Genomic DNA, 72,089 nt, shown 5'->3' with positions numbered 1-72,089 from the left:
TTACAAATAAAAAATGGGTGCCAGTCAAGAAACTTATATCCAGCAAAATTAAAATTTGAAGATGAAATAAAAACCTTCCATGATAAACAAAAGCTAAAAGAATTTATAGCCAGAAAATTGGCTTTACAAAACATCCTTGGCAAAATATTCCATGAAGAGGAAATGAAAAACAACAATGAAAATCAGCAGAGGGAGGTAGTACTCTAAAAGAAAAACTAATCAAAGAAGAAAATCAAGTCAAGTTAAATAACCAAAATAAACAAACATGGCTGGAAATACCATGTCTCAATAGTAACCCTGAAATTTAATGGCTTAAACTCAACAATCAAAAGACATAGGCTAGCACACTGGATTAAAAAAAAGCAATATGCTGCTTCCAGGAGACTCATCTGATAGGAAAAGACATAAAAAGACTGAAGGTGAAAGGTTGAGAAAAATCATACCACTCACATGGGCTGCAGAAGCAAGCAGGGGTGTCCGTCCTCATATTAAGTAAAGTAGACTTCAAGCCAAAGTTAATCAAAAGGGATAAAGATGGACATTATCTACTGCTGAAGGGAAGCATATACCAGTATGACATAACAATCATAAATATATATGCCCTAAACAATGGTGCAGCTATGATCATCAAACAAACTCTTCTCAAGTTCAAATTGAACACAACACAATAATTTTGAGTGACTTTAACACACCTCTCTCACCACTAGATATATCTTCCAAACAAAAATTGAATAAGGAAACTCTAGAACTCAATAATACAATCAATAACATAGACTTAATGGACATATATAGAATATTTCAACCTACATCAAACAGGTACACTTTCTTCTCAGGAAAACATGGATTCTTCTCCAAAATAGACAATATAATATGTCACAAAGCAACTCTTAGCAAATACAAAAAAGTAGAGAGATACAATCATGCATTTTATCAGATCATAATGAAATGAAATTGGAATTCAAAAACAAAGTAAAAAATAAAAATTTCTCTATCACCATGAGACTGAACAATATGCTACTGAATGAACACTGGGTTGCAGAAGACATAAAGAAGGAGATAAAAAAATTCTTAGCAGTAAATGAGAACATAGGCAAAACATATTGAAATCTGGGACACTATGAACGCAGTACTAAGAGGAAGGCTCACTGCATGGAGTTCATTCCTTAAAAGAAGAAAAAGCTAATAAACAAATGACCTCATGTTACATCTCAAATCCTAGAAAAAGAGGAACAAATCAGCAGCAAAAGCAGTAGAAGGCAAGAAGTAATTAAAATTAGAGCTGAATCCAATGAAATCAAAACAAAAGAAACAATTTAAAAAATGACAAAAGAAAGAGTTGGTTCTTTGAAAAAATAAATAAAATTGACAGGCCTTTAGCTATGCTAATGAAGAGAAGTAGAGAGAAAACTCAAATTACCAACATACACGATGAAAAAGGTAATATCACAACAGACACTACAGAAATTCAGAGGATAATTAGAAATTATTTTGAAAACTTATACTCCAATAAAATAGAAGACATTGAAGGCATCAATAAATTTCTTTTTTTAAAATTTTGTTTTAGTTGTGAATGGATCTTTTGATTTATTTGTATGTGGTGCTAAGAATTGAACCCTTGCTTCAGGCATGCTAGGCAAGTGCTCTACCACTGAGCTACAACCAAAATCCCAATAAATTTCTTTTTCAAAAAATTTTATTGTTGGTTGTTCAAAAACATTGCATAGTTCTTGACTATCATATTTCACACTTTGATTGAAGTGGGTTGTGAACTCCCATTTTTAACCCATATACAGATTGCAGAATCATATCAGTTACAAATCCACTGATTTATATATTGCCATACTAGTGTCTGTTGTATTCTGCTGCCTTTCCTATGCTCTACTATCCCCCCCTCTCCTCTCCTCCCATCTTCTCTCTCTACCACATCTACAGTAATTCATTTCTCCCCCTTGTTTTTTCCCCCTTTTCCCTCACTTCCTCTTGTATGTAATTTTGTATAACTATGAGGGCCTCCTTCCATTTCAATGCAATTTCCCTTCTCTCTCACTTTCCCTCCCACCTCTCATTCCTGTTTCATGTTAATCTTCTTCTCATGCTCTTCCTCCCTACTCTGTTCTTAGTTACTCTCCTTATATCAAAGAAGACATTTGGCATTTGTCTTTTAGGGATTAACTAGCTTCACTTAGCATAATCTGCTCTAATGCCATTCATTTTCCTGCAAATTCTATGATTTTGTCATTTTTTTAATGCAGAGTAATACTCCATTGTGTATAAATGCCACATTTTTTTTATCCATTCGTGTATTGAAGGGCATCTAGGTTGGTTCCACAGTCTTGCTATTGTGAATTGTGCTGCTATGAACATCGATGTAGCAGTGTCCCTTTAGTATGCTTTTTTTAGGTCTTTAGGGAATAGACCAAGAAGGGCAATAGCTGGGTCAAATGGTGGTTTTCTTACCAGCTTTTCAAGAAATCTCCATACTGCTTTCCAAATTGGCCGCACCACTTCGCAGTCCCACCAGCAATGTACAAATGTACCCTTTTCCCCACATCCTCGCCAGCACTTGTTGTTGTTTGACTTCATAATGGCTGCCAATCTTACTGGAGTGACATGGTATCTTAGGGTGTTTTTGATTTGCATTTCTCTGACTGCTAGAGATGGTGAGCATTTTTTCATGTACTTGTTGACTGATTGTATGTCCTTCTCTGTTCAGGACCTTGGCCCATTTGTTATTGGGTTATTTGTTTTCTTATTGTTTAATTTTTTGAGTTTTTGATGTACTCTGGATATTAGGGCTCTATTTGAAGTGTGAAGAGTAAAGATTGGTTCCCAGGATGTAGGCTCCCTATTTACCTCTATTATTGTTTCTTTTGCTGAGATAAAACTTTTTACTTTGAGTAAGTCCCATTTGTTGATTCTTGTTATTAACTCTTGTGCTATGGGTGTCCTATTAAAAAATTTGGAGCCTTACCCCACAATATGTAGATCATAGCCAACTTTTTCTTGTATCAGACGCCATGTCTCTGATTTGATATCAAGCTCCTTGATCCATTTTGTGTTAACTTTTGTGCATGGCGAGAGAAAGGGGTTCAGTTTCATTTTGTTGCATATGGATTTCTAGTTTTCCCAACACCATTTGTTGAAGATGCTATCCTTCCTCCATTTCATGCTTTTAGCCCCTTTATCAAATATAAGATAGTTGTCGTTTTGTGGATTGGTTTCTGTATCCTCTATTCTGTACCATTGGTCCACCCGCGTGTTTTGGTACCAGTAACATGCTTTTCTTATTACTATTGCTCTGTAGTATAGTTTGAAGTCTGGTATCACTATACCGCCTGATTCACACTTCCTGCTTAGAATTGCTTTTGCTATTCTGGGTCTTTTATATTTCCATATGAATTTCATGATTGCTTTCTCTATTTCTACAAGAAATGGCGTTGGGATTTTGATTGGCATTGCATTAAACCTATAGAGAACGTTTGGTAATATAGCCATTTTGATGATGTTAGTTCTGCCTATCCATAAACAGGGTATATTTTTCCATGTTCTAAGATCTTCTTCTATTTCTCTCTTTAGGATTCTGTAGTTTTCATTGTATAAGTCTTTCACCTCTTTTGTTAGGTTGATTCCCAAATATTTTATTTTTTTTTTGAGGATATTGTGAATGGAGGGGTTGCCCTCATTTCCATTTCAGAAGATTTGTCACTGATATACAGGAATGCCTTTGATTTATGCATGTTGATTTTATATTCTGCCACTTTGCTGAATTCATTTATTAGCTCTAAAAGTTTCTTTGTAGACCCTTTAGGAGTCTGCTAGGTATACAATCATGTCACCTGCAAATAGTGATAATTTAAGTTCTTCTTTTCCAATTTTATGCCTTTAATTTCTTTCGACTGTCTAATTCCTCTGGCCAGTGTTTCGAGAACTATGTGGAACAGAAGTGGTGAGAGAGGGCATCCCTGTCTTGTTCCAGATTTTAGAGGGAATGCATTCAATTTTTCTCCGTTTATAATGATACTAGCCTGAGGCTTAGCATAGATAGCTTTTACAATATTGAGGTATGTTTCTGTTATCCCTAGTTTTTCTAATGTTTTGAACATAAAGGGATGCTGTACTTTGACAAATGCTTTTTCTGCATCTATCCAGATGATCATATGGTTCTTATCTTTGAGTCTATTGATGTGGTGAATAACATTTATTGATTTCCGTATATTGAACCATTCTTGCATCCCAGGGATGAATCCTAGTTGATCATGGTGCACAATTTTTTTGATGTGTTTTTGTATCCAATTCACCAGAATTTTATTGAGGATTTTTGCATCTAGGTTCATTAGAGATATTGGTCTTTAATTTTCTTTCTTTGAAGTGTCTTTGTCTGGTTTAGGAATCAGGGTGATATTGGCCTCAGAATGAATTTGGAAGTTCTCCCTCTTTTTCTATTTCCTGAAATAACTTGAAAAGTATTGGTATTAGTTCTTCTTTAAAGGTTTGGTAAAACTCTGCTGTGTACCCATCCGGTCCTGGGCTTTTCTTAGTTGGTAGTCTTTTGATTGCTTCTTCTATTTCCTCAATTGACATTGGTCTGTTTAGGTTGTCTATATCCTCCTGACTCAATCTGGGCAGATCATATGACTTAAGAAATTTATTGATGCCTTCACTATCTTCTATTTTATTGGAGTATAAGGTTTCACCATAATTTCTAATTATGTTCTGTATTTCTGAAGTGTCTGTTGTGATATTACCTTTTTCATCCCCTATGTTAATAATTTGAGTTCTCTCTCTTCTCTTTGTTAGCATGGCTAAGGTTCTGTCAATCTTATTTATGTTTTCATTAAATCCAAATTTTAGTTTTTTCAATTTTTTTCAATTGTTTCTTTTGTTTTGATTTCATTAATTTTGGCTCTGATTTTAATTATTTCTTGGCTTCTACTTCTTTGCTGTTGTTTTGCTCTTCTTTTTCTAGGATTTTGAGATGAAGTGTGAGATTTATTTGTTGTTTTTTTCTTTTTGTAAGTAATGAACTCCGTGCAATGAATTTTCCTCTTAGAACTGCATTCACTGTGTCCCATAGATTCCAATATAAGAAATATAGTTATTACTATATTTCTTAGATTTCATACTTCCATTCTATCTCTGTGTAATTTGTATAATTGTTATGATAATCTGATTATTATTATTTTAACTAATCAAGGATTTCTTCCACCTGAAAGCCCATTATTCTGAAGGCTGTGTGCAGAAATGGGACAGTAAGTGGAGCCTGAACTTCCCTAAGGATTTGTGCATTGTTGTCCTCAGAGCCTGGGAACCAGAACATCAGAGAACAAAAATTTATTTTGTGAAGAAAACTCAAAATGAAGATAGACTCTATATTCCTCAACTGATGAATGATAAGAGATGCTGGACCTTTGCTGAGCTTGCTCAGGGTCTGTGCAAAGTATTATGTATTTTCTGATGGAAAGGAGGTACCCACTTCAGTTCCAGATATGAAGACTCACCCTTTCTGGGTCTAATGGGCTCTCTCCTCTCACTGCCAGTTAGTCCTGGCAGCTCCTCCTTAGCTCTGATTAGAAAATCAACAATTATCACCAAATTTATCAATAATTTTTAATGAAAATGATGGTGGCTGTGGTGGCTTTTGTAGTGACATTGATATATGATGTGTTCTTTGAAATATGTTGTGATAAATTTTATAATGAGAAAGTCAATAAACATATCCTTATAGAAGTTTATCTGAAGCCTTTATGCCCATTTAAGGGTATATATAGTGCTAAATCAGTGAGAGTCAAAATTCAATCTTGATTATCACAATAAGTGAATACATGGAGCTTTTTCAGAAATTCAAATTAAATAGTAAGATAGAGTCAATCCACTGTGAGTTTCCCCACTGCTGGAAAAGAATATTCATAGTGGCCTTGTGTCATTTTTGTAGAACAAAATTTGTAACACTTTACTGAGGTAGTTATTACTATATTTCTTAGATTTCATACTTCCATTCTATCTCCGTTGTTGATTCTGGAAAGCAAGAAACAAATTTGTAGTCCATCTTCAACTCCTAATTTGATAACAAGCACAAAAAGCATTGAATTAGAAAGTGGTTGAGAGTCAATTGTTTCTATAGCAGTGCTCCTCAGATTCAGCTGATATAAGGAGCTACACAAGATTTTTCCATCTTCTGTCCTGTCCCTTCTCTTCCTTCCCTTTACTTCCCCTTCCCTTCTTGAATACTTCACTCCTAATGCAATTAGATGCAGTCCAGCAATGTGGGGGCACACTTTGTAGTGGAGGAGTGAATAATGGTGGCTTCAAGTCAGATATGATTTACAACTGAGAAGGTGTACTCAGAAGGGACAGCCTGCTTAGTATGAAGCCCAAGCAACTTGATATGGGCTCCACAGACAGAGGTTTCCTGTCATAAATACTCATTGAAAAATAGGATAAAAAACACCTAGGTGAGCTAAGGAGGGCATGTGGTTTTAGAATAGGATGAATGGAGTTTAGTTGTATAAAGAGAGATTGTTTTAATAAGTAAATATATCAAGGATAATGCAATCCAGTTTTCATAGAAAATGTTGGTGAAGTGACTCTCTGGTTCAGGAAAGAAACTTGGGATGCGACCTGTGAAGTAGGACTGAAATGGAATGTATCACTGTGAATTCATGCTTTTCCAGATAGAAAAATAGAGAAACAAGTGTGTGTGTGTGTGTTTGAGTGTTTAAATGTAGAAAATTAAATTCATACTTGTCTGCACTAATGGGACTCAGTAACTGTGACATTTTAATAGCCAGACCAGTGGATCAGTCTTGGTGATCAGATCCTGGAACAAAAATACCATATTTCACTATAGGAAGCAGGGCTGGTTAGAAAAAATACTGATTCCAGGTTAAAAATTGTGAAAGTCCAAGGTGAACCTTTAACACCTTTTTGTGTAAAAAGCAAGAAAACATTCAAAAAAGGGTGGAAGAAATCCCAGGCCCACCCAGCTGACTGGCAGACCTATAACAGAACTCAGACCTATCCCACCTTCATCTTGGGCCTCTATAAGCACCACCATAACCTTACTCATGCAGTAGTCTCCCATCTTGGGAGAACAGGTAGGGCTTGGAGGCAGCTGCATCTCAGAACAGGGAGCCCAAAGGCACTGTTAGGCCCACTTTCTAGCCCCATCTCTGAAAGTAGTTGCATCCATCTTGAGACAACCCCACAGCTATCTTGAGTTATCTCCACTATTGCCACCATCACATTTAGTTGCAGTAGCATTATCACGGGACATTGGCTGGGGGCCAGAAGTCCATAACAAAGGCGAGGTACAAGTAATCGTCAGGGACACTATAATATTATAGGGCAGAAACTGTAATAACTCAGATTTGCACTGCAAGAAAGGAAGACACATACACAACATGAAAAAAAAACAAGGGAGAAAATTGCCCCAAACACACCAAGATACTATAATAATAGAATCCATGGACAGTACAGTTGATGAAATGTCAGAGAAGGAATTAAGAAAATACATAATTAAAATGACCTACAATGTAAAGAATGACCTAATTGAGAAAATATAGGCAACCATTGATCAAACCAACAAAGAGATAAGGGAGGGAAATACAGGTAGCAAAAGAGTACTTCAAAATAGAGAGATTCTGAAAATAAAATCAGAAATCAAGGAAACAATCAACAAACAAACAACAACTTAACAGAAAGCACAAACATCAGATTGGATCACTTGGAAGACAGAATGTGAGATAATAAAGAAAAAAATATACAATCTTGAAAGTAAATCTGAGCACAGTGAGGATAGTAAGAATCCATAAATAGAAACCCAATAATTATGGGATAACATCAAAAGACCAAATCTAAGATTTATTGGGATAGAGGAAGTGACAAAGATTCACACCAAAGGAATGCACAATCTCAATGAAATAATATCAAAAAATTTCCCAAGTATGAAGAATAAATCGGAAAATCAAATACAAGAGGACTATAGAAAACCAAATGTACAAAATTATAACAAATCTACACCAAGATGCATTATAATGAAAAGGTCTGGCATACAGAGTAAGGATAAAAATTTAAAAGCCACAGAGAAAGGAATGAGATCACATATAGGAAAAACAAATTAGGATCTCTGCAGATTTTTCAATCCATACCCTGAAAGCTAGAAGATCCTGCAAAAATATATAACAAGCTATGAAAGAAAATGAATGCCAACCAAGAATCACATTCAGCAAAATTAAGCTTTACATTTGATGATGAAATAAAAACCTTCCATGAGTAATATAAGTTAAAAGAATTTACAACTAGAAAGAGTGCACTACAGAACATCCTTGGCAAAATAGTCCTTGAGAAGAAAATGAAAAACAGCAATGAATATCAGGAAAGGGAGTTATTACACTAAAGGAAAAATCAGCCAAAAGAGAAACCAAGTCAATTTAAATACCAAAAATGAATATGAATGACTGGGAATACAAATCATGTCTGAATAGTAACCCTCAATATTAATGACCTTAACTCACCAATCAAAAGACATGGAGTGGCAGGTTGAATTTTTAAAAAAGACCCAACAATATGCTGCATTCAAGAGGCTCATCTCATAGGAAAAAGCATCCACAGACCAAAGGTGAAAGGTTGGAAAAAAACACATGCACGTGGACTGTGGAAACAAGTAGGGGTTTCCACACTAATATCAAATAGACATCAAGCCAAAGTTAATCAAAAGGGATAAAGAAGAACATTTCATACTACTTAAGGAAACCATACATCAACAAGACATAAAAATTATAAATATGTATGCCCCAGGCAGTAGAGCATCTATGCTCACCAATCAAACTCTTCTCAAATTCCAGAGTCAAATAGACCACAATACAGTAATTCTGGATGACTTTAACATGCCTCTTTCATCACTGGATAGATCTTCCAAACAAAAGCTAAACAAAGAAATTATAGAACTCAATAATGCAATCAGTAACTTAGACTTAACAGACATATAGAGAATATTTCATCCACCAATGAGTGAATACACTTTCTTCTCAGGGGCACATAGATCCTTCTCTGAAATAGACAATATATTATGCCACAAAGCAACTCTTAGCAAATACAAAGAAGTAGAGACACTACTCTGCATTCTATCAGATTATAATGAAATAAAATTAGAAATCAATAATAAAATAAAAAATAGACAATACTTCAAAACCTTGAGAGTAAATGTTATGCTATTAAATGAACAATGGGTTGTGAAAGACATCAAAGAGGAGATTAAAAATTATTAGAGGTTGTGGCTCAGTGACATAGTGCTTGCCTAGCATGTGTGAGTCTCTGAGCTTGATCTTTAGAACTGCTTATGAAAATAAGTAAAATAAAGACATAATTTCCATGTACAACTACACAAAAAAAATCTAAAATAATTTTAAAAATTCTTAGAGGTAAATGAGAACACTGACATAACATATTGAAATCTCTGGGAAACTATGAAGGCAATACTAAGAGGAAAGTTCATTGCATGGAGTTCATTCCTTAAAAGAAGAAAAAAATCTACAAATAAATGCCCTAAAATTACAACTGAAAGCCCCCATACAAGAAGAACAAATCAAGCTCCAAAGCAGTAGAAGACAGGAAATAATTAAAATCAAATATGAAATCAATGAAAGTAAAACAAACAAAACAATTTAAAAAATTGACAAAATAAAAAGTTGGTTTTTCGAAAAAATACATAAAATCAATAAACCGTTAGCCATGCTTACAAGGAAGAGAGAGCAAACTGAAATTACTAACATCTGTGATGAAAAAGGTAATATCATGATGAACACGATAGAGATACACAAGATAATTAGAAACTATTTTGAAAATTTGTACTCCAGTAAAATAGAAAATATCGAAGTTATTAACAAATTTCTAGGGTCATATGATTTGCTCAAAGTGAATCAGGATAATATTCACGAGTTAAATAGATAAAATTTAAGGAATGAAATAGAAGATGAAATCAGAATCCTCCCAACCAAGAAAAGCCCAGGACCAGAAAGATACATAGCTGAGTTCTACAAGACTTTCAAAGAACTAATACAAATACTCCTCTAACTATTTCATAAAAGAGAAAAAGAGAGAGCACTTGAATACTCATTCTATTATGCCAATATTACCCTGTATCCAAAATCAGACAAAGACACATCAAAGAAAGAAAGCTTCAGATCACTATCTTTAATTAACATAGATGCAAAAATTCTCAATCAAATTCTGGCAAATAAAATACAAAAACATATTAGAAAGATAGTGAACTACAATCAAATAGGGTTCATCCCAGGGATGTAAGGTTGGTTCACCATAAATATAAATGTAATTCATCACATCAATACAATTCATTCATTATAAAATGTAATTCATTACATTAATAGACTTAAAAATAAGAATCATATGATCATCTCAATAAATGCAGAAAAGACAAAATACAACACTCCTTTGTGCTCAAAACACTAGAAAAACTAGGGATAACAGGAACATTTTCAATACTGTAAAAGTTATCTATGCTAAGCCACAGGCTAACATCATTCTAAATGGAGAAAAATTGAAAGCATTCTCTCTAAAAACTGGAAGATGACAGGGATGCCTTTTTTGCCACTTCTATTTAACATAGTTCTTGAAAATGTAGCCAGAGCAATTAGACATATTAAAGAAATTAAATGGATATGGATTAGAAAAGAAGAACTTAAAGTATCACTGTTTTCCAACAACATGATTGTATGCCTAGAAGATCCAAAAAATTCCACCAGAAAAATTTTAGAACCAATAAATGAATTCAGCAACGTAGCAGGATGTAAACTCAACACCCATAAATCAAAGGCTTTTCTTTACATTGGTGACAAATCCTCTGAAATAGATACTAGGAGAATCATCCCGTTTATAATGGCCTCAAAATAAATAAACAAATAAATAAACAAATAAATAAATGAATGAATGAATAAATAAATAATTAAAATACTTGAGAATCAACTTAATGAAAGAGGTGAAAGACCTCTAAAATAAAACTACAGAACACTAAAAAAAGAAATTGAAGAAACCTAAGAAGATGGAAGATCCTCCCATGGTCCTGGATAAACAGAATTAATATTTTCAAAAATGATTATATGGCCAAAAGCACTATACAGATTTCATGCAATCCCAATCAAAATCCCAATGACATTCCTGATAAAAAGAGAAAAGGCAATCATGAAACTCATCTGGAAAAATAAGAGACCCAGAATACATAAAGCAAACTTTACCAAGAAGAGTGAAGCAGGTGGCATCATTATAGCAGAACTTAAACTACAGAGAAATAGTAACAAAAACAGCATGGTATTGGCACCAACGGTACAAAGTAGAGGACACAGAGACAATCCTACATAAATACAGTTATCTCATACTAGACAAAGGAGCCAAAATTATATTGGAGAAAAGATAGCCTTTTTCAAAAAATGGGGAAGGGGAAACTGGAAATCCACATGCAACAAAATGAAATTAAAACCCCATCTCTCACCATGAACAAAACTCAACTCAAAGTGGATCAAGGATCTAGGAATTAAACCAGAGACTCTGCACCTAATAGACAAAAAAGTAGTTCCAAATCTTCATCATGTTGGATCAGGCCCTGAATTCCTTAATAAGACTTTTATAGAGCAAGAATCAATATCAAGAATCAATAAATGGGATGAATTCAAACTGAAAAGCTTCTTATAAATGATGTGAATAGAGAGCCTATAGAATCGGAGCAAATTTTTAACCACATATACATTAGATAGAGCATTAATCTCTAGGATATATAAAGAACTGAAAAAATTTTAACACCAGAAAAACACATAATCCTATCAATGAATGGGCCAATGCATTGTTTAAGACCTGGTACATATTACATTTCAGTTCTAAGCACAGATTTGCCTATTGATATTGATGTCAGTTTTTTAATGATTCTATTTATGTGTTATATTTAATATTGGGGTTTGTTTTGATTTTACAAGCATAAAATATAATTTGCTTCACTTTGGTCCCCATTGCATCCACTTTTCCTCCTCTCCTCCTTCCCCCATTCCACTCCATTTAATCTATTGGTGTTCTATTTATTTATAGCTTTTAAATTAGTGTTTGTAGATGTACAAAAAGGTGAAATTCAATGTATGCAATACATTCATTTTTGGACATAGCATAATTTGGTAAATTTAATTTTATTTTTTCTCTCTTTTTCCCATTCTCCTCCCTTCCCCTCAATCCCCTTTCTCTGCCACACTGGTCTCCCTTTCACCTTAATGGGATTCCACTCTCCTTTTTATTTCTTAGTTCAGTATAGCTTCTGCATATGACAAAAAAACATTCAATACTTGTCTGTCTGAATCTGGTTTATTTCACTTCTCCTGATGTTCTGTGGTTCCACACATTTCCTATCAGATGACATAATTTCATTATTCTTTATGGCTGAGTAAAACTCCATTTTGTCCATTTTAACATGTGTGAGCTATTCCTAATGTAAGCAGAGCAGGTGGAAAGTCAAATTAGATTTAGTCATAACATCATCTCAGAAAAACACATGTTTTTATAACATAGAAACATATATTTTCCATAGAAATGTGTTTCCAAAAGAAAATAAAAATGATTAGGGTTTGGGTGAACTAATTAAATTCTTTATAGTTATGAAATGATATTCCAAACTTTCCTTGTTGAATGAATGTTGTTTTATATGCATTCAAACCTTATCATATTTTGCCAGTGAGAAGTCCACATTTTCAGGCTAGTGTCAGGAATCCCTGGGGATTGACAGACCAGAGAGATGAGAAGAGTTGCTTGTGGTGGTTATAAGTTTATACAGAAGGTTGACACTGAGAACAGATAAAAGAAGAATGACCTGCTTGTGCTGCTTAAATTCCTACTCTTTCTGTTGATTTTTAAGAACTTTGAAGATTTATCACCTAATACTTAAATCCTCAGACCAAGTAGATACAGAATATTAGATAATGTTCCAATTAGATAGATAGATCATCTTATGGTGACATTAGATAAAAAAAAAACTGGTGTTATTTCCAAACAATCAGGGGAAGTCTTTCATCACTAAAGTGATGGGGACTCACAGGTAGTAGTGTCACCTGTTATAGAACTGTTCCTCTCTTAGCTGCCCAAACTTGATGTCCACCCATTTATTCTTCTATTCACCAAAAATCAGGAGGCCATATATTCTAACTTATTATCCCAAAGGAAAAGCTCAAATCATATTTTGGTGTTCCTAGACCTTTAATCTTCTCTGGCATTGCACCAAGGGATTTAAAAGTCTATGTGTCCATGCAGGCCACTGTTTTCTTTTTCTTACCTTTCACATCCATTGGTTTGGGAAAGAAGACTTTCTAGAAAGCATGAACCTCTCTTTTGTCAAGAATTTGGGTAACTTCTGTCTATTGCAATATTCTTGTAGGGACTGCACAGCAACATGAATACACACTGGTGGACCATCAGCTCCATCTTGTCTATGTCCCATCTCTCCTTGAGAGGCCATCTTCCCAACAGAATTAGTACAGTTAGTCCTTAAAGTACAGTGAAGTTGACTGACACAGAGACAACTTTTATTGGTATATTAACAAGGCAGGAAGATGAAGTGGTTACCAAAGACTCCCCAGAGAGGATCATGCAGATCATGCAGCAATCTCACCTAGTTCATCTCAGCCAACTTTTCTTGATGCCAGGAGTAAAACCTTCTGCTGGATATCAGGCTACAATAGTGAATAATACCCAGACTGGGCCCTTGAGATGCTCAATGTCTGATTCAGGGAAACACTGGTGGAAACAAGCAATATGCTAGAAGAGTAGAGAAGACAACAATGGAAGTGTGTGCAGAGCACAGAAATTGCTTCAGAGGAAAAAGTGCTGTTGATGGTGGTTATGGTGGTGGTTTGTTCATTTCTTGGTTTGTGAGAACTTTTTTCTTTTGTTTTGAACTGGGAATTGAAACCAGAGGTGATTCTCCATTGAGGTGCAGCCTTTATTCATTTATTTTTATTTATTTGTTTATTTATTTTGGTACTGGGGATTGAATCCAAGTGTGCTTAATCACTGAACCATATCCCCAACAATTCACTATTTGTTCTAATTAGTTATACATGTCAGTAGAATGCATTTTGAGGCATTATACAAAAATGGAGTATAACTTCTTTTTCTTCTGGTTGTACATGACACAGACATACACCAGTCATATAACCATATATGCACACAGGGTAATGACCAGTTCTTTCTACTATCATTCATATATATATGATGCTTAGGGGTTCACTGCATTTCTAAAGCTGGTTTTGAACTCATGATCCTCCTGCCTCAACCTATAGAGTCCTGAGGAGAACAGACAAGGAATAAGTTGCCCTAATCTTTGAGATTAGTAAGGAAAAACTCTACCAAAATAGGTTCTATAAGAGCTGGGTTTTGGAGGCTCAGCAGGAGTCTTTTATGAGGCACAAAATTATTCTAGGCAGAGGAACCTGTGTGGGCAAAGATATATGGATGGAGCTTATGTTGACAAAGGTCTCATAATTTGTACATACAGCAGGTATGGGACTGGGGCTCTGCTCAGAGGTAGAACTCTCATCTACCATGTGTGAGACACTGGGTTTGATCCACAGCATCACAGGAAAATAAAAATAATGTTATTGTTTCCACTTATAACAATAACAACAATAACAACAACAGCAAAAAGAAAAGCAGCTAGGTTCCAGGAACATATAAGATTAATCCCAGTGGCTTCACTTGAGTTTCTAATAATATCCCATAACCTTTGGCATTATTTATTATACAGTGATTTATTGATTTTCCACAAAATAATAATTGAAAGAATTATGGGAGTCCCATGCTAGGTACAAAATCCAGCTTTGTCCCAGGGTTTTAATAAAGTAACTTCCATAACAGTAACATATAATTGAATAAAGCCTTTATTGAAGTGCACTAGTGGCCACTGACCAGAACTTAAAGATGTTCCCCCCATCAGCCCTGAACAATTGCAAGGGTGCTCCTTATAAGCCTGAAAACCACAAAAGGGATGTTTTGGGGTCTAGCCAATGCAAGCAAGCAAGGTTATAGAAGCAGGAGAGTGAAGTCAAGTGATGGGAAGCCTCACTAATAACAGTAAGTCCAGTCACCCCAGTTACAGAAACAGAGCCCTGTTACCCTAGTTACAGAAACAATGCCCCACTAGGTAGCTCCATGTTCTTAAAGGTTTTGATAGCAAAAGGAAAAGAACATCTTGACCCAGTCATGACTCTTCTACTTGGCATGATTGTTTTACAGAATGGAGTCACAAACCAAAATGGAGTCACATTTGCTTTTATTATCACATTCCTACTGGTTTTAGTAGGTTTGATGTCAATCTTGCACATCATTAGGCTTTAGTTTCTTTTTCATCCTTCTGTGTCTAAGGGACCATAATAGGCTCGCAGGACCATAAGTCGAACCTCATCTACACTCTTGTATAATAGGCAGAGCCCTATAGTAGTCCCAATCAGGAGAAGGACTAGGGGCTCAACTATGGCTGAGATGATGGTAGTCAGCCAAGGAGACCATGAGAAATAGTTTTGGAACTAATTACCTGAAGCTTCTTATGTTTTGTGTTTCTTTCTCACTAGCACCAAAGTGTTTTTTATTTTCCCAGAATGGTTTGCATAAAAACAACACATTTTTCCTAGGGCCACACAAAGTCCTCCTTGTTTTAGAAAAAGATGATCTAGACCACATCTGTGTGTAATACTATTTCTGTCAGAGAATCGAGTTAAAATTCTAGTTTTGAGACTGACATTTTTAGTTCTCTTAAATCCATATCTATCTAATGACTGAGGGACTTAAAATTTTTAGAGTCTCTGATAAGAGCTGCAGTTCCCAAAGCAGTATACTGATCCAGCTGTTCAAATACCAGCCAGTAGGGGAACTAAAATGGGGGCAGCCTTCTATGTTGATAAATCAGTGGGCCCTGGCCTTTTAATAAGCACAGATTCTTTTCCTTTTTCTCCATCAAAATAGTAGGTTACATAGTTCAGAATTATTGACAGTTTTGAGATTTAGGCAAGAAGTTTGAAGTGGGACTCAGGAAGCACAATTTTAGGCGAACAGGGAGTTGTAGCACTTATAATTTGGGTTGTGGAAGCAAGTGTCTCTTTCTGGGAGATCACCCAGGGTGATCTTGAGCGTAGTTCTCCAGGTACACCTTCCTGACCTAGACATACTGGCAAACATTTATACTGATGATAATTTTTTCTCTAATATTAGGCACCTTTTACTGCTGTATGGGAAAAGGGCGATGAGTGTTCTAACCGCTTCAAGCTGAGAGGGAGCAATGTGTAGTGGGCAAGCAGTTTGGAGTCCCTTTATAGAAAGTGAGAGGGTCAAGGAGTCCATGGTAAAAATCTGGTTCAGGAAGAATAGATTGTAAATTCACCTGGGGGTAAGCACTTCTATGAGAGAAACAAAAAGACATGAGTACTGAAATAAGATTAATGCAAAATAGCAGTTGTAGCATCTGAAATCTTTTCATGAATACTATGAAAATAATAGAAATTAATAATTGTTTACCAGGAGGCAGAAGACCTGAGAAATTGTTCCCATAACAAGGCATAACAAAGCCTAATAAGGCCCTTTTTTTAGGGACATAAATCTTTAACATTGTCAGAATTATCAGGAATGTAGACACAACATTTTGTTAAGTTAGTTAATGTCATCTTAATTTTTGTAAAATATCTTTATTGGCATGACCTCTACATTTGAGATTTATTTGTTACTTAGGGCTTGATAATTATACTAGCAAACACTGATTAAGTCTATTTGTGTATGAGGTTAGGAAAATATGTAGGCCTTAAACTGACTAAAAACTGCTGACTCTGGCAATTTTTATCATCAGGCATTCCTGCCTAAGAATTTTTCTTTTGTTGCCTCCTGTCTTACTTATTTTGGGGGGTGTTATCAGAAGCGTACATTTTATGTTACATTAAAATAACTGTAGTTTATTTTAAAAGCCCAGGAATGGCTGTGCTTTGGTTTTTAACTCTTTTTGTTAGGTGTTTAAGACCAAGCTGGTCAAACTGACCTTTTTCCTATCTATTGGTAAGAGTCAGCTGAGTTTCCTTGGAGGACACTCTTGGGGAACTTGTGAGCAGCATTTCAGCTCTGCTAGTGTCATCTGCATTAGGATGGGTCAAGGTCTTGCTGACCATGTGGCTTCCCTTGGAAGCATCAGGCATGTCTCCCCTTTTTAATGATCCTCCTCTTTTGCAGCATGTACACTCATTGACTTTCTGTTCTTCAGTGGTCTCATTAATCTCCCTTAGCAGGAGGTGATGTGGCCCAGAGTTGCAAAGCTCTTCTCCCTGTCCTGGGTTCAGGTTGACTCAGAGTGCAAGAGCCAAATATTGGTTTTCTTGGCCCCTTTATTTTAACATTAATTTTTAAGTTTGAACTTTAACATCTAGGAAGTCAGTTTTATCAGTCTTAAACTGAGAATATTCTGTTTTAACTTTAAAGTTTATAACTTTAGAGTTATTTTTTTACAAAACACAATATCTTTATTTTATTCATTAACTTATTTAATGATGAGGATTGAACCCAGTGACTCACTCATGCAAGGCAAACACTCTACTGCTGAGCCATAACTTTAGCTCCTTTACAGTTAGTTTCATCTCATTTAATTATTATCTGTCTACAGATGATGGCTTAATATCTCAAACTAACTTAGGTTGTGTGTTCATGAAGTTTTACTTCTATAGAATATTAACAGGCATCTGTTATTGTTAGTTGCAGAGCAGGCTGAACAAAGGTTAGCTTGGCTTGTTTGCCTAAAGTCTGAACACTTAAACCCACTCAAGTTTGAATAGTCAACTGACTTTCACCCATCTGGTATAATAAAAACCCACATCTGAGCCCTGCCTATTCTGCCTGAAGGCACAAGATGACACCCCTAGCAAATACAGTGATACAATCACTGTATGCCAACAGGGCAGCTTGTAGACGCAGAGAGCCCATTAGATTTTGGTTATAAAATCTCTCTCTTTCCAGGTCCCCCTCTCTTGTTCTCTATTGCTTATCTCACTTTTGCTCTCTCTCATTCTCCCTCTCATTCTCTTTCTCTTTCCTTCCCTCTCTCATACCCTTTGTTTTCCCCTTCTCTCTCTCTCTCTCTCTCTCTCTCTCTCTCTCTCTCTCTCTCTCTCTCTCTCTATCTATCTTTCTCTCTCGCACTTTTCTTACTGTCTCTCTCTTTTTTTCCCCTATTAATCAGACACTTCTACAATAAAGGTGTCTTGGTTGTTCTGAGTGTCATGGTCAATTTCTTTTTTACTTATAATGAAAATACAAAGTGAAATTAACAATAGTAAAAACATATCTTGCTTGTATATAATTTTGAACCTTGGCTGAGTTATATATTATATTTTTATTTGAAATCATAATAATCTTTTAAATAAAATCAATCTTTGAATATAACTCTAAATTAACTGAAACCTGGCCTGCTTTGAAGTTATTTTGACATGCTGTAAGGTGGGAGGCAGAGCCTTATCTCAAGTAAGGCAGGGCTCTTCACAAATCTTAGGAGAAGTGTTTTAGTTCTAAAGCTGATCTTTGTCTCTCTTTTTAGATATTATTTTATAAAGTTTACATATATTCTTTTCTGACTCTGTATGAATGTTAGCTAGCACAATATGACATACATCTGAAACATTAATTCAGAAAAGGCTGAGCGCTCTTCTTTAATGTGGAATTGTGGCAAAAATCTTTTATAATATTAACTTTTCAACTATCAGGCTCTCATTATCTTTTATAATACCTTTAAATTTTTATATCCCAATGTAAAAGGTAACATAAGGTTTGGTTACAAATAATATAAATAAATCCTCAGTAAAATCTATTATCCTTATAAGTTTAAATTACCATTACAGTCAATTTTAGTTTGGAGAATACCAACCTGATAAAATGTTCCTTTAAACATTTAACCTGAAAGACTTGCATACAGAAAGATATGAACCCATTCAATCTGTAAAGAAGAGTAATGTACCACACTTTTTCAATGTTTTTATATTAACCAAGGTTAGCTTTTAAAGAAAAATCTTGACAGTGGAATGTAGAACAATACTTTAAAATAAACATTGCTGTTTAACCAAGGTTATTTGTTGTAGGGGATAAAATTCACAGAGACAATGTAATTAATATTTTTAGAAGGTTTTGTCATTTTAGCATATAAATATATCAGTACATTAATATTTGTAGGGAACGATCTTGAATAATCTTAAATATTTGTGTTACATATATAACCAACTTATTTACACATAAACTTTTTAATATTTATTTTTATTTTTAGACCTTTATATTACTTAATTAGACCCTTTTGTTGTTTACTTAGATGTATTAAAATTATACTTTACCACATAAAGACTTTTTACCTAGAACCATTTTTTAAATATTTCTAAACCTGACTTTTGTCTCTCTTTTAAGATATTATTTGATAAAGTTCACATATATTGTTTTATGACTCTGTATGAATCTTAGCTAGTACAATATGACATACCTCTGAAACATTAGCTTATTTTTTAAAACCTATTAGATTTTTACTAAATATATGTTTATATAGAACCTTTTAATAATTTTTAATCCATTGATCCTTCTTTCTGTTTATACCTTGAAATAATCCTTATACCTTCCTGAATGTAGAAAAATTAATCTATTTTAATAAGATGAAATATTTGTTATTTATGGTACTTTAATTGAAATGTAGTTGAAACATCTTGACTCCTTGTATGTAGAATTATACCTATTGGGACTTTTAATTTATTGTAACCTTGATCTTATGATAACAAAAAATCTTTTTTTAAGAGAGGGAAAGGAAGAGAGAGAGAGAGAGAGAGAGAGAGAGAGAGAGAGAGAGAGAGAGAGAGAGAGAGAGAGAGAGAGAGGAGGAGAGAGAGAGAGAGAGAGAGAGAGAGAGAGAGAGAGAGAGAGAATTTTTAAATATTTGTTTTGAGGATTTTGGTGGAGACAATATCATTATTTTATTTTTATGTGGTGCTGAGAATCTAACCCAGTGCCCCAGTATTCCAGGCGAGCACATTACCACTTGAGCCATATCCCCTGTCCGACACAAATAATTTTTTAAAAAAAATTTAATTTACCAACTTATGAAAACACCAACATTGTTTAGGTATTTTGCCTTATGGAATTTAAGGAGTTAAGAGTACTTGATATTATATTTAACAGTTAGCATTTTAAGTCTGTAAAACAATTAAATATTTATAACAAACACATCCATGATTAATTTTATATATGTTTAGGTGTAATTTATGTTATTTTTTTTAAAAAAACAAGCTTCAGACAAGTGCATTCAATAGTGTTAGTAATCATTTTTTCCTGTTGAAGAAAAATCCTATGGGCTGGGAATGTGGCTCAGGCAGTAGCGTGCTCGTCTGGCATGCGTGCGGCCCAGGTTCGATCCTCAGCACCACATACCAACAAAGATGTTGTGTCCACGGAGAACTAAAAAATAAATATTTAAAATTCTCTCTCTTTCTCTCTCTCCTCTCTCACTATCTATTAAAAAAAAAGAAAAATCCTAGAGACAATGGATATCAGACACTTTATAAATATTAACGTTTTAACAGCTGTTTAACCATCTAGAAAAAAACTGTGCATTAGTAACTTTAAAGCCATTTGTACTTTTATTTATTTTTCCAATTTAAATTGAACCTTTTAAATCATATTAACCAACGGTATTTGAATCTATAGTTAAATTTTAATTTATGACCTCAGATGTCAATTTTTTTTGGTATCAAATATATGTAGATATGGCAATACATGTAGATGGACAGTATATTGGTGAACCCACACAAAGCAAACAAACAAAAGCCTTGTAGCTTATTTTTTAAAACGTATTAGATTGAGAGTTAACCCTTGTAAATTCGCCTTAGAATAAAGCAGAGTGTAATCAGAAAAACATATTAATCAAGGCATATTGGATCACAATTTTCAATGTAACAAATATAGAATTTTAAAAGTTTTCTGACCTTTTCCTTGAGGAGGTCCTGTTCATCAAAGCTAAAAAAGTTAAGGTAATATAGACAAATGAAAGGGTCTTATTTTTTTCCTGAAGGAACTTCCCGAAGATGCAGCTCCATTGGTCTCTTTGGAAGAGTCCCCCAGGTTGGGGTTCCATTCTAAACTGGTTTTTCTTCTTTCTTGGATTGTGGCCACCAAATTTTAGCCTGATATTGAAAAATCTTTGGACCACTTTTTAATAGTTGGGAGTTATTCATGCTTGCAAATACTGAGAGACAAAATCCAAATTTTGTAGACAAAATTTTGCTTTTTATTATACAACTTAGGAATGATAATTTTATACAACACTTTAGTTTTAATCTGTCCTCTATAGAAACTGACATGATTTACCCAGTTGGCCACTTGACCTAGTTCCTAAGTGAATGCAATCTCCAGAATGCTTTTTTTTTTTTACCTTTAGATTTTACTTTTGACAATTCTTTTAGTCCTGTTGGCAGCACGTTACATTTTAATGAAAGCTGTAGTGAGCAAAGGTAAAACCATTTTAACCATTTTTTCCCCATTAGAAACAAATTGAGGTAGAAATTAACATAGAACACAAAGGGAACAAACCAAAACAAACCAACAAACAAAAGTTCTGAAAATTGTTAAGAAAATAAGTTAAAGGGGTACAAGCAGAGATCTCTATAGAGCTTCCTTGTCCCATTATGATGGTGAAGGGAAGGAGTCTTGATGGGAGAAGAGCAGTTGTGAGATCAAAAAAAAAGGGCCCATGTACAACACAGAAACAGATAAGCACAAGACACATGGCTGGCAAACAGACACTGGACAAATGACAAACAGAAAGGCAGAAGCGATAGCAATGAAAAACAGCAGGACAGATGCAGAACAAGCAAGAATCGGTAAGTAACACAGGGAGACTTCTAATGGGGCAGAGACCACATCTCATTCTGCCCTAAGGAACAAATGAGGCCCCACAGGGAGGCCTCCAGTGGGACAGAGACAATGTCTTCTCATGCTCCCAGATACAGACAGATGAGGTCACACAGGGAGTCCTCCACTGGGGCAGAGACATGACACATCCTGCCCCCAGGCACAGGTAAGAGCCCACTGGGAGGCCTTCAGGGAGACAGTGACAACATCTCATCCTGTCCCAGGAAAGATGTAAGCAACTGCATCCAATCTGGCCTTTTCCCCAGAGGCGTCCAGTCACCATATCTGACAGGCCAGCAGGAGGAGCATCCTAGGATGCTATAGCCCCCAGATGGTATAGTTAACACTTCATCCCGGGATTTCATAAACTGACTTGCAGACCAATCTTGTATAATCGAATCAAGCCTTCATTGAAGCACACTAGTGGCCACTGAACAGAATATAAAGCTGTTCCCCTGATCAGCCCTGAACAATTGCAAGGGTGCTCCTTATAAGCCTGAAAACCACAAAAGGGATGTTTGGAGGTTCAGCCAATGCAAGCAAGCCAGGATATAGAAGGAGAAGAGTGCAGTCAAGCGGCAGAAAGCCTAACCAATCACAGTTGGCTCAGTCACCCAAGTTACAGAAACAGAGCCCCGTTACCCTAGTTATAGAAACAATGCCCCATTAGGTAATTCCATGTCCTTAAAGGTTTTGATAGCAAAAGGAAAAGAACATCTTGACCCAGTCATGACCCTTCTATTTGGCATGGTCCTTTTATAGAATGGAGGCACAAAACAAAATGGAGTCACATTTGCTTTTACTATCACAGTATTTAATGGCAGGATTTGTACAGAATATCTGAAACCTACACTGACTTAAACATTCTCGTCTAAAAAGCAGCAGCAAGTTCTTATTGCAACTGTCTGAAACACATTATGGGTTCTTATTTTATATTGCATATTTTTTTCTCAGTCAACAGGAAAGTTCCTGAACTTTGGAGGGTCCCCCCCCCCATGTAGATGAGAGGAAGTACAGAGCATGCTGGGCCATTTATCCATGCCACAGCTTTCTCCTCTGCCACTATGGGGCCTCTTTTGCAGAATTAGCTGTTTCATGGTTAAAATAGCTGCCAGGACTCTCTTGTACATCATTTCTTTTTTTCCGAGTTTCTCTCATCTTTTGGGATGGTGGGGTAGGGATTGTATGACATAGAACACTCTGGCATGGGGCTGTGAGTATGACACATCTGAGTTGCTGGCCAGCCAGGCCAAAGGAGCACCAGCCTTTGTGGGTTTTCATACAAAGGGAGTTGATGCACGGGGGTAATAAACAATTTATGTTATGACTGGCCACCTTGGTGGACATGAGCACGCCTGCCTCTGCACTGCCATCTTAGCATCACAGTTCAAGGAACAGACTCAACGAGAGAGAGAATGGCCTGGAGATGATTCCTCAGTCATTCATTCCTCGCTGTAACGCTCAGAGGACATAGGGAACTCAGCCTTCCCTCTGGCTCAAGGCAACCACATTGTCTGACAATAGACTTGGGTGACACTCAACATGGCTCACATTTGTGTGAGGTAGAGAGAAGTCTCATTGTTTCAAAATGGTACATTTGCCATTCAACAGAAGGATATTATTACTGCTTTCAAGGATCCATATGAAGTCAATTTTAAAGAAGGGTTGGATGCTGAACTGGGAGCATGGCACATAAAAAAGGGAAAGTCCAAAAGTTTTATTACCAAGTTGTAAGAAAAAATGTCACCAGAGGCTCTCAGTGGGCCCTCTGTGATTGAATAGACTGTGTTAAACAAAATCTCTTCATCAAAGTAACTTGAAAATATCACCCCTTTTTAGACTACATTAAGGAAGGGCCAACATACCAAAGAGACATGCAAATAAAATGCCCTGGCAGAATGCCAGGCTGGACCTTGCAGGAGCACTCAAGTCTGGGAATGTGTATTGAGTATAAATCTAAAAATTCAAGCATGAAGTCTCAACATCTCTTAGCTCATTATTATGACTTTGGGTAATGGGGCTCTCTAAATGGAGTTAGGAAGGAGCAAATGTGCTCACTTTTTCTCACTGTGAGTTGGAGTTGTTGTTATATCACCTACATGTTACCTCCCTCATTGCCTGGTCCAGTTTCTGAGTCAGAGACTGGTCAGGTTCTTATCTATAGAATGCCAATTATAGTGACCTGGCTTTGTCTATTACTTTATAGATGGTGAACCTATTCACATGTGCTGTTTGAGAAGCTGGGAATTTCTGAGCTAGCTCCTTTGCCTTTCCTTGAAATGTTTCTGCACTACTGCAAAGAGTATGGTTGAGTTCCCTCTTTTTTCTTTGGCCAAAAAAAATACCAGTTTAAGGTTATTGGTAAAACTGCACTTCATTTGGAGGAAGTTCCCAGCTCTTATCCTTTTTGAAACAGCATGCAAGCTCCACCCTGAACATGGCCAGGTTTTCCCTGGGGATCTCCTGTCAACTTTTCAAGAGCCTCAGTGGAAGAGCTTAGATCTCTAGATCATCTGCATTGGATACTCATGATGCTGTTTAGACTTGCACATATCATAAAGAGGATGTTTAATTTTTGCCTTTGCACATTTCCAGGAAAGTTATATTGTATTTAATATTTGATCAAAAATCTGTGAAAGAGAAGACATCAAGCACATTCAAACACTCCTATTCATAACTAGATCTCATGAGTAGCTAACATTTAAAAAGTGTTCATAAATAGATTTGAAACTAAAATTTCTTGAGCCATGCAAGTATTCATAGTTTGATAATTTGCACATACCTAATTTCTTAATGCCTAAATTTGTATTTATTTCCATGGCACTACTCAAGTTTTACTACTGAAGGTACATTTAGAGGATTTGAGAGATGAAACAAAAGCATTCTGCATATTTTTATTATCCTCCAAAGATAATACCCTGTCTGTAAATCTAAGAGAAAAAAATTATGAATGAGATCAGACAGTTCTTATCTATTGACTTCATATAATTAAAAACAAGATGAGTATTTTTTTCAACAAAGGCACATTTAGTGATGTCAAATGAGCAGAAATTGGGTGATTTAAAAATTATTAAAATTTAAGTCAACTCAATAAAATGTTCCAAAGGAAATATGAATTTGTGGCTTGCATTTGGGAGTAACCTGGTTAGGTATTTGACTCAGGTTCTGACTACTGGACAGAAATTCTTGAGCTCAAAACCAGAGGCCAGAAAAAAGGCTACACTCTGCTCAGATAACCTCTCCCAAACACTGAGGCTTGTTTATCATATTCTAATTCTAAAATTCTGAGATCTAATGACCATCTGAGAATTCTATACTGCTTTTCCTACTGAAAAGGCATTATTTCATATTCATGATTTTTAATTCAACAGTATACTAGACAGGCTGTAAGATCCACATAATTGGGGTCTCCCTGTGCATCATGAAAACATCATCCCTGTAACATAGCAACAGGAAGATTTATTTTTAAGTGTTAGAAGCAAAAAATTAGAGCAAGTACTTAATTTGCTGACTCCCATGGGTAGGAGTGGCATCTCTCCATCTTTTTCACATTGAGCTGGAAAACTGGAAGATGACCCCATTTTGTCAATTTTTACTCATTCTTTCTCACTCCACAACATACATGAGAATCACTGTTATGGTGTTGGTGTCCCTCAGAAGCTCATGTGTGAGGCAATGCAAGAAAGTTCAGAAATAAAGTGATTGAATTGTGAAAGTCTTAATCTACTCAGTACACTGTTTCCTCAGTAAGGATTAACTGGATGCAACTGAAGGCAGGTAGGATATTGGTGGAAGAGGTGGGTGTCTGAGTACCTGGCTTCAGGGCATACATTTTGTCCCTGGTTAGTGGAGTTTCTGTCTGCTTCCTAGTGCCATGTCCTAAACTTCTTTATTCCTTTACATTCTTCTGCCATGTTATTCTGCCTCACTGCAGACCACAGCATCAGAGTAAGCCATGTATGAACTGAGACCTCTGAAACTGTGAGTCCAGTGGTTCTTGTCAGGGTCACAGTAGTGAAAAGCCAACTAAACTGATCACATCAACATGGTTAACTAAAGAAGTGATTTGTGCCTTTAACTTCCTAATTTCCCCATTCTTCTAGAAAGATTCATGAACGAAATGAAAAAAATCTGGGGAAAAATGAGTGAAGTGTCAATTTGAATGTCCCTTGGGAACTCACTCACTTTTTCTCAGGTTTGATTTTTTTACATCCAGGTGGAGGGAATGATTCAAAGTTGGCAGGATTTCAGAAACAGTCCATGCACATGAGAAAATGATACAGAAAACTAGACTTGCTTCATATTCATACTCAAGGACAACTAGTGAAACTGTGGCACACAACTGTAGTCCCAACCACTCTGGAGGCTGAGGCAGGAGAATTGCAAATCCAGGAGTCATTCTGAGGACCTTTAAGAAGATATATCTACCATTTGTCCCAGATATTCCACTCCTCAGTCTATACCCAACATAGAGAACATAGCAAAATCTTATCTCAAAGAAAAAAGAGTATAATTACTTCAATTGCAACTCATTCTTCTGTTATATATAACAAGTTAAAATGAAAATATATAAAACAGACGATTCATAGTGGGAGTAATAAACAAAATTTGTCTTGCAGTGGTGTGCACTGGGACCTGAACTTCACGTATGAGAAGATGCAGGCACCAAACAAGAGAGAGGCCACAGTGAGGTGGGAGCTGCAAGTGGCAAAGGAATTTCTCTTACACTGTGCAGGATGAAGCCATAGGATGTAGAAACCAGGATGATATTTTATTTATCCTGAGTCCCTGGGGAAATAAGGAGTGGAGACCAAATTTGATGCCAGAAATATGGGATAATGTGTTCATAGTGATAAGGAACTTTTGATCCAAGAAAACAAATTGTAAAAAAAAAAACATTTTTTTCTGTCTCTAATGATCTCACAGCTAAAATTATTGAAATACACTTCTTTTCAAAACAAAAGAAATCTAAAATCTGCCTTCATGATCATGATCACTCTGAAATTCCAAAATTTCTAGACTTTATTAAGGACCAAAATTTATGTCTCCTCTCAGTAAAAAAAAAATGTGTATGTATGTGTATGTATATGTGTGTATATTATGTGTGTGTGTATGTGTGTGTGTGTGTGTGTGTATGTCTGTATATATGGGGTTGTTATGTGTGTGAGCATGTGTGTGAGCATGTGTGTGCTTTTTATGGTTTGCTTGGGTTTGTTGCTCATTTTATGAGTCAGAGTTTAAGAACAGGAGCTTAGCATCTAATGTGTGTGTGTGTGTGTGTGTGTGTGTGTGTGTGTGTGTGTGTGCACGCGCACGCATGCATTCTGGATTATGTTACAGAATGTTGGTCACATTGCCGCCCACAACCAGTGTGGGCAGCTAAACTTAAGGTTACTCATGGGTATTTCCTGGGATACCAAATAAAACACAGACTCACACTGTACCTTTGAATCAAGCTTCAGGATGTCTCCTCTTCTCTCGGCCTCAAGCTTTCCTAATGGGAGAGTGAGGAAAGTCACCAGAGGCTGGCAAGAGAGAGAGTTAGCATCTTCAGAAGTGAGTTTTTATTAGGTGGAGAACCCTCATTCTTTAAAAGTTTCATCCAATAAAGGTCAAGAGGAGCAGGGTTACAGGTGAGAAATTCAACTCCTGAGGCTGTGGGAAGGAACACCTATGCATGAAGACACATTTGGCTACTTCAAGGATTCAGGAAATATCTAGGTCCCTACAAAAGTAACCGACAGAACCTCTTCCAATCACAAGAAGGAGAATACCAGTCATTCAGCCCAACAGTCCCCCTCATATTCCCACTTTTTCTTTGAAAAAGCAGATGATGGGTCACTTTTTTGAATCCATGAATCCTTATTTTGAAGGATCACCATCCTACTATTACAACAGAGAATTAGTAGAGAGACATAGTAGCAAAGAGAACAATACAAAAATATAACATACAAAATGTTTAAGAATGATTCCAGGGTTATTTGATCAGCTAAAAAGTAGGATCTGAAAAATCAACTTTACTTTTTTTTTACATCTTCAATATAATGATGGAGCTCCAAAAGATCCAAGCTGTTGCTATTATTCATTAAATTCATTCATATTTATGACAGTAGCCTCTAAAGCATTTAGCTTAGTCTCAATTCTTTCATCAATATTTATTTGATTATGAAGAACCTTGGAAGTATTCTGAGCCAAATTATTAAGAAAATTTGCATGTTGAATATTTTGAGATATGGCCACTGAAGGTGTGACCATTGAAGCAATAAAAGAAACCAAGGCAACTACTCCCACTATTATAAGCACATTTAGATCTCACTAGCTGGGCATGTATTTGTTGTAAGAATTGAAAACAAGCTTTAGTGTACCATGGCTCTGAAATATTAGCTGGTAATAAGACAAAAGTGCGCTGATGGAGTATCAGCATTTGTTTTCCTCTTTATATCTGGTGATACAGTTAAATTACATTTACTACATGTTACAAGATATCTATAATCTTTCCATTTAATTTTTACGTTCCAGTAATTAAGACATAAGGAGATTGAACACAGGCTCATAAGCCATAGAAAGAACCTTCCTTACAGTTCTTGCTTACAAAGTCTGGTAAAGGCTTGCAAGTAAAATGTAAGAATTCTGAGCCAGCAATTAAGTACCAAACATCTTTCTGAAGGACACCTTCCCTGAAAGTGAAGATGTTGCTAACAAATCCTCCAGGAGTTGGCAGTACTCTTGTATAACTGCCTTTTGTCCATTTTAGGAGACCAGTACAAAATATACCCACTATTTTTAGACACTTTATGTTGTAGTGGAAAAGTATTTATACATTCTATCCACTTAGGAAGAGTGCCAATTTCTATCGCAGAATGGTTAGGACAATGAGGTATTATTCATGGAAGTTCTGCTGAGATGACTGGTTTGTTATGGGAAAGTACCATTTTAATAACTCATCTAATATAAGATTTTAAGTCTCCATTAACAGTACAATTAGTTGGTCTAAGTCTCCTAATTGCTGTCTTTCCCTCAAATAACACTTTTAGACAGCCTGCACGTTTATCATGGAACCAACATAACATAGCCAGAATAATTAAATCCTGTCACATTATTGAGAGTAATATGAGTGTCTGTAAGTCCTCCCATCATATGTGAGTCATTAGTAAATACTGAGATGAATTCTCCAGTCCACCCAGCTGCGTGTACTAGAGGTGGATCTGGAAAATATGTACAATAAGTTTCTCTCTGACTCCCTTTTACCCAAAAGCTCAATAGAGCTGTTACTGCAGCAAGCATCATCATTGGAGTTTTAGTTTTCCCTTGCTGTTAAATCATTCTTGTAGCCCATAGTGTCAATTTCTTCAGGTCCTATAATGAGATTAGCTTCCTTGTTTGGTTTCTCAGGGTCCCTCTTCTTCACTTCTTTCAAGTTTTTTTATTTTTTTAGTTGTAGATGGACACAATATTGTGTTTTCTAACTTTTGAGTGAAGGCTTCTCTGGGTCGATCTTCAGTCATTTGAATCTAGGTTCAAACTCCTCCATGCCTGATGGTGTGTTCAGGTACCCAAATAGGACCAAAAGCACCTTCTGGAAAAATACAAGCATGACCTCTGCCCCACATAATCACTGGGTCTTGTCCTTTCCCTTGATCAGTTTGTAAGTCCTAAAGGGCCTGTTGCTGTGGAAGAAATGTGTCACTCAGTGCAGTGTGACCTTCTGAGTCATAATTTAGAAAATTTAAAACAAATAGAGCATTATTGAGGATATGTTGGGGAGTCATAGTCTATATCCCCCTTTTAGGTTTTGTAATTGTAGCTTAATATATAAATGAGCTCATTCTACAATGGCTTGACCTTGAGGGTTATAAGGAATAACTGTTTTATGGTCAATCCAAAACTCTTGGTGAAATTGTTGAAAAGAAGAGCTTACATAAGCCAGTAGATTATCAGTTTTAATCTGTATCATAGTGAGGTCCTAAGCAATTTAGCAAGACTCTCTTTTAAAATAAAAAATAAAAAGGACTGGGTAACAAAACCAGTAAGAAATGTTAAAAGATCCATTTTACAGGGATCTGCATGGTGGTGAGCAGGTCATTCCATGGATAAGGCCAGCCTGCAGTCCCACCAGGCAAGTTAGAAAGTCACTGGCCCACATAGAGGGGCAGTGTGCAGGCTTTTCAGGCTTTTTCAACATAACCCCATGATGCACATTTTGTCCTCACTGATTAATTCTCTCAGTTCTCTTTGATTTGTTGGTTTTGACCTCTTTTCCTTCTTGTTTTCCTGACTATTGGAATAATCCTGATTGCAAAATGGCTGAACTTCTTTTACCTCTGACTGCTGACTCGTAGAATTCAGTGACTTCACATTTAGTAATAAATAAACAAAAGGTCGTCTGTGGATTTGTGTTTACAAGCAGTTCTGCAGCATATTGTAACTGCGTTGGGAGTGTTCTAGGAGGTGTGCAAAGAAATATGTAACCCATGTGAGGTTGAAACATCAACCAGGTTTTTTAGAAGGTTTCTTGATGTTTCAGTGGAAAATGGAATCACAAGATTTTGCTCCAGGGCCTTGCTTTTTGATGGTAATACTTAGCTATGTAACTGTATATGGTGAGTTAAAATTTCTGAGGCTTAGTTGCTCTTTCATAAAATGATAATTATAGGCATACATATCTCATAGAATTGTTGGATGGGTTGTGCCAGTTAATTAAGGAGAAGTCCTTACAACAACAACAACAACAACAACAACAACAACAAAATATTAGAAAAGAAAGTAGAAGAAATTGGACGTCACTTTCCTATGTTTATATATGAATGCATGACCAGTAAAATTCCACATCATGTAAACCCAAAAAATGGTATCCTAATTTGAATAAAATATACTCCACGTATGTATAATGTCAAATTACACTCTTCTGTCATATATATCGAAAAATCCCAAATAAAACTTTATAGAGTAAAAAAATAAATACTAGCTAGTTTTTCGTGAGGTAAAGGGTGTGTGGAGGTGTGGTGTACCTCTCTCTCTGCACTCTCAGTTGAGAAACCTCTGTAGACTTTAGGGCTCATAGCTTCCATAGCAGGTGTGTGTTCTTTGAGATCCTGCCTATTGTACCTTTGTGCATCATGATCATAGGATCTCTTGGTTCCTGACTGGACTGCAGAAACTTGTGGACTTTAATATACAAAATAAGTAGAATAATGAGGAAGGGGTGTGTTTCATATCAATCCTGAGAGAGGCAGGCAGTCCTGAGCAAGTCCTGTGATACAGATAACAAGACCTGTGGACATCTTAAGTCAATTCTAGGCAATATCCATCACCTACATGAGGAAAGAAGTCTAGGCACATCCAACGTGTGTTCTTCCCTTCTCTTCAGTTCTGTTGATTCTGCTGTTTTTATTTTTTATTTTTTTTTTTGAAAAAGGAGTGAGTTTAAGAAAGGAAAGAATGAGTGAGTCAAATCCTGCTACAAGTTTCAGTAAAGAATTCTTTTACTTCACAGAACTCATTCAAATTTATAATTCAAAATATATATGTGTGGGTTTTTTTTTCTTGCTGTTTAATGTTTCATTCCCCCAACAAAGGTTAAAATTCATGAAAGCCAAGTTTCTCGATAGTTCATGTGTAATGCTTGACACAGGTTCTGAACACAGTGGGTATACATCTCATTCTACCTGCAGTGACTATGGGGTGAGGAACATTCCTCCTTCAGTCCAAGAGGATGTGTTCCTGGACCTGATATTCTTCACATCACTCCAAACACAAGGCCCAGAATACTTGGCTATTCCCTCTCCCCGCCACAAAGCTTAGATACTGTCTGCCTCCCAAAGTTGGCCAGATGAAAATAGTCCTTATTTAAAAGAAAGAGCATTTGAGAGCTGAGTTAAAAAAAATCATCTTTATTTTTTCTCTTTCATTCCATTTTTTTTCTTTTCGCATACTTAAGATTATGACCTGTGAGTTTTGAATGTAAAACAAAAGCCAACACCATGAACAATTTATTTGCCAGTGGAAGTAATAACAGGCTTCTCAAAAGAGATATTATATGGGCTGACGATGCACAAGAGAATGGACAGTTCCATGCCAAGAAAGAAGCTTCACCTTTAAAATTGATAAGAATGATTTTTCTCATACCTCTATGATTACTTTATTTGGCATCCTACAATTGCCTGTTCAAGTGTGCCCCTCTCAAATCAGCATGGTATCTGGGGCTGAGTCTCTATATAACCAAGTACTTTGGCATAGCTTTATACTTAAACTATGGAACAAACGTAGGTGTCCTTCAACAGATGAATATATAAAGAAAATGTGATATATATATATATATATATATATATATATATATATACACTCAATGAAATATGACTCAGTCTTAAAGAAGAATAAAATGGCATTTACTAGTAAATAGATGGATCTGGAGAATATTATGTTAAGCAAAATAAGACAATCCCCCAAACCAAATGTTAAATATTTTCTATGATATGTTGATGCTAATTCACAATAAAGGGGGGTGTAGACAAGATTAAGTAGAAGTATGTGAAGGGAAAAAAGGGGGGTTATGAGTAGGAAGTACAGTAGAATGAATCTCTTGGTTGTACATGATGTAGATTCACTGGATTGTGTAATCATATATGCACATAAAGTAATACTGTCTGATTCATTCTATTATCCTTCCCTTTTATATTTTATTTTGAGAGAGAATCTATCTAAGTGTGATAGGGCCTCAATGAATTTCTGAGACTGGTTTTGCAATCCTTATTTCTCAGCTTCCAGAGTCTTGGAGATCACAGCAAGGAAGAAGTTGTCCTACTGCTAATATAAATTAGGAAAGACTATACCAAAATAGGTGCTGTGGGACCCGGGTTTTGAAGGGTAAGCTGAAGTCTTTTGTGAGGCAAAAAAAACATTCTAGGTGCAGGAACCTGTATAGCCAAAGATTTATGGATGTAGCTTGATTTGATGAAGGTCTCATGTATTCTCATGTCAGCAGCTATGGTGCCATGAACACATAAGAAAATTAAATGCTAATGGCTTTGATTGAGTTCAAATTTCAAATATGAAATAACTTTGATATTATCGATTACACCGTGATATATTGATTTTTCCACAAAATATAAATAAGCATACAACAGAAGTTCCAGACCAGATACAAAATCTAGGTCTGGCCACTCACCCCAAAAATCAAACCCAAAGGGTAATTGTAAAAAGCAAGTAAAGAACTTTAATCTGTGTAGCCACCCCAGGAAGACATATTTTTAGGCATGTCTTCAGGGTATTGACTTTACCTGAATGCTTTGATAGAAAAATTAGAGCAGTGAGGAAGAAGTATGCATTGTTAAGCAATCTTGCCCAAACTATAGTCTCATGGATCACTATCTCAGTTCTAGCACTGTGAGGTACCTTCTGAGAAGTCCTAATCACTTGAAAGGGGTAAATTTTTTCTTACTGCTCAGGATGTTCATCTACCAAACCTTGGATACTAGAAAGGTAATGTAGATGTCATGATATGATTTCTTTTGTTGAGGGAACACTCTCCTCATAGTGATCTGTCTACAAGGCTCTGCCATTCCTGGAAGGAATTGAAAAATGAATGAGAAACTCTAGGCACCACTCTGGAGCTATGAAGAAAAGCTACTGTAAAAACTGAGGATCAGGGTTGGGGCTACAGCTCAGTTGGTAGAGTGCTTGTCTTCCATGCACAAGGCCATGGGTTCCATCCTCAGCACCAAACAAACAAAACAAAACAAAACAAAACCCCCAAAGCTGACAATCAAATGTCCCTTCAATCTTTCCTCAATCTCCAAGGTGGTATCAGATTAGGTGTATTTGGGACTAAACATTCTTATTTTGCTAGTTTTAGATAAACACTCCTTAAATGATTATCATGTCTTGTGCAAAGCGGTGTAATCACAAATATTAGGTTAGTAAAGGATACCTATTGAAGGCAGAATACCAAGATTTATTCTTCTTTTAGTTACCCATTGGACAGCTGCTGGCCTCAAAGTTAATGAAATTACCAAAGGAAGTTTGTTTAAGTCAATGGTTTAAAAGATCAAAGGAGGAGAGTACATGATTCTTTGCCAACTGCAAAGAGGACACCTGACCCCTCAAATTCCAGGAGATGCATAGGTGGTCTTTCCACTGGCTGCATGCCTGGCCCCACCTCCTTTCCTAGCACATAAATTGGCTTCACTGAATTACAGCTTGACACATTTTGGCAAAAAAAGCCCACATAGCAGAAAAAACAATTCAGAAGACAGAACTGCTGAAAAAAAGTGGTGATGGACGTAATCCCCAATTCTTCCATAGAGACCTGGGTCCTCCTGGCTATCTTCCTTGTGCTCCTATATCTGTGAGTAGTTGTCAAGTCTCCTCTACTCTGTAACCCTTGAGGTGGGGACCTAATCATGTTCCTTTTTCCCTTGTCTATTTGAAGATCAAAAGAGATGATAAAAATCAAATTTCTATAAACACTTAAAAAGTTCCTATTGAGCTTAAGCAGACCACTTGAGCTCCCTGCCCTCAAATCCATATTCCTGTGGATAGGGAAACTGGTGTGGAGATTTGATTATGGGTTTATCTGATTGGCTCTCTGTTTGCACCTAGAGAAATAAGCCAGAATTCAGCATATACAGCTAAATAATAACTATTATAATATTCAGTGGGAACCTTACTCCCTTTCAAACTTAGGGAATTCAGGGAACAACCAGTTTACTTGGGTTTTATCTCTTTATCTTCTTGGATTTCTGCCTATTGCAGAAGACATGCAAGAGGACTATCAACTGTGCATGTGGTGACTCCTGTCCGCTCTTGACTCCAGCACCATGTATATAACACACCAATTTTCCCACAGACCCCCTGGAAGGTTGACTGCACAATTCCCTCTTTTTATCCTGGCACTTCCCTCCCTTGTAAAACTCAATTATTTCACCCTGAAATTCACAGAACTGTTTCTTTCTAAATGATAAGTGTCTAGAGCAGAGAATACCTGACAGAAATTTTAAGAAGCTTTATTCTTTCCTTTTGTATTTTTTTTGTTCTCTCTGAGATATTAGCCTCATAAAGAGACTTATTTCCCCTCAATATGAAATCTTCTAGCAGCCTGAACAACATCACAAAGCCAATTTGGCTTTACTTTTTTCCCTCTACACTCCAACATGAACGCATAAATGAATATCATCTAGTAAGGAAATTGCTTTTACTAATGGGATCCTGACATCATGAAGCAGAGGGAAAAAGGTTATTTTGATTGTGGGTAGGAGAGATTCCACACAGGTCACATCTGACATTTGTCTCAATTTCACTCTTAAAAGTAAGGAATCAAAATAGCATGAAAAATGTAAATATAGATCTGGTTTTTATTCTCTGAAAGAAAAGGTACTAATTCAGGGTGTTGTGGCAACATAATCTCCCTCTGAAGACATTTTCTACTGAATCAATGTATTTTAATTTTACTGTATGTAATGACAGGATTTGTACAGAGTATGTGAAAACTATACTGCCTTAAACATTCTCCTCCAAAGAAGCAGCAAGTTCTTATTCAATTGTCTGGAACACATTATAAGTTCTTATTTTATGTTGCATATTGTCTGCTCTGTCACCAGGATTGTAACTGAAATTTGAAAGGTCACCTTCCATGTAGTTGAAAGGAATTGCTGGGCATGTTGAGCTATTTAAACATGCCAGACTTTTCTGTGCTACTATGGGGCAATCTTTGCAAAACTGGTTGTTTCATTATTGAAGTAGCTGCCAGGAATCTCTTGTTCACCATTTTTCCTTTACCTAGTCTTTCATCTATTATCAATGCAGATAGGGGTGAAGATTTTAGGATCCAGAACCCTCAGGCATGGGGCTGTGAACATGACACATCTGTGTTGCAGTTTGGCCAGCGCAAGGAAACACCAGCCTTTGTGGGTTTTCATACAAGGAGAGTTGATGAGTAGAGTCACTAAACAAAACTATTTTGTGATTGACTGCCTTGGTAAATATGAGCATGCCTTACTCTGTGCTGCCATCTGAGCATCACCAGTTGGAGGATCAGACTCAATGAGAGGAGGAATGGCCTAAAGATGATTCCTCAGTCATTTATTCCTCACAGTAGCACTCAGAGTATAAGGGAACTCAGCCTTCCTTCTTGCTCAAGTCACTTAGATTGTCTGACAACGGACTTGGGTGACAATCAATTTAGCTCACATTGGTATGAAGCCAATGGAAGTCCCAGTTTTCTTAAATGTCACATTTGTCATTCAACAAAAATAAGAATACTATGACTGCTTCCAAATATCCATGTGAAGTCAAATTTAAAGAAGGGCTGAATGCTGAACCAGAGACATGGCATAGAAAGAAGGAAAAGTATGAAAGGTTTATGTCCAAATTGCAAGAAATAATGTTACCAATGATTCTCAGTGGACACTCTGTGCTTGAATGGATTTGGTTACCCAAAATCTCATAATGAAAGTCATGTCAAAGCATTGGCCTTTTCTTACTAGGAGTCTCTACGTAAAGGAAAGGTTAAAATACCAAATACACATAGCAACTGTGATGCCCTTACAGAATGCCAGCCTGAACTTCTCAGGCATATTCAAGGCTGGGAATGTTTATTAAGAACAAACCCAATTATTGGGGCCATGAAGACTCAAGTTGTTTTACCTAATCATTGTGCCTCTTTTGGCAGGAAGTTATCTCTAAGCAGTGTTGGAAAACAGGATGTGCCATTTGTAGTTTTTGTTGTTATGTATCACCTACATGTTACCTATCTCACTGCCTGGTCCAGTTTCTGAGTCAGAGACTGGTCAGTCCCTTATCTATAGAATGACAATCAGGGTGACCTGGCTTTCTATTTCACTTTATAGATATGGAACCTATTCTCATGGGCTATTTAAGAAGCTGGGAATACCTGGGCCAACACCTCTGCCTTTATTTGGAACTCTTCTGTATTACTGCAAGGTGAGTGTGCTTGAGCTCCCTCTATTTTTTCTCCTGAGTACAAATGCCAGTTTAGTGCCATCAGTAAAAATGTTCATCTTCAGGAGAAATTTAGTAGTTTTTATCCTTTGAGAAACTATGTTCAGGCCCCTCCTGAAGCATGACCAGGTTTTCCCTGGAGCTCTGATGTCAACTCATCAAGAGCCTCAGTGGCACAGCTTGGATCCCTGGTACATCTGCATTTGATCTTCATGATGTTGTTCAGACTTTGAATTCATTATAAAAAAGATGTTTAACTTGCTGGGTGCACATTTCCATGACGATTATATTGTGCTTAGTATTTTAGCAAAAAGTCTGTGAAAGAGGGCATGGTAAACACCTTCAAACATTCCTATTCTTTACAAGTTCTCATGAGTCCCTTTGTAAATAAAAAATGAAACTACAGTTTCTGAAGTACTCCAAGCATTCATAAGTTGACAATTTGCACATACTTGATTTTTGAATGTGTAAATACCCTGTGGTTATTTCCATGGCTTCACCCAAGTTCTACTTCCTGTGACATATTTGGAGGATTTAACAGATAAAATGACAGCATTCTGCATTTCTTCTTATCATTCAAAGATAGCACCCCAGCAGTGAATCTTAGCAATGAATTAGTATGAATTAGATAAGGTAGCCCTTGTCTATGGATTTCACATAATTAAACACAAGATGTGTATTGTTTTTTAACAAAGGCAGTATAACATATGAAATGAGCAGTAATCACATGATTTTTAAAAATTTTAAATTTTTAAACTGAATGGAAAGTAACATGTTCCACAAGAAATGTGAATTTTCATCAAGCCTTTGTCATTAACCCATTTAGATATCTGACTCGGGGCCTGACTATTGACAGAAATTCATGAGTTCAAAACCAGAGGCCAGAAAAAAAGGCTACACTCTGCTCAGATTATCACTTTCAAACACTGAGGCTTGTTCATCATACTCTAATTCTATAATTCTGAGCAGAATTATACCCCCCTTAGAATTATAGACCCCCTGACCCCCTGAGAATTCCATTCTGCTATTCCTGCTGAAAAGGCATTATTTCCTATTCACGCTTTTCAGATCAACAGTATACTAGACAGATTGTAAGATCCACATAATTGGGGTCTCCCTGTGCATCATGAAAACATCATCTGTGAAACATAGCAATAGGAAGATTTCTTTTTAAGTGTTAGCAGAAAATATTTAGAGCTAGTACTTAATTTGCTGACTCCCATGTGTAGGAGTGGCATCTCTCCATCTTTTCCATATTGAGCTGGAAAAACGAAAAGTGACTCATTTTGACAATCCTTACTTATGCTTTCTCACTCCACAACATGCATGAGAATCACTGTTATAGTCGTGGTATCTCTCAGAAGCTTATATGTGAGGCAATGTAAGAAAGTTCAGAAATAAAGTGATTGAATTGTGAAATCCTTAATCTACTCTACACTATTTCCTCAGAAAGGATTAACTGGGGGCAACTGTAAGCAGGTAGGGTGTTTGTGAAAGAGGTGGGTCACTGGGGGCCTAGCTTCAGGGCATACATTTTGTCCCTGGTTAGTGGAGTTTCTGTCTGCTTCCTAATGCCACGTCCTTGTAAGTGTCCGGCGAAGCATCGGAGAAAGAGACCACCAAGAGACCACTCATGCAGTTGGCAGAAGGGGATTTATTGAACCAGCATGCTGGGGCTCCCTGCCCACTCAAGAAAGAAGAGCAGTTCAGAGCTCAGAGCAGTGGTTGAGCAATGCTTAAGTACACATTTTTGGGGTTGGCGGAAGCTTTGCATATATCAGGGCAAATCATCATGAGGCGCGGGAAAATCAGACAACAACTCTTAGACATGATTAGTACATTCATTGGCGGTAACAGTCTGGGCAGGGGTGATTGGTCACTTCTAAGTGGGGTACACATTCAAACTGATTGGTTTTGGGGCCTGGATGAATACGTGCCGGGCTACTCAGAGTCCTAAGTTATTAAACAACCAAATGGACAGTAGGGCATTGTCTTAACTGCCTCAGGAATTTAACCCAGGCTTTTCAGTTTAGAAGCAGGTTTACAATGCCTGGTCCTTTACATTTTAACTCAGGCTTTGCGGCTTAGAAACTTTATCCTTTCAGTCCTGAGCTGCTTTCTTTGTTCACACTCTTCTGCCATGTTATTCTTCCTCACCACAGACCACAGCATCAGAGGAAGTGATGTATGAACAGAGACCTCTGAAAATGTGAGCCCAGTAAATCTTAGTTTTCTACATGGTTCTTGTCAGGATCACAGTAGTGAAATAGCAGCTAAACTACTCACATCTACATGGTCAACTAAGAGGTGACTGACTGGTGCCTTAAACTTCCTCATTTCCCCAGTATTCTAGGGAGATTCATGAGAGAAATGAAAAAATATCTGGGTAAAAATGAGTGAAGTGGCCTTGAGAATGTCCCTGGGAAACTCAATCACTTTCTCTCAGCTTTGATTTTTTCACATCCAGGTGGAGGGAATGATTCAAAGTTGGCAGAATTTCAAAACAGTCCATGCACATGAGAAAATGATACAGAAAACTAGACTTGCTTCATATTCATACTCAAGGACAACTAGTGAAACTGTGGCACACACCTGTAGTCCCAACCACTCTGGAGGCTGAGGCAGGAGAATCACAAATTCAAGGTCATTATAGGAAACATGGCAATACCTTGTCTAAAAAAAAAAAGAGGATAATTTTGTCAATATGTACAATACTTCAAGAATATTCAAGATGGACTCTAAATTCCCTTTTCTAATATGCTCTAGTCTGGTTGGGCACAAATTAACCAAGCCGCCACAAAGCCTTGTAGGTTCAAACAGCAACTCTTTATTCCTGAACTCTCAGGGGCACTCTACACACACTTCCCAGGAACACACTTCCTCCACAGGCCTGAACTCCAAAGAAGCCAGTGCCTGAGGCAACAGGATCTGCCCTAATCCCAGCAGGATCCGCCCTAATCCTGGAGCTGCCCTAACCCCAGAGAAGGGTCACCTTTCAACCATTCCCTCTAGCAAAATGCAGGCATCATTCTGACTAAACTGTGACTCTCAACACTAATATCCCATTTATTTTCTCTTCTGTGTCTTTGGATGTCTTAGAATAAGAGCTTCCCTCTAACTGCCAGTGATGGACCATATTCCAGTCTGATTTCAAGGGATTGGAATCATTGGTTCCTGAATTAGAAGCAGGGTACAATATTTTCAAAATAACAATATAAATTCTCTTGTTTCTCCACCCAGGGTTTTTGGCAGTATGATGTCCAATGTTATGATAAGTATGGGAAAATGTGGGGGTGAGTATTTTGGAAACTTCCCTTGGGTAGACTTGTTGAATGAGGCACTCCAGGGCAAGAAGACAATGCCTGTCTATAGCTATTACTAGGAATTAATTATCAAAAAGCTTATAGAGGTTCCTCCTTCTGCCAAGGGTTCCATATTTCACAAGGTGTCAAGATTCATGGCCAAGAATGTCATACTTTTGACTTTTCTCAGTCTCTGATGACCCAAAAACTCTTGGCCTCACCTTCTCTCCAGTGCCCAGCCCCTACCCCATTTTCCATTTTGTCTTCATTAGGAGCCTTTAATACTGCATAGGAGGCATTAAGTCAGACCTTTCTAAAATGTGCATGGCTTTATCTCCTTTCAAGATTGCCACATTGAATAAAAGTGACCTTTATATAAATTTGGAGGTTATTATGTACATTTGAAAGAAAAGAGGAGACAGAGATGAACAGATTGGGAAATGATTTGACCTCTGCTTTCTTTTATTTTAACTTTCTCTGCAAATGTAAAGTCTTGGGGATTTCATTTGTTTTTACCTGTCAATTTGGAGTTTTCAATAGAAGTGTACACAGGGATTTCTTTGCTTACCTCATTCTACTGACTTTGAAGAATAGATGGCTAGTACATTTTAAACCACTATGTTCCCATGACCTTGTGTACTTCATAATCTGCTAGGGTGACATCAGATAATTTCAGCAGCCATTATCTTAATAATGCTTGGTGAAAGCAGCTCCAGAGGTATTATTGTAGTTCTTGTGTTCTATAAGCAAGTGGGAGATGGCTTTGCCTTTTCCTCCCTCTTTATCTTTTCTCATGAAATCCTCAAAACTGCAGAGCTGGCCACATCTTCCTGCCTAATTGGCATGGCTCATAAAGGCCATTTTTTGAGTGGAAAGAGCACACAGGGCTGAGTCCCCACTGATACAACCCCAGCCATCTCTTGCATCTTAAGCACTTGTAAGAACTTAATAATTTACTTGTCTATTTTTCTCTAATTTAATATCCTTTCACATCAGAAGAAACAATTAAAGCATAAAACGAGAACCTTCGGAAATGGATAAAATCTTTGCCTCCTGCACTTCATTTATGGTGTTAAAATTCACACTATACAAACAACCCAATAAGCTTAACACCAAAAAATAAAATAACCCATTCAATAAATGGGCAAAAGAACTGAGCAGACCCTTCTCAAAAGAAGAAATACAAATGATCAATTAATATATAAAAAACATTGAACATATCTAACAATTAGATAAGTGCAGATTAAAACTGCACTGACTATGGAATATTTTTAAATACAAAAATTATTGCAGAATGAGATAGAAAACATGTATGCACCATTTAGACATCTCCAACCAGGCTCTTCTTATAAAGAATTTTTTCATTTTAAAATATCTCTTTCCTGCTTCAGTTACATGACCTTCATTTTATATGGCCAGAATCTTCTTATGTGTCATCACCTACCTTGAACTTGTATCTAGTGTCACTGTGCATTCTACAGTCAGGCATATGGATTATGGAATATCAGTTTGGATTCCTGGGTGTTGCTCTAACTGAATAATATGGCTTAGTAGGTTTAATGATCTCTTCTTTCCCAACACAGATTGTATGATGGTCAACAGCCTGTGTTGGTTATTACGGATCCAGAGATGATCAAAACAGTGCTGGTGAAAGAATGTTATTCTGTTTTTACAAATTGGCCGGTAAGCATTCAGTTTTTTAAATTTCTTTTTTTAAATTGATTTCTTAAAAACATAAATGACAGCAAAATGCAGTACAATTCTTATTACACATATGTAACACAATTTTTCTTATCCATGGTTGTATATAAAGTATGTTGACACCAATTCATGTCTTCATACATGTACTTTGGATAATGATGTGTATCACATTCCATCATTTTGCAAACCTGCCCCTTTCCTTTCCCTGCAACCCCTCTGCCCTATCTAGAGTTCATCCATTTCTCCCATGCTCACCTTCCCTAACCCACTATGAATCAGCTTCCTTATATCAGAGAAAACATTCGAGCTTTTGTTTTTTTGGGGATTGGTTAACTTCACTTAGCATTATCTTCTTCAATGCTATCCATTTACCTACAAGTGCCATGATTTAATTCTCTTTTATTGTGGAGTAAAATTACATTGTGTATATATTCCACCCCCTTTTAGCCATTCATCCACTGAATAACATCTAGGTTGGTTCTACAGTTTAGCTATTATTAATTTTGCTGCTATAAACACTGATGCGGCTGTGTCCCTGTAGCATTCTGATTTTAAGTCCTTTGGGTATAGACCAAGGAGAGAGATAGCTGGGTCAAATGATGATTCCATTTCCAGATCTCCAAGGAATCTCCTTACTACTTTCCATATTGGCTACACCAATTTGCAATCCCACCAAAAATGTATGACTGTGTCTTTTTCTTTCCATGCTCTCCAACATTCATTGTTGTTTATCTTCGTGATAATAGCCATTCTGACTGGAGTGACTTGATAGTGGTTGTGATTTGCATTTCTCTGATTGCAAGAGATGATGAATAGTTTTTCATATATTTTTTGATTGAGTGTATGTCATTTTCTGTGAAGTGTATACTCAGGTTATTTTAAAAAATACAAATATTTATTGATTAAATTTGTGTCTTGGAGTAATCACAGCTTCACAGAAATTTGCTCCAAAACTGTTCAGGGAAGTTTCATATAACTTTTCTTCTGTTCTTCCCAATTGACATGCTTTGAATATCATATTACTGATCTCTGAATGTAGTCTATTCCTGTTACTAGAATAACCAGAAATTGACATCGATACAATCCACAGAACTTATTTAGATTTCACCAGTTTTATGTGCCCATGTACATGTGTGCCTATGTAAATTTGGGCAAAATTGCTGCTGTGGATAAATCCACATAATCATCAGCTTTCTTGAGATATAGTGATCTCCAAGGCTCCCTCTTGCTAGTCTTTTAAAGTCCTGATGGGTCACTTGTCTTTTCCTCTTAACAGGGTCTCCATAAGAGCAAGTATTGTCTTTTATGAGGGAGGCTAATAAATGAAAATCTTTGCCTCTGACTTCTATGTTGTTCTTGTTTCTCTTCAAAAAGTTATAGACTTTACAATTTACATAAAAACCTATGATCTATGTCATGCTCATTTTAAAACATGGTGAGGGTTCATTTGTTGTTGTTGTCTTGTTTTGTTGGCCTGTGGCTGTCCAGTTGTTTCAATATCATCTTTAGAAAGACTGTCCTCTCTCTGATCATTCTGTTTTCACCATTGACAAGCATCCATTTGGGCTAATAGGGTGTGTCTATTTCTCACTCTGTTTTATTTTAGTTGTGCCTGTGTTCTTCTCTCCATGTGATTTTTCGTGCAATGAGTCTCATTATCATTTTAAGTACCTACCTTGGAGGATGGTGACTATGTTAATAAAGCAAAGGAAAAAATATGTTTTTATCCTGGGGCCAGGGTTGTGTGGCTCAGTGGTAGAGTGCTTGCCTAATATGTGTAAAGTTCTGGGTTCAGTCCCCTGCACCACATTAAAAAAAAACAAATAAAATAAAGATATTGTGTCCATCTACAAATATCAATATATACATTTTAAAGAAGAAGTTACCATCTTAACTTTTCTATGCATGCATTTGACCCTTAGTTCAAAAAGATGTGACACCTCATCTGGGGGAGTCCCTAGTATTATTATCAGAACAGGGCAGACTAGTGGCCTCTCTCAGTGGGTTATATTGTAATGACCTGGTCTTTGCCTCTGGCTTGTTGGTTTTACTGATGACTTCATAGCCTCAGAATGCTGAGCTGACTTCTCAAACTCCTGTCTCCTGGTGTGTTAAGTTAGCATTAGAGACTATCATACTGTTTAACTCCTAATTTTCTGTTATGTTTGTTAACCTGCTAATACTGACTCAGTTTGTCTGTTTTACTCCCACTTTATTTATTTATTTATTTATTTATTTATTTATTTATTTATTTATTTAGAGAGAAGAGAGAGAGAGAGAGAGAGAGAGAGAGAGAGAGAGAGAGAGAGAGAATTTTTAATATTTATTTTTTTTAGTTTTCGACAGACACAACATCTTTGTTTGCATGTGGTGCTGAGGATCCAACCTGGGTCACATGGATGCCAGGCGAGTGTGCTACCGCTTGAGCCACATCCCCAGCCCTCCCACTTTATTTATGTTTGTCCTTTAATTTTTCATACGAATTCAGAATAAGCTTGTCTGCAAAAACCTACTTGGTGAGATTTTGATAAGAATTCAATCAAATCTATAGATTAATTTGGAGAAAATCTGTATCTTTTCTGGGTTGAATTTTTCAATCCATGTTATGCTTCTCCATTTCTTGAGATTTTCTTTAATATCTTTGATCAACATTTTATAGTTTCCAGCATAGCAATCCTGTACTGTTTTTATATCTGTTCCTAATGTGTTTCATTTTCTTTGGAGTGACAGTGAATAGTATTGTGTTTTAGTGATTTTTTTTCACATTTCCCTTGTTGTTATATAGAAATGTAGCTTGTTTTTGCATGGTAATACTGTATCTTACAACTTTGATGAACCTATTTATTAGTTCTAGAAGTTTTAAAATATTCTTTGAGATTTTCCACATTGATAATTTTGTCCCCTGAAGACAGGGTCAATTCAGGTTTTTTTATTTCCAATTTTCATGCCTTTTAAAAAACATTGTCCCATTGCTCCAGTAAGGATTTAGAGTATGGTAATATTTGATAAGAATAATAAAAGTAGAAAACTTTAAATTGTTACTGCTCTTAGGAGAATAGATTCACCATTTCACCAGTAAATGTTATGTTAGCTGAAGGTCTGTCTTGTTGGTGTTGGGTTTTTTAGTATATAGTCTCTTTCAGATTGAAGAATTTCTTTTTTCTTACTAGTGTTTTGAGCTTTCATCATGAATGAGCACAGAATGTATACCTTTATAAATAAAACACAGTGTTGGAAGCTGAATGACAGCTTCGAACAGGTTGGATTTACAGGCCAGTCTCAAGCTGGGAAACATAATTATCTTTCCTTTTCCTTTTGTCCCTCTATGTGTGTGTAGTGGGGGATGATTCAAAAAAAGTATTTCCAAATAATTGCATTATTTTTTCAGAATTAAGAAGTTCCCAAACTTTTAAGTTATTAGCTACTATTTTTAAATGGCTATATCCTGGCATCCCTTGCAAGTTATTCATGCTGTACATATATGGAAAATCATAACTGCTCTGGGCAACCTAGTTTTCCAAGGTTATCTGGATGACTGTCATCAATCAGTTTTTTCCTGTGCTGCCTGTATAGGATGCCCTAGGCCATAATGCTCTCTGTCCCCTGGGAGAACAGTTTACCTACCATGAGGGGCCTTGTATTTACACAGCAGCTGGAATATAAATACTGAACACACATCTGGTGGCTGGGTAACCCCTCTACCCTCACAAGAGAAGAAGAATTTGATATAAAAGTTTATGGAGCATCTAGCACAGGGCCAGCTCCCTAGTAGACACTCAGTAAATAACTGATTTTAAAAACTGATGCCTGTTTAAGAAGTTCTCTACAATGTGGAGACTTCCAAAACATACCTCATACAAAATGTCATTTTCTTTGTGAACTTCAGGTAGTTTTTCCATTGGGAATCATGCAAAAAGCTCTCTTTGCAGCAAGGGATGAAGAGTGGAAGAGACTTTGAGTCTTGTTGTCGCCAGTGTTCTCCAGTGAAATACTCCAGGAGGTAATAAACTAAGAGGACTTTAGTTAGAAACTTAAATAAAGATTTGGGGATGGGACATACATGAGAACATCATCGTTTTCCAAAAAGTATTTAACTAAGTTTGAAATTCCTAATTAAAAAAATAACTAAAAGTAAATATCAGAAAGATCAATAGAATAGAAGGAAGGGAACAGAGGAAAGGAAGAGAGGAGAGAAAGGGGAAGTATTGGGACTGAGTTAAAACAAATTATTTTTCCATGCTTTTATAATTATGTCAAAATGAAACTTATTGTTATGGATAAATAAGAAGAACTAATGAAAAATTTCAAATGAACTTTTGTGTTTATATCTAGAAGAGATATTATTTGATTCATTATAAATATCTCATACTTTATAATACTGGGAAAACCAGAGCCTAGGAGACTGGATTCTCTTCTAACTGTGGGTGGAGTTGTGTTTTGTGCTTAGATGGTCCTCATCATTAACCAATATGGAGACACATTAGTGAAGTACCTGAGCCAGTAAGTGAAGAAAGGTGAGCCTATCACTGTGAAAGAGTAAGTAGCAGGCAGCTCTGGGGTTCTGATCTGTTTTAAGACATTTCAGCAGCCTGCCAGGGAACTGAAATTACCACTCTTGAGCTACCCCCTGACAAGACAAAAGTAAGTGTGTGGTGTCTCAACCACAATGGGCCACCCAAGGAGGAGAGGCTCCTAGAATAAGGCAGGGTGCTGGGACATCTGTGTACAAAAACAGAATTAGTTTATCTGCTTGATCGTCAATGTGGATATTATGTAAGTCAAAACACATGTTTTACAATGAAGAACATGATCACTCAGAAGTTGAGGGTAGAGCCTAGGGAATGTTGGATGGGGGGAAGTTTCTGGTATCTATTGAGCAGGGATAGAAAGATATAACACAGGGCTAGGGTTGTAGCTCAGTGGCAGAACACTTGCCTAGCATGTGTAAGGCACTGAGTTTGATATTCAGCACCACATAAAAATAAACTGACAAAATAAAAGCATGCTGTCCTCTACAACTAAAAAAAATTATTTAAAAAAATTTAAAAAGAAAGATACAATGCAGGCTATGGAACAACAAATCTCTTCATGGTTGCACTGAGAATATCAGCAAAATACAAAATATGAAATATTCTCACCACTTCTTCCTCCAGTCTCAACAGAGATAAGGTCCTGAAAGGATATGGATTCCAACTACCATATCATTTGTTGTATAAAATGGGTTATTTTGACCCATGAACAACCACTGATACTGTCTTGGGAAATCTGAGAGAATATCTTCCCCAAGTTGTGAGCTCATCCAAGTACATTTTAAGGAAATTTTCAATGTTTTAACTGAGGATATTCTTACTCATTCCCTTTTGTGAGATTCTGCCCTTGGAGCCACTTTGGGTCCTGGAGTGCAGGGCCTCTCAGGAGCTGTAGCAGTGGGTACAGAGAAGGGGGAAAATGTTTCTGCCTCTCAGAACAGGGTGTTGCTTTTATGTGATGTGCTAGAGAGGAATCAGCTCTGGGCACAGACTGTGCTTAGGCAGGACCTAGGTCAAGGTCACCTATCTTGGATCCCCTACCAGGAGTCAATTATAACACTCTGGTCTTGCTGAAACTCCATACTTAATCATCTTTTATCATCTACACTACACTCACTGGTGTAATTTATCTGATTTTGGGTGTCTGTCTCTCTGTGACTGAAGTTTTTGAGCTCACTGCCTTGGTGTCCCTAACTCCCCTGGCACAGGGGTAGCTGCCTCGTGGCATTTGATAGGAGCATAGACTAGTCCATTTGATCAACAGATATTTCTGACAGTGTATGAATGTGCTCATATCACTTCTTCCAGCATGTGTAGTAGGAGAATAAAGCAGTGCACATTAAAATTTTACATTTCTTTCTCTACTCAGAATTTTGGGGAGCTACAACATGGACGTGATCGTTAGCACATCTTTTGGAGTTAATGTCAATTCCCTCAACAATCCACAAGATCCATTTGTGAAAAAAGCCAAGAAGGCCCTTGGTTCAGATGTCTTCCATCCAATTTTTCTTATAATTAGTATGTGGATCAACGTTTCTTTTTTTCTTTTAAAATAACAAATTCATTAAGATATTATTTACATACTATATGATTTCTTAAAATGTAAAACTCCATAATTTTTAGCATTATAAATGATATGTGCAGTTTTCACCATTGTCAAAACTCAGAAAACTCATTATCTTTTAACTGTCAGCTTTCAAAATCATTTACCTTAAATAAACACTACTGAATTTTCTATTTCTTTACCTTTACATATGATGTATATATTATAAAAATGGTGACATAGAATATGTGGTCTTTTGTGATGTAAAGTGATATCATTTAGCATTTTGTTTCCAAGTGAAATATATATATCAGTATTTTATGTTTATGGCCAAATAATATATCATTGTATAGATATACTACAATTTAGTTATCTTTTCATCAGTTGATAGACATTTATGTTATTTCAATCTTTTGGCTATTATGAATGTTGCCATTATGAACATTATTGTGAAACTTGTTTGTGAACACTAGTTTTCAATTTCATCTGAGTGTATACTCAGGAGTGAAATTGCTGCCTTACAAAGTACTTCTGTCAGTGTTTTCCATAATAGCTGTACCATTTAATATTCTTACCCAAAGTGTATGAGGGTTCCAATTACTTCACTTATTTTCTAACACTTCCTGTTTCCATCTCTTTATTAGACATTGTAGTGGATGTGAGATGGCAACTTATGTGGTTTTGATTTGCATTTTCCTGTTGGTTACTGATAACAAGCAATGTTAATCACTTTTTTATTTGTTCTTTTTAGATATACATGACATATTTATAAAAACATAAAGTATACCTTATTCTAAATAGGATGTCAGGCTTGTGGAGGTACATGATGTGGAGATTCACTATGAGGTGTTCATCTATGTACATAGGAAAGATAATTCAGATTCATTATTTTAAAGAATGTTTATCCATATCTTTTGCCCACAATTACCTGAAGTATTTGTCTTTTTCTTTTGAGGCTTAAGAATTTTACTGGTGTGAGTCTGTAACATGTACAAGCAGAGGAAGGAAATCTTGTGCTCCATTTGTGTACAATGTGTCAAAATGCATTCTACTTTCACTTATAACTAAGTGGAACAAATTAAAAATAAAAATAATTTTTAAATAATTGAAAAAAATACGTCTTCATAAATTCCTTACACAGTTTCTTATCAGATTATGATTTGCAACATGTTTTTTCCGATTCTATAGATATCTTTTTACTTTCATGATAGTGTCCTTTGAAGCACAAAGTTTTTAATTCTTTGCAGTTTATTCCTATCATGGGAGGTACTACATATCCCAACCATTAAAATGAATGAGCTGGATTTCAAAATCTTAAAATGTATTAATCTCAAAGCTGTAGTGTTCACAAAAGAAAAGCAATTGACAGTAGATGGATGAAATTGGATGCCATTTATATAAATGTTAGAAACTCAACAGATCTTGGAAACAAGATTTAAATGACATATGATTTATGTCATTTCCTTTTATTGTTTGTACTTTAAGTATCAAATATAAGAATTTATTGAAACCATATGTACTTACATACTTTTTATGGTTTACTACTAAAAATTGAAGTTTAGCTCTGATATTAAGGTTGCCCAACCACTTTAATTTAAGTTTTACATTCAGGGCCAGGTGAGGACAACACGTTATTCTTTTGCATGTGGCTATGTAGTTGTTCCAGCACCATTTTTTGAAGAGTGTCTGCCCAATTCAATGGCCATGGCACCTTTCTCAAAATTCCATGAACCATAGACATGTGGGTTAATTTCTGGACTCTAAATCCTATTCCATTTATCTATATGTTTACCCATCTTGTAGGACCACATCTTATTTTTGCTTTGCAGTAGGCTTTGAAATCAAGAAATGTGAGTCCTACAACTTTAATCTCATTTTTCAACATCATTTTAGCTATTCTGTGTCCCTTTGAATTCTATGTGAATTTTAAATCAACTTGCCAATTCCTCAAAGAAGCCAGCTAAGATTCTGTTACAAAGTTCATTAGGATCTGCAAATCAATTTCAATACTATTGCCATTTGGACAATATTAAGTTTTCTGATCCACAAACCTGAGATGTTTTTCCTAGTCATGTAGATCCTCTTTCTTTTATTTCAACAATATTTTGTAGTTATTATTGTGCTTGTCTTGCACCTTTGTTAAATTGATTCTTATGAATTTTATTCTTTTTAATGTCATTGAATATAGAATTATTTTTTAATTTCTTAGTTTTTTTTTGGATTGCTTATCACAGTGTAGAGAAATGCAGTTTATTTTTGTGTACTGATCTTGTATCGTGAAATGCTGGTGAACATGTTATTACTTACAGTACTCCAAGAGAAGTGGTGAGAGAGGGATGCTTGTCATGTTCTTGATTTAGGGTGAAACTATTAAATTATTAAGCTACAAGTTTTCATAGATATCCTTTATCAGGTTTATAAAATTTCATCCTAGTCCTAATTTGCTGAGGGATTTATCACAAAAGAATGATTTTGAGGATTATTTTTCCGGAGGGAAGGTTGGTTTTGATTTTTATCAAATGTTTTTTTCTGCATCTGTTGAAACAATTCTCTGTGTTGACTTTTTATTTCATGGATTTGGTGTATTACACAACCATTTCCTGTGTTGTCTTTGCTTGGTGTTAGTAGTAGGGTAACATTGGCCTTTTAGAATATATTCAGAAATGCTCTTTTAATTTTGGAAGTGTTTTTGAATAATTGGTATTAGTTCTTTATTTTGTAGAATCTACTATTAAAACAATCCAGATCTGGGCTTGTATTTGTGAATAACTTTGTATTACTAATGCAATCATGTTACATTTTGCAAGTTTATTCAGGTTGTATGTTAACTTCTCAATCAATTTCTGTAGTTTGTAACTTTTAGGATTTTCTGCACAAATATATGTGAATAATCAAATTGTTAGAATTCTTTCATAATCCCTCTCCAATGTTAGTAATAAATTCTTCTTCACTTTTCTTGCTATTCATTTCTTTTTAGTGTTTATTTTATTTTTAATTAACATGTATGAGTTATGCAAATAAATGGGGTTCCATGTGATGTCTCAACACATATACACAGCATACACAAATGAAATAGAGCCTTTCTTTATCCACCTTCTGCCATAGCCCTTTCCAACCTTTAATAATCACTATTATACATTCAGGTCAAATATTTTTACCTTCCACATGTGAGAAAGAACATGTGGTACTTGTACTGATGTGTCTAGTTTAGTTCATAAGCTGAATGTCCTCTAATTCCATCCACTTTTAGCTACAAAATACAGGATTTTATTCCTCTTTATGGATGAATGTTCCATTGGGCATATATGTATGTGTGGGTATATATATTTTTATTATAATATATATTATAAATACATAAATTTTATATTATAATATATAATAAATATATATATATATCACTTTCTTTATACATGTATTGATGGATGCCTAGATTTAATGAACATCTCAGGTATCCAGAATAATATAGAAATAAATCCGGATGTACAGATGTTACAATCATTTAGATAAAAATAGATTAATATAAAATATGTTTTATATATCTATAGAATATTACATTTATAAATAATATATATTTCCATACTATAACAAATTTTAAAAAACTTAATGACCAAACCTCCAAGTAATCCAGCTTAAAAATAGGAAAAAGCTCCAAATAGTTATTTCTCAAAAAAAATACAAATGACTTAAAAATACATAAAAAAAACTATTCAATATCACTTGGTGTCAGGGAAATGCAAATCAAAACTACAATAAGACATCATTTCACCCTGGTTAGAATGACCGTTATCAAAAAATAAAGAATGAATGAAAAAATAACAAATGCTGGTTAGATGTGGAGAAAAAGTTTTCTTACATATTGTAGGTAGAAATGTACACCATTCTGAAAAAGAGTGTGAAGGACCCCAAAATAAATAAAAGTAGATATACCTTCTGATCCAGATGCACACTTCTAGTATATATTGAGAGAAAATATCATCATATGAAACTGTTATCCCTTTGTATTTCTTGGTCAATCTGGCTAATTGTTTGGAGATTTTTATGATATTTTCAAAGGGATAAGGTGACATATAGACATCTTTTGTTTTTTTTTTCAATTTTATTTCTTTTCTATTTCATTTGTTTCACCTTGAGTTTTTATGATTTTATTTCTTATGCTTGCCTTTTGTTTAATTTCCTATTTTTACCATTTTATGATTTAACTTAGACTATTGACTTGAGAACTCTCTTTTATAAAACCTATACATCTGTAGCTGTATGTTTATGAGCGCCGCTTTTGCTACTTTTCCTAAGTGTGATATAACATGTCTTCACCTTAATTCACCTAAAACAACTTCTAGTTGTCTTTAGATACCATCTTTTATGCTTGACAGTTGTATCTGGAAGTTTTATGGTTAATTTGCATTTTTGTCTGAGTTTCCTGATTTTTCATCTGTTATTGATTTCTGGTTTCATTTCTAGACAGCTGAGGAACATTGCCAAATTGTACCTATCTTGCCTACTTTTCCTTGAATGCATAATTAAATATAGCACAGACTATGAACTGGTTTACCCAGAGACCCTATTCCAATTCACAAAAGGGTAAGGGGCCAGGGAATTTAATCTTCTTTCTTTGCTCAGTCCAGTGGCATTGATGGGGCCACTGATCCCCTGCTATGGTGGCTGCAACCCCATGTATGAAGTGCCCTTGCTCAGACATGAACCAGACACCAGGTACTGGCCACAAAGGGAATGGCTTCTGGTTGAGAAAACTGATGATTTTTCTCTTCTGTATTTTTTAGAAAATAATCAATGATCCTGTGATGTTGCCTTTTCATCAAGGTTTCTCTTTATTTTTTCTTTCACTTTATTTCTAGTGATATTTCCATTCGTTAGACCAGTGTTTCAAGCATTAAATGTTTATAGGTTTTCAAAAAGTTTTCTGAATTTTTTAAAAAATGCTGTAATGAGGATGAAACAAAACGCCTAGAAAATTAAAAAAAAAAAAAGGTAAAACCTGGTGGTGGTGACATGGCAATGTTCGATTTCTGATCATTTATTTGCTGTGTAAATCTGACTTGTGCATATACAAATGTACATGTAATTTTGTAAGTGGTGCTGGGGATTGAATCCAAGGCCTCATATATGCTAGGCAAATACTGAATCACTGAGCTTCATTGCCCAGACCCTCTCTGTACATTTTTTAAAGTTGAAGGAATACTTTAAGATTTGCACTGGAGAATTTTTACATTTTGGTTAGAATGAAGATCAAATTTTAAAAAGGCAAACTGATAACGAGTAAGATTGACAATGTTTGATACAATAATAGACATGACTTTATGTCTTGAAAGAAATATCATTCAAATAAAAACCTTATCATTTCCCTCCCATTCAGTAAACTGTCAAAATAAAAATCCTATTTCAAAATGATTTTACTGTTAAAAAGTATTCCCCAAATCTTAGATTGGTGAACAATCATTACAATTCCAAGCCCTTTACAACTTAGTTGGCACATTCTTCAAAGGAAGGTCCTATTGGGCACCTGGTGAAGTATGTGTATGTTAAATCTGAGTCTTTTCCTGTCCACAATCAGGCTGTGCTCTTCAGTGACCATCAAGGTGATATACTAACCAGCTTTGACTTCTGCTTTGCCTGGAGGTCAGCACAAGAATGTCTCCAGTTCAGGGAGGCAGGACAGTCATCCACAAGTGTCACGGAAGATTGGATCATGTACCTAATGGGTGGAGAATTTGATGATACACAAACAAAAGCTAGTAATCATCTTTAAACTACCAAGTGTATTAAGTGTGGCCATTGAATATGAATGAAGGCAAACTAAAAGAATTTAAGTCCAGGACCACTTTCTGGGCAAGCAGGTGTGACAGGAAAAGGAACAAACCCAGCATTAGGGAGATTAAAGACCAACAGATATTGGACACCATAGCTGGAGTTTTCTCAGGAAAATATCCTGTTTTCCATGGTTTATACATGCATGTTTTGTTCACTGGTGGGTTGTGCAACCCTAGCCAGACTTCTGGACTTAAAGGAGCCATAGTCTATGAAGGGAGGTGAAATACTACATTCCAGATTTACTTCTGACTTTATGACTGAATTTGTCATTTCTATTTCCATTTCTGCTTCTAGAACCGCATTGATTTTCTCCAGTTAATGATTGATTCCCAGAATTCCCAAGACAAGGAGCCCTACCAAGGTAACTAAGAATGTTTCATGGTCCATTGACAGGGAAATTCAAATAAGCAAGTTATCCTGAAAATATACACGTTTTCTAGAGAAAATAGATTTCCACCAAATTGCAGGAAGATACACATTTGGATATTGCAAATGGTGCCCACATGTACTGTCTAGAATCATACAGGTGTAACAAGGCTCAAAAATTCAAGGGAAACTAGGAGAAAGCATTTCAGTCATGAAGTTAGTCTGTTGTCTTTTTACCATCGACATCAGAACAAATGCTTATTTGCAGCCTCATTCAGATGCACTGAATCAGAACCTCTGCCTGGATATTTGCATTTGTACATCCAATCAGGAGGTTCACTGTCCCAGTAGTGGTGAGGGTCAATGGCAGTACTGGGTGAAAATGTGTTCACTAGCTTCATCTGATATTAAGATTAGCTTTTCCCATGTAATTCATAAGAATGTTGTGGGGGGAAACCTCTTATACTGTGTAAACATCCTATTCCTCAGCATACTTTCACCAACTAGTTTTATAATACATGGATGATTTTTGATAGAAAGCATTAATGAATTATGATGTTTACAAACTGCTGTCTTTATCATTCTATCATCTACCGGAAATTTATGAGTTGGTATTAGATTATAAGAGAGTTCCATTCTTATTTATGTCAGTATGATGTTATATACTATGAATTTATTCTCTTGCTATCATTTTTTTATTTTGATGGTCAAATTCTCTTGGGCTTAAGTCTTTTAACAACTTCTCCCTTCACCTTCTGTTCCTCCTCCCTCTCCTCTTCATCATCTTATATTTTGATTGTTAAAATTGACTATATTTTATAGCAGTTTTAGTTTCAAAACAAAACTGAGAAGAAGGCATAGAGATTGCCTGTATCCATTTTTTCTCTAAATTTATATGTTTCCCCCATTACAAACATCCCTCACCAAAATGATATATTTGCCATAATCAATGAACCATCACAGATAAGTCACCTTACCCCTAAGTTCATAGGTTAACATAAGGGTTCTTGAGTTTGTACATTCTATCAGTTTTGATACCTATATAATGATATATATCCACATTGTAGAAACATACACAGTATTGCATATGTTTTCTCATATTGTTTTGGGAGAACATTCTTGCTTTCTGGTGCAAGAAACTCTAGGTTCCTTGTCTATTTCCTCTGATCAGGCCTGGAATTACCCATTTTTTCTAGAAGCCCTGGCTCCTTTAAGTGAGAGACTGTATTAGAAACAAAAATCTGGAAGTGTAATGTGACCATTACTACTGTAGTTTCTTCTAGATTGTTTCTCTGAACAAAGATATAAGTATAAAATATATTAGTGCAGACTGAGCAATATAAATATTTCTATGTGAGTCCATATACATGGTTGAAGCAGTAATCCTCTCCCTGATTCCACTACAACTTTCTGTGGTGAAGGAAGTACTAAATATACATATTGTTCATACAGTAAACACTAGACACGTGGCTATGCAGCTTTTGGCATGTAGGTAATGTTACTGAAGAAGTGTACTTTCTATTGTTATTTAGGTTTAATTTATTAAAATTTAAATTTAGATAGACACATATTATTAGTGGCTACCAGATTGTACTGAAAAGTGTAACTTAAGTTTATAATCCAATTTCATTTCAGTATCATTGGGTTTATGCCAGTAGTGGGGAAAACTCGATTTGAGTTTTCCCACAATAGCATCATAGAAAGCTTCTGTAAGCTAGAATTCCATGTAGATGTTTCTCACACTCATTTTGCATTTTTTTTGTTATGAATTACATGGTTGGAATGTATACCATGTTTATTTCAGGTATTCGAGTATCAACAAATCGTAATCATTTCTCCAATCAATGAGATGAATACTTGAACGTGACTTTTCAGGAGAAAAGTCAAAAGAAACAACACCTTCTATCACAAAGGCTGTTTGATGATTATGAAGTTCAGCAAATAGAGGGGATGTGTACTAGAAAAGATGACATTCAGCCCAAGATTGATAAGCAATGTTAATTCCACTCACTGAACCCCATCGTCCTATGGCTTCTGCCTAATACCCTGTATCAACACATTCTTTCTTGTGTGATTTTAATACCACTCATTAGACTCTAGTTAATCACTACTCTTCTGGGTTTTTTTTCTCTGTATAGATTCTGCACACCCTGAGATCATCCATTTTGAAGACTGGTGCCCCAGCTCTTCTATTACCTGATGATTCTTAGGCTAGTTTGTGAACAGAGTTGACCACATCTCATGAAAGTTCAGATTTCAATTTGGTAGCTATAGAGCGAAGCTTGAAACTCTATGTTTCTAATAAGCTCCTTGAAGCTATTGATGCTGCTGGTCCATAGACCACAGTTTGTGTAGAAAAATTTCTCTGTGGCTTAGTATAGTTCTGTCAATCATTGCCTTTATTTTCCCTGCAAAGATTCCAGTATTGCAAATGCTTTCAAGGTTCTTCAACCTACATTCTAGATACAGTAAGCTTAATTTTTTCCCCAGGGGAAGAGTGTTACCCACTATTTATAGCTAAACAACTTTCATGATATGCAAGGCACACTTGAAAAATACTGTTTGTTGGACATTCATACTGTCCCTTGAAATCACCCAGTTTTGTTCATGGTAGGGTGGTGGCAGAATAAGGAACATTATGAATTGCTCTTCCAGTTTTTCCTCATGGAATTTTGGATCATCATTCTGATTTATCTTCATGTAAACTATAAAATGTGCATGGACCTGCTTAGACTAATTTGTCTTTCCCCTCCTTTTAGCTCTATCTGATCTGGAGATTGCAGCCCAGTCTATTATCTTTATCTTGGCTGGCTATGAAAACACTAGCACCACTCTTTCATTTATTATGTATCTACTGGCCACCCACCCTGATATCCAGAAGAAGCTTCAGCAGGAGATTGATGAGACTTTGCCCAATAAGGTGAGTGAATGGCACCTGGAGGGGAGAGGAGAGGTAAAATCTCTGGGCATCTCAGTGTGCCATTGGGAAGTTCTAAAATCATGATGGTCATTAAATGCTTTGTAAATGCTATGGTATTTTACCAATATGAGTTATTTGAGGAGCTCTGAAAACATCAGTGTACTGTGTCAACAGAGTTTTAAGTCATTTCCAAATCTTAATTTACAAAAATTTCTTTCTTGCCAGGCACCTGTTACATATGATGTACTATTTGAGATGAAGTATCTGGACATGGTGGTGAATGAAACTCTCAGATTATATCCAATTATTGAGAGAATTTTGAGAGTCTGTAAAAAAGATGTTGAACTCAATGGGGTACTCATTCCCAGAGGAACAATCGTGGCTATACCAACATATAGTCTTCATCAAAACTCCATGTACTGGCCAGAACCTGAAAAGTTCTACCCTGAAAGGTACAGGGCTCCTGAGAAAGGAAATCCACCCTTAAGAGGCTGTTTTACACATATTCTTAGGTCTTTTAGTGCAGATGGCATACATGTGATTTTAAAATTTTCTTGTTTTAAGAAAATTTTAAGAAGTGTTTTACAAAGTGGTAATTGTTTTAGAAAACAAACATTAGAAATAATAAATGACTATAGCCATTTAAGGCCCTAGAACATCAAGATAAGCCCTATCTATTATTAATGTGCAAAATGTCAGTATGGACATTTTTGTAAAAATGTGTAGTTTTTTTGAGCTGGGGATGTGGCTCAAGCGGTAGCGCGCTCGCCTGACATGCGTGCGGCCCGGGTTCGATCCTCAGCACCACATACCAACAAAGATGTTGTGTCCGCCGAGAACTAAACAATAAAACATTAAAAATTCTCTCTCTCTCTCTCTCTCTCTCTCTCTCTCTCTCTCTCCTCTCTCACTCTCTCTTTAAAAAAAAGTGTAGTTTTTAAGGACTAAAATGCTATCACATTTCATTTGATGTTGAACTGTTTTTTATTTTATTTAACAGTAATCTATAAACCTTTCTGCCACTTGACCACTCTCTTATTTTAGGTGCTTATCTTTTTTAATCGTTTTAGGGTTTTTGTCCTGTTCACTTTAGCTCCTTGAATTTTCTACCAGCTTTAGGAAGCACTTCTATCTTTCACTTGGTTAAACATTGTTTCCTGGTTCCTCCAGCACAATTTTTAAATACAAGTTAAGGCCTGAGAACCCACCCCCACCACCCAGATTATTTAAGCAGCCTCACTGAGGATGGAGAGAGCTCAGATCCTCTGAGTCTTGTCTCTGGAGTGTTATAGGCCAGCTTCTCATACTCTCCAAAGTTGATGATTCTTTCAAAGCCAAGTAACCTGCCCCCAAGACACCTGAGATATTCATCCTTAAATATGACTTGACCTTGGTCTTCTGAAAATTTCGATCCAACCTCACAGTTTGCACTCTGGAAAGAGTTACTGTTTTCCTGTTGTTGTACTGAAGATCAAAATAGAGAAAGTTTTCAGGGTAGTGTCTGGGGGGGCGTCAGGTGGCATGGGATCAAGACTTCTCTTGGCCCCTAACTTTACACTTCTTGATTAGAGTGACCTTGTCTTGTTGGTTATGAGTTCCTCAATGCCAGTTTCCTCCAATTTCAGCACTTCCAACATTTGAACTACACAGATACAAAATCAGACATTACACATCTCTTTGATTCACTGAGGCATGATAAGATACTAAATGCTTAAGGTGCATCAGGAACTAGACCAGGATGAGGAAAATTACAAAGATGTATGGTATGGAGGACTCTTGACATACACGCAAGCATAATCTACAGACAGTAGTTTGGAAAACGCTTTCAATGCTTCTGCATCTGCTCATCATCTGCCCAAACAACTATCAACCAACCTCATCAGACCCTCCACACACCACACACCCTCCAAGAGATTCCATGTTACTTTGAATCACAATCACCTATAAATTTGCCAAAATGTTCTCAAATATATAAGAATACATTTAAAAACAATCACAATGTTATTATCACTTTCTCCAAATCAACACTTTCTCCTTAAAGTAATCAAATAACTAGGGCTCAATTTGAATAAAACCTGGGTTCAACATTCCAGGAATTATTTGTAACCTAATGAGACAGACTCAGAAGACAATGATAATATTCTATGGGGAGAGAGGCAGAGACAGAAGGAGAAGGAGAAAAATGATGAATGAGGAGGAGGTAGAGGAAGAGAGGAATTGGGAAAAAGAAGACAGAGAGGAAGGAAGGGAGACAAGAAGATCCAGAAAAAAAAAGTATAGAGAAGAGAGGTAATTATAGTATGAGAATTTTCTCCTCCTTCATCAATAAAAATATGAAATGCAGGAGTGGGAGTTAAGGCAGGAACACACTTTTCTTCATTTATATGCTCATTTTCTAATTTTTTCAGAGTGTGTATGGATCACAATCCTGAATATAATTTCAGTACTTAAAGACATATTTTCTTTTAAATAGCATTCATTACATCTTAACAAGACAGAGAGCTCCTCTAGTGTAAGGAGAATGAAAAAGTTCTGTAGGTTTCAATTCTTATAAGCAAAGTCACAGCAGGATTTAAGTGACCATTCCACAAAAGAATCCTGTGTTTTGCTGCTTATGAATATTTGAGAGACAACCCCAATTATGTAGGTTTCATAGATTTATGTCTCAATAACTTGTTTTCATCTACTATTGTGAAATCAGGTTCAGTAAGAAGAACAAGGACAGCATCAATCCTTACGTATACATGCCCTTTGGAAATGGACCAAGAAACTGCATTGGCATGAAGTTTGCTCTCATGAACATGAAACTTGCTGTCATCAGATTACTGCAGAACTTCTCCTTCCATCCTTGTAAAGAAACACAGGTCAGGACACTTTATGAAAAAGTAAGGTCTTGTGGGTAGTTTCATTTAGTTGAGAAACCTATTTAAAGAAAATATCTGATCATTCAAATAATCTCTTTTGAGACACTTGTGCCATGTTAGGCTTCTTCAGTTTTGGAGCTCTATATCTGTGGCTTTATAAAAACAGAGTATAAACAATCAGATAGAATCCATTGAGATTAAGTTTATATACTTATGTACAGTGTTTTTGAACTTTATTAAAGTATAAACTCGATTATAATTCAAATGAGCATGAGGCTGCTTTACATAATCAATCCTGAATTGTGAAGATCATGTTTGGATGATGTCAAGTGCTGTTTTCCTCAATAGAACTTATGGAAATTTTGTGACAGTTTTTCTCAACTATTTTCTGAACTTTGAAATCAACACAGAATTTTAAAACACAAGATATTTGGTTCATCTCCAAAATTCTAAAATCACTTGCCTAGAGTTTGACTCTAAAAGCTCCTTGTTGGTCTCATTCTGATACAAAGTTGAGAAACATTGACATCAATCATTTCTTAAAGATAGGAAGCATTTATGCAGTTCAGTGTTTTCCTAATTGATCCAAACTTCCTGGCATCCTGTTGCAGAAAAACTACTTTTACATTTCAATAGTAACTCTTTGAATCTTATTTTCCCATTTTCCTCATTCTATTCTCATCTTTCAACTTCTAGTTCAGTCCCCAAACTCCTCTAAGTAGTCCTCCCATTTAATGCAGAACCCATTAATTCCTCTCTTTTGATATTGGTTACTCCAAACTTTTATGATCATCTAAGTTAATATTTTGTCCCAAAAGCATCCCATTTGGAGGCCCATTTTTCCTGTATATTAAGTACATCATACCACTTAACTACATCACCTCATTTTTGCCCTTCATGAACTCTCAATGGTGACTTAGAGGGAAACTTGTTCTTGGAAGAATTCAAGAAATATTTAAGAAGAGACTTTTCATTGATTTAGAGTACTTGGCTCTAAATTTTTTGCTTTTTTTAAGTTTAAAATTTAAAAAATGACACCTCTATCTCTCTCTCTCTCTATCTCTCTATTTCTCTCTCTCTCTCTCTCTCTCTCTCTCTCTCTCTCTCTTTCTCTCTCTCTGTGTATCTCTGTATCTCTCTATCTCTCCTAATCTAATGTCAACGCAATCTAATGTTTGTGTTTCTCTCTATGCAAAAAATATTTGCAAAATATCTGAAATTTAAGAATAGTAATGTGTTGCATTTATGGAAGTATGTGGACTCTCTCCTGTGAAGAATACACTTTTCATTGAGTCACAAAAAGCAAGGTTCTATATGGCTTATTTCTAGGGACTGATCATTTATTATGCAATTTCTTTTCTATTTGTTCGTGTTCCATATGGGAAAGGAGGAGACAGAAGTGGTGTCCATTTTATTTGAGAAGTTAGGGCAGTCAGGTAGCAACCCTCTAAGCAGGAAGAAACTTAAATCTCAGAAAAAGTAGGTCTCTAGTACGTCTGAGATGGGGCAGGTACTTTCTGCAAGCTTCTAGTATTTCCCAAATTGGAACTTCTCAATCTCCATGACAATTGTCTTTTCTTCTCTCTCTTGGGTGTAGAAGATTACTCTGTTGGAGGTACCACGAACACTAAAGGAATTCCTCTATGAGAATGAGACTAAAGGGATACTCAATACTTTGTAGGACTCAAATGTTCTCCTTTTGCACTACAAAGAGAAAGAGAAACTTTAGGGGGAGAAAGCATGTTGTTCCCTGAAGGTCTTTTCCATCTTTAAACTTCATGGGTTCTATCAAGAGGCATGCCTGGACGCTTAGAAGGGAAGGACTGCTCATAGAGTTCAAATTATAAAACCTGATCAGGGTTACCTATGTAACCCATGCGTGAAGCAACCTGAGCAAACATCTATGAAGTTCGCTTTATTTAGATTTACAAAAAAAGCGTTTGAAATAATACCAAAAATCTAGTTTAAATTATTTAAATTATTTAAATTATTAAATAATTTAAATAATTATTAAATAATTTAAATAATAATTATTAAATTATTTAAATTATTTTTCCCATTTTTTATTGATTGTTCAAAACATTACAGAGCTCATGATATATCATCTTTCATACATTTGACTCAATTGGGTTTTGAACTCCCCAATTACATAATGCAGACTCACTTCTGTTACATACTCACATTTTTACATAATGGCATATTAGTGACTGTTGTATTCTGCTACCTTTCCTATCCCCTACTATCCTCCCTCCCCTCCCCTCCCCTCCCATCTTCCCTCTCTACCTCCTCTGCTGTTGTTCAATTCTCTCCCCTTTTTTTCCCCCTCCCCCTTGCCCCTCATAACCTCTTATAATTTTGTGTGTCACTGAAGGTCTCCTACCATTTTCATATGTTTTAATTATTTAAATTCATCTATTTTGCTGAAAACCCGTAGACACTTAATGCTTGAAACACTGGTCTAAGGAATGGAAATATCACTAGAAAAAAGTGAAAGAAAATATAAAGAGAAACTTTGATGAAAAGGCAACATCACAGGAGCATTGATCATTTTCTAAAAAATACAGAAGAGAAAAATCATCAGTTTTCTCCACCAGAAGCCATTGCCTCTGTGGCCAGTACCTGGTGTCTGGTTCATGTCTGAGCAAGGCCCTTCGTACATGGGGTTGCAGCCACCATAGCAGGGGATCAGTGGCCCCATCAATGCCACTGGACTGAGCAAAGGAAGAGGATTACATTCCCTGGCCCCTTACCCTTTTGTGTATTGGAATAGGGTCTCTGGGTAAACCAGTTCATAGTCTGTGCTATACTTAATTATGCATTCAAGGAAAAATAGGCAGGATAGGTACAATTTGGCCTATGTTCCTCAGCTGTCTAGAAATGAAACCAGAAATCAATAACAGATGGAAAATCAGGAAACTCAGACAAAAATACAAATTAAACATAAAACTTCCAGATACAACTGACAAGAATGAAAGATGGTATCCAAAGGCAACTAGAATTTTTTTAGATGAATTAAGGTGAAGACATGTTATATCACACTTAGGAGAAGTAGCAAAAGCAAGCGCTCATAAACATACAGCTACAGATGTATAGGTTTTATAAATGAGAGTTCTCAAGTCAATAGTCTAAGTTAAATCATAAAATGGTGAAAAGGGAAAATTAAACAAAAGACAAGCATAAAAAAGAAAATCATAAACACCCAAGTGGAAACAAATGAAATAGAAAAGAAATAAAATTGACAAAAACAAAAGGTGTCTATAAGTCACCTTACCTTTTTGAAAATATCATAAAAATCACCAAACCATTAGCCAGATTGACCAAGAAATACAAAGGGATAATAGTTTCACATGATGATATTTCCTCTCAATATGTACTAGAAGTGTGCATCAGGATCAGAAGGTATATCTACTTTTATTTATTTTTGGGTCCTTCACACTCTTTTCCAGAATGTTGTACATTTCTACCTACAATATGTAAGAGAAATTTTTCTCCACATCTAACCAGCATTTGTTATTTTTTCATTCATTCTTTCTCTTTTTGATAATGGTCATTCTAACCAGGGTGAGATGATGTCTTATTGTAGTTTTGATTTGCATTTCCTTGACACCAAGTGATATTGAATAGTTTTTTCATGTATTTTTAATTTTTTGTATTTTTTTGACAAATAACTATTTGGAGCATTTTCCTCATTTTAAACTGGATTACTTGGGTGTTTAGTCATTAAGTTTATTAAAATTTGTTATATTATGAAAATATATATCATTTACAAATGTAATGCTCTATAGATATATAAAACACATTTTATATTAATCTATTTTTTATCTAAATGATTGGAACATCTGTACATCCAGATTTATTTCTATCTTATTCTTAATACCTGAGATGTGCATTCAATCTAGGTATTTATGTATTTATAATATATATTATAATAAAAAATATATATACACACATATACATATATGCCCAATGGAACATGTATTCATAAGGAAGAATGAAATCCTGTATTTTGTAGCTTAAAGGGGATGGAATGAGAGGACATTCAGCTTATAAACTAAACTAGACACATCAGTTCATGTACCACATGTTCTTTCTTATATGTGGAAGGTAAAATATTTTACATGAATGTATAATAATGATTATTAAAGGTTGGAAAAATCTATGGCACAAGGTGGATATAGAAAGGCTCTATTTCATTTGTGTATGCTGTGTATATGTGTTGAGACATCACATGGAACCCCATTTATTTACATAACTCATACATGTTAATTAAAAAATAAAATAAATATTAAAAAAGAAATGAATAGCAAGAGAAATGATAGAAGAATTTATTACTACCATTGGACAAGGATTATGAAAGAATTCTAACAATTAGATTGTTCACATATATTTGTGCAGAAAATCCTAAAAGGCTCAAACCACAGAAATTGATTGAGAAGTAAATATACAGCCTGAATAAACTTGGAAAATGTAATATGATTGCATTAGTAATAGAAAATTATTCACAAATACAAGCCCAGATCTGGATTGTTTTAATAGTATATTCTACAAAATAAAGAACTAATACCAATTATTCACAAACAATTCCAAAATTAAAAGAGCATTTCCGAATATAGTCTAAAAGGCCAATATTACCCTAATACTCACACCAAGCAAAGACAACACAGGAAATGGTTGTGTAATACACCAAATTCATGAAATAAAAAGTCAACACAGAGGATTGTTTCAATTGATGCAGAAGAAAACATTTGATAAAAATCAAAACCAACCTTCCCTCTGGAAAAATAATCCTCAAAATCATTCTTTTGTGATAAAACCCTCAGCAAATTAGAACTAGGATGAAATTTTGTAAATCTGATAAAGGATATCTATGAAAACTTGTAGCTTAATAATTTAATAGTTTCACCCTAAATCAAGAACATGACAAGCATCCGTCTCTCACCACTTCTCTTGGCGTACTGTAAGTAATAACAAGTTCACCAGCATTTCACGATACAAGATCAGTACACAAAAATAAACTGCATTTCTCTACACTGTGATAAGCAACCCAAAAGAAAAACTAAGAAATTAAAATAATTCTATATTGAATGACATTAAAAAGAATAAAATACATAGGAATCAATTTAACAAAGGTGCAAGACAAGCACAATAATAACTACAAAATATTGTTGAAATAAAAGAAAGAGGATATACATGACTAGGAAAAACATCTCAGGTTTGTGGATCAGAAAACTTAATATTGTCCAAATGGCAATAGTATTGAAATTGATTTGCAGATCCTAATGAACTTTGTAACAGGATCTTAGCTGGCTTCTTTGAGGAATTGGCAAGTTGATTTAAAATTCACATAGAATTCAAAGGGACACAGAATAGCTAAAATGATGTTGAAAATGTGATTAAATTTGTAGGATTCACATTTCCTGATTTCAAAAACTATTCCAAAGTAAAAATAAAATGTGGCTAGAAGATGGGTAAACATATAGATAAATGGAATAGGATTTAGAGTCCAGAAATTAACCCACATGTCTATGGTTCATGGAATTTTGAGAAAGGTGCCCTGGCCATTGAATGGGGCAGACACTCTTCAAAAAATGGTGCTGGAACAACTACATAGCCACATGCAAAAGAATAACATGTTGTCCTCACCAGGCCCTGAATGTAAAACTTAAATTAAAATGGTTGGGAAACCTTAATATCAGAGCTAAACCACAATTTTTAGTAGTAAACAATAAAAATTATGTAAGTCCATATGGTTTTAATCAATTCTTACATTTGATACTTGAAGCACAAACAATAAAAGGAAATGACATAAATCATATATAATTTAAATGTTAAGTTTCCAAGAACTGTTGAGTTTCTAACATTTATATAAATGGCATCAAATTGCATGCATCTATTGTCAATTGCTTTTCTTTTGTGAACACTCCAGATTTGAGATTAATACATTTGAAGATTTTGAAATCCAGCTCATTCACTTTAATGGTTGGAATATGTAGAACCTACCATGATAGGAATAAACTGAAAAAAAACTAAAAACTTTGTACTTCAAAGGACACTATCAAAAAAAATAAAAAGATATCTATAGAATCGGAAAAAACATGTTGCAAATCATAATCTGATAAGAAACTGTGTAAGAAATATATGAAAAAGTATTTTTTCAATTAAATTATTTAAAAATTCTTTTTTTCTTTTATTTTTAATTTGTTCCAATTAGTTATACATGACAGTAGAATGCATTTTCACACATTGTACACAAATGGAGCACAAGATTTTCTTCCTCTGCTTGTACATGATACAGACTCACACCAATAAAATTCTTAAGCCTCAAAAGAAAAAGACAAATACTTCAGGTAATTGTGGGCAAAAGATATGGATAAACATTCTTTAAAATAATGAATCTGAATTATCTTTCCTATGTACATAGATGAACACCTCATAGTGAATCTCCACATCATGTACCTCCACAAGCCTGACATCCTAATTAGAATAAGGTATACTTTATGTTTTTATAAATATGTCATGCATATCTAAAAAGAACAAATAAAAAAGTGATTAACATTGCTTGTTATCAGTAACCAACAGGAAAATGCAAATCAAAACCACATAAGTTGCCATCTCACATCCACTACAATGTCTAAAATAAGAGATGGAAACAGGAAGTGTTAGAAAATAAGTGAAGTAACTGGAACCCTCATACACTTTTGGTAAGAATATTAAATGGTACAGCTATTATGGAAAACACTGACAGAAGTAATTTGTAAGACAGCAATTTCACTCCTGAATTTACACTCAGATGAAATTGAAAACTAGAGTTCACAAACAAGTTTCACAATAATGTTCATAATGGCACCATTCATAATAGCCAAAAGGTTGAAATAACATAAATGTCTATCAACTGATTAAAGGATAACTAAATTGTAGTATATCTATACAATGGAATATTATTTGGCCATAAACATGAAGTACTGATATATATTTCACTTGGAAAGAAAATGCTAAATGATATCACTTTGCATCACAAAAGACCACATATTCCATGTCACCATTTTTATAATGTATACATCATATGCAAAGCTAAAGAAATCAAAAATACAGTAATGTTTGTTTAGGGTAAATGATTTTGAAAGCTGACATCTAAAAGATAATGAGATTTCTGAGTTTTGATAATGGTGAGGGCTGCACATATCATTTATCATGCTAAAAATTATGGAATTTTACATTTTAAGGAATCATATAGTATTTAAATAATATCTTAATGAAGTTGTTATTTTAAAAGAAAAGAAGAAATGATAATCCACATACTAATTATAAGAAAAAATGGATGGAGAAATTCTGAACCAAGGATGATCTTGGCTTTTTTCACAAATGGATCTTGTGGATTGTTGAGGGAATTGATATTAACTCCAAAGGAGGTGCTAACGATCACGTCCATGTTGTAGCTTCCCCAAAATTCTGAGTAGAGAAAGAAATGTAAAATTTTAATCTGTACTGCTTTACTCTCCTACTACACATGCTGGAAGAAGTGATATGAGCACATTCACACACTGTCAGAATTATCTGTTGATCAAATGACTAGTCCATGCTCCTATCAAATGCCATAAGGCAGCTGCCCCTGTGCCAGGGGAGTTAGAGACACTAGGGTAGTGAGCTCAAGGAGTTCAGTCACAGAAGCAGACACCCATAATCAGATAAATTACCTCAGTGAGTGGAGTGTAGATGATAAAAGATGATTAAGTATGGAGCTTCAGCAGGACCAGAGTGTTATAATTGACTCCTGGTAGGGGATCCAAGATACGTGACCTTGACCTAGGTCCTGCCTAAGCACAGTCTGTGCCCAGAGCTGATTCCTCTCTAGTACATCACATAAAAGCAACACCCTGTTGGGAGAGTCAGAAACTTTGTTCCCTCTTCTCTACACCCACTGCTACAACTCCTGAGAGGTCCTGCACTTCAGGACCCAAAGTTGCCCCAAGGGAAGAATCTCGAAAAAGAGAATGAGTAAAAATATCCTCAGTTAAAACAGTGAAAATTTCCTCAAAATGTACTTGAATGAGCTCACAACTTGGGGAACATATTCTCTCAGATTTCCCAAAACAGTATCAGTGGTTGTTCATGGGTCAAAATAACCCATTTTATACAACAAATGATATGGTAGTTGTAATCCATATCCTTTCAGGACCTTATCTCTGTTGAGACTGGAGGAAGAAGTGGTGAGAATATTTCATATTTTGTATTTTGCTGATATTCTCAGTGCAACCATGAAGAGATTTGTTGTTCCATAGCCTGCATTGTATCTTTCTTTTTTAAATTTTTTTAAATAATATTTTTTTAGTTGTAGAGGACAGCAACCTTTATTTTGCCAGTTTATTTTTATGTGGTGCTGTATATCAAACTCAGTGCCTTACATATGCTAGGCAAGTGTTCTGCCACTGAGCTACAACCCTAGCCCTGTGTTATATTTTTATATCCCTGCTCAATAGGTACCAGAAACTTCCCCCCATCCAACATTCCCTAGGCTCTACCCTCAACTTCTGAGTGATCATGTTCTTCATTGTAAAACATGTGTTTTGACTAACATAATATCCACATTGACGATCAAGCAGATAAACTAATTCTGTTTTTGTACACAAATGTCCCAGCACCCTGCCTCATCCTGGAGCCTCTCTTCCTGCGGTGGCCCATTGTGATTGTGATACCCCCACACTTACTTTTGTCTGGTCAGGGAAGTAGCTCAACAGTGGTAATTTCAGTTCCCTGGCAGGCTGCTGGAAGGTCTTAAAACAGCTCAAACCCCAGACCTGCCTGCTACTTAGTCTTTCACAGTGACAGGCTTGCCTTTCTTCACTTCCTGGCTCAGGTACTTCACCAATGTGTCTCCATATTGCTTAATGATGGGGATCGTCTAAGCACAAAACACAAATCCACCCACAGTTAGAGGAGAATCGAGTCCCGGAGGCTCTGGTTTTCCCAGAATTATAAAGTATGAGATATTTATAATTAATTAAATAATATCTCTTCTAAGACATAAAGACAAAAGGTGATTTGAAATTTTTATTTAGTTTTTTTATTTATACATAGCAATGTTTCCTTTTGATATAATTATAAAAGCATGGAAAAATAATTTGTTCTATCTCAGTCCCATTACTTCCCCTTTCTATCCTCTCTTCCTTCCCTCTGTTCCCTTCCTTCTACTTTATTGATCTTTCTGATATTTACTTTTAGTTTTTTTTTAATTAAAAATTTCAAACTTAGTGGAATATTCTTTGGAAAACGATGATGTTCTCATGTATGTCCCATTTCCAAATCCTTATTTAAGTTTCTAACTAAAGTCCTTTTAGTTTATTACCTCCTTAAGTTTCCCACTGGAGAACACTGGTGACAGCAAGACTCAAAGTCTCTTCCACTCTTCATCCCTTCCTGCAAAGAGAGCTTTTTGCACAAATCCCAACAGCAAAACTACCTGAAGTTCCCAAAGAAAAAGACATTTTGTACGAGGTATGTTTTGGAAGTTTCCACATTGTAGAGAACTTGTTAAACGGGCATCAGTTTTTTTAATCAGTTATTTACTGATTGTCTACAAGGGGGCAGATCCTGTGCTAGATGCTCCATAAACTTTTATCTCAAATTCTTCTTCTCTTGTGAGGGTAGAGGGCATACCCAGCCACCAGATGTGTGTTCAGTATTTATATTAAATTATATAATAATATATTATTTATATTACAAAGGCCCCTCATGGTAGGTAAACTGTTCTCCCAGGGGACAGAGAGCATTATGACCTAGGGCATCCTATACAGGCAGCACAGGAAAAAACTGATTGATGACAGTCATCCAGATAACCTTGGAAAACTAGGTTGCCCAGAGCAGTTATGATTTTCCATATATGTACAGCATGAATATCTTGCAAGGGATGCCAGGATATAGCCATTTTAAAATAGTAGCTAATAACTTAAAAGTTTGGAAACTTCTTAATTCTGAAAAAATAATGCAATTATATGGAAGTACTTTTTTTGAATCATCCACCACTACACACACATGGAGGGACAGAATAAAAAGGAAAGATAATTATGTTTCCCAGCTTGAGACTGGCCTGTCAATCCAACCTGCTCAAAGCTGTCATTCAGCTTCCAACACTGTGTTTTGTTTATAAAGGTATACATCCAGTGCTCATTCATGATGAAAGCTCAAAACACTAGAATGAAAAAAAAAACTTCTTCAATCTGAAAGAGACTCTATATACTAAAAAACCCCAACGCCAACAAGAAAGACCTTCAGCTAACATAACATTTACTGGTGAAATGGTGAATCTATTCTCCTAAGATCAGTAACAATTTAAAGTTTTCTACTTTTATCATTCTTATCCAATATTACCATACTGTAAATCCTTATGGGAGCAATGGGACAATGTTTTAAAAAGGCATGTAAATTGGAAATGAAAGAACCTGAAGTGACCCTGTCTTCAGGGGACAAAATTATCAATGTGGAAAATCTCAAAGAATATTTTAAAACTTCTAGAACTAATAAATACGTTCACCAAGGTTGTAAGATACAGTATTACCATGCAAAAACAAGCTACATTTATATATAACAACAATTGAAATGTGAAAAAAATTAAAAACACAATACTATTCACTGTCACTCCAAAGATAATGAAACACATTAGGCACAGATATAAAAACAAGTACAGGATTGCTATGCTGGAAACTATAAAATGTTGATCAAAGATATTAAAGAAAATCTCAAGGAATGGAGAAGCATAACATGGATTGAAAGATTCAACCCAGAAAAGATACAGATTTTCTACAAATCAATCTATAGATTTGATGAATTCTTATCAAAATCTCACCAAGTGGGTTTTTTCAGACAAGCTTATTCTGAAATTTTATGAAAAATTAAAGGACCAACATAAATAAAGTGGGAGGGCTGGGGATGTGGCTAAAGGCGTAGTGCTCTAGGCTGGCATGCGTGCAGCCCAAGTTCAATTCTCAGCACCACATACATACAAAGATGTTATGTCTGTCAAAAACTAAAAAAATAAATATTAATAAAATCTCAATTTCTCTCTTTCTCTCTCTCTCTCTCTCTCTCAAAAAAAAAAATAAAGTGGGAGTGAAACACACAAACTGAGTCAGTCTTAGCAGGTTTACAAATATAACAGAAAATTAGGAGTTAAACAGTATGATAGTCTCTAATGCTAACTTAACACACCAGGAGACAGGAGTTTGAGATGTCAGCTCAGCATTCTGAGGCTATGAAGTCATCAGAAAAACCAACAATCCAGAGGCAAAGACCAGGTTATTACAATAAAACCCACTGAGAGAGTCCACTAGTCTTCCCTGTTCTGATAATAATACTAGGGACTCCCCCAGACGAGGTGTCACATCTTTTTGAACTAAGGGTCAAATGCATGCATAGAAAAGTTAAGATGGTAACTTTTTGGTTAATATATATATATATATATATATATATATATATATATATATATATATATATATATTTGTAGATGGACACAATACCTTTATTTTATTTGTTTTTTGTTTTATGTGGTGCAGGGGACTGAACCCAGAACTTTACACTTGTTAGGCAAGCACTCTAACACTGAGCCAAACAACCCTGGCCCCAGGATGATAAAATATTTTTTTCCTTTGCTTTATTAACATAGTCACCATCCCCCAAGGTAGATACTTAAAATGGTAATGAGACTCATTGCACGAAAAAACACAATGGAGAGAAGAACACAGGCACAACTAAAATAAAACAGAGTGAGAAATAGACACACCCTATCAGCCCAAATGGATGCTTGACAATGGTGAAAACAGAATGTTCAGAGGGAGAACAGTCTTTCTAAAGATGGTACTGAAACAATTGGAGAGCCACAGGCCAACAAAACAAGACAACAACGAGAAATGAACCCTCACCATGTTTTACCATGAGCATGACATAGATCATAGGTTTTTATGTAAATTGTAAAGTCTATAACTTTTTGAAGAGAAACAAGAACAACATAGAAGTCAGAGGCAAAGCTTTTCATGTATTAGCCTCCCCCATAAAAGATAATACTTGCTCTTATGGAGACCCTGTTAAGAGGAAAAGACAAGTGACCCATCAGGACTTTAAAAGACTAGCAAGAGGGAGCCTTGGGGA

At 35.7% G+C, this 72,089-nt stretch overlaps 1 protein-coding gene across 1 annotated transcript; it reads left to right on the top strand.

Moving 5' to 3' along the window:
* The first annotated feature begins 34,136 nt into the window (after positions 1–34,136).
* On the top strand, positions 34,137–59,990 carry LOC144367631 (cytochrome P450 3A21-like). The gene is made up of 8 exons (XM_078024717.1): positions 34,137–34,288; positions 36,789–36,882; positions 40,141–40,193; positions 41,786–41,885; positions 54,096–54,162; positions 56,927–57,087; positions 57,313–57,599; positions 59,789–59,990. The coding sequence occupies exons 1-8, from the start codon at positions 34,218–34,220 to the stop codon at positions 59,988–59,990; spliced, it is 1,035 nt and encodes a 344-aa protein (XP_077880843.1). The 5' UTR covers positions 34,137–34,217.
* Positions 59,991–72,089: the final 12,099 nt, after the last annotated feature.

Source organism: Ictidomys tridecemlineatus, chromosome 10 (genome assembly GCF_052094955.1).
Source record: "Ictidomys tridecemlineatus isolate mIctTri1 chromosome 10, mIctTri1.hap1, whole genome shotgun sequence".
Taxonomy (NCBI): domain Eukaryota; kingdom Metazoa; phylum Chordata; class Mammalia; order Rodentia; family Sciuridae; genus Ictidomys; species Ictidomys tridecemlineatus.
The sequence above is the reverse complement of the archived record's forward strand: the minus strand, read 5'-3'. Positions and strand labels throughout refer to the sequence as shown.

What these genes read in the sequence shown, in the direction of transcription:
- LOC144367631 (XM_078024717.1), top strand. Translation starts at nt 34,218, where the DNA reads ATGGACGTAATCCCCAATTCTTCCATAGAGACCTGGGTCCTCCTGGCT. An exon ending in TTCCTTGTGCTCCTATATCT is followed by an intron (nt 34,289 to 36,788) that starts GTGAGTAGTTGT and finishes TTCACTTTATAG; the next exon opens with ATATGGAACCTATTCTCATG. An exon ending in TGTTTTACACATATTCTTAG is followed by an intron (nt 57,600 to 59,788) that starts GTCTTTTAGTGC and finishes TTGTGAAATCAG; the next exon opens with GTTCAGTAAGAAGAACAAGG.